The sequence below is a fragment of the Calonectris borealis genome, chromosome 2 (assembly GCF_964195595.1).
Source record: "Calonectris borealis chromosome 2, bCalBor7.hap1.2, whole genome shotgun sequence".
Taxonomy (NCBI): Eukaryota; Metazoa; Chordata; class Aves; order Procellariiformes; family Procellariidae; genus Calonectris; species Calonectris borealis.
The window spans coordinates 121,974,355-122,035,302 of NC_134313.1; the positions used below are offsets into that span (position 1 = coordinate 121,974,355).

Here is a 60,948-nt window from a genome sequence, read left to right on the forward strand (position 1 = left end):
TGCCACTGCAATCAAAGAGTAGGCATAGGTTATGAGTGAGTAACTGCTGAGCTGGAGCGGGGTCAGAGGCAAGACCAGGAGAGAAGTTTCTCTCTCTCGTGATCCTTCTTTGGTAACAAGATGTAAATGCTATTGCCTCTCACTGCTTTGTTCACACGTACATCAGCCAGGATACAGTCCTGTGGGTTTTAGAAAAAGGAAATAATGCTTGAGAGGATGCTTACTCGGTTAGAAAATATTTGGTCCTCTGTACCTGTATTGATTACCTTTAGGTATGAATAGCAATGGCATTCTTATCCTCCAAATGTTCGTTCTAGTCAATAACAAAATTAATTTGTATACCAACAAATCCGCAGCTATCCAAGAGGGAAATGAGCTCAGTATATAATAGAGGGGAAAGTTTTGGCAAAAGGGAGAGTGTAGAAAGAAGTCTGCTTATAAGAATTATTGATAAAAGAATTATATGTTTATAGAATCCAATTTTGTATCTTGAAGCGTTTTATACGCTCAGTCCTCAGTGATAACTGCAACCATTTCAATAATTGCTGTTTGCTGAAGAAAATTGATTTTAAAATCTCCTTGATCCATTTACAAATTACTATTATTTTTTGTACTAAAGTAGCACTCCAGAGTCTGTAGCACAGATTAGGGCTCCTCTGGGGTAGGTGCTGTGTTAACTCCTAATACAAGAGTGTTGTCCCTTCGAACCATCACCCAGGAACTGGCTTTCTAAACCACACAGCTCAACGAGATGCATGGGTATTTATTTGTGCATGTGGTATTGAATGACTGCACTGAAGCCGACACCCGAAATAAAAGCATTTATTTACTAGAGCCTACACAGGCTCTCAAGCACTGAAAGATGCCTTAAAAAAGCTAGCAACCTCACATAAAAGCCTCTAACTCACTCAAAATCCAAATCCAGCTGGTGCTGCAGCCACCGTGGACTCTGAACTCCTTAGAGGTGCAGAGGAGCCGGGGGAATGGTGGAGCACCATTCACAGGCACTTTTGGCCTCTGCCTGTGCCAACCCAAAGCTGAGGGCAAAGAGGAGGTTTGCAGAGGTGCGATAGGATGCAAACACCTTACCTCACTGAATTTGAGAAACAGGCTTCCACGGCAAATGCTCGCTCCGGTTCTGCTCAGGAGGTGTCCCTTCTCTCCCCGCAGGGAAGTTTTGCTGGGTGACGTGTTAGCCCCAGTGCTGGGGCTGTAGGGGGAAGGAAGAACTGAAGAGCAATGGCCCAAGAGATAAAAGGAAAAATGCATTGGGGCACTCGCAATCCAAAATAATAATTGCCACCATATGTAAATAGGCAAGTTAGACACAAAAGAGGTAGGAAAAAAGTATTATTCTCCTCATGCTATGGTATATGGTGAACTGCCAATATGGGAAAACAAGACGTTAAGAACCAGTATTACCCAGGAAACATGTGACAGGAGCAAGAAACGATCCCCATTGCAGTGTCCGAATAACAAGGTTTACCTTCGTCTTAATCTCAGTGTTAACCAATGGGCAAAATGAATGAAACTGCATTTCAAGGTCAAGTGATGCTTTGCCATGGACTGTACCCACAGGGGAGAGCAAATGAGTGTTTTGAGCAATGCAAAGCACAAAATACAAACAAATAATGTGGGGGAAACCGTCCTCAGACAAAGGCCTGTGCTGAGCCAATGCATCTTAAGTTGAAACTTAGGGAGCACATGGGTTCTGGAGCACCGACCTGGAGGTGCACTTTATCCCCCACATATACAACCACAGCAGAAGCTGGGGAACACGCACAAAGAATGCATAAAAAAGACAAGGAAGGTAGCCGTGATCTGGATGCACCAGGATATCTGCGTTGTTTGTCCATCTATCTCCAAAACACGTTAAGGGCAAGTGTCGAGTGAAACAGATGGGCAGCCATGGCAAAAGCTACTCTTGACTCTGATCCAAAGCCCACAGCAATCAAGGGAAGTCCTCTACGGCAAACCTCATGCAGTACTCACAGCTTCAGTGAATATGGTCAGTCGAATAAGGCAATATCAAAGATACCTAGACGAAAGGGTGTCTTAACAGCACCCTGACAAGCATTTCATCATTATGAAAAACAACTGATAGCATCCTTCTCTCTGCTGGATGCAGTAAAACAATTTAATGGCCAAATATCCAGTCATAATGTTACCAGCTTTCATGGTATATGTTGAATTCTTTCAAGTCTCAGCTTCTGGAAGCATTCTGTGATTATGTGAAAAGGCCAGTTTTATTTTGGTTTTGTTTTTATTTTTAGTTTAGTTTTTCTTCTCCATGTAGCTGTAGAGAAAAGCTCAAAAGCCATGAACGCTGAAGGGCCAAACTCAAATCAAATATATAATACATACATACATATATATACACACACACGTGTGTGTGTCTGTGTGCGTGTATTATAACCCCACTTCATGGTTTGACATAGGATTTTTTAGAACCTGAGGACTTGGCAATACTGTGATCATCAATGGCCAGGCATGGCCTTTGGGGAGAAAAACATATGGGGTCACATCACTGAACACTAAGGTACCACCAGTTACCAAAGTGACAGTGCCAAATTCTTGGCTGCTCGAAACTGGCATAGTTCCACCGAGTTACATAAATCAGCAGCTGGGTCATGAACTAAAACCTGAAATCAGAGAAAACACAAAATTCTGGGAATACAGACATTTCAGCTTGCTTCACACCCCCCATCTTTTGTTAAACTTTTTTTTTTTTTGGCGTTTGCACAGAAAACATGCCAGTGTGTCTTTTACAGCACTCTGAGGAAGAAAATTCAAGCTGCTCTGCCTGATATTAAAAGATGTGGCATTTGGTAATATTTGGATGCAATCCAATTGCTAAACTGCTGAACCGCAGTTTGTAACGCAAGCACAGCTTGAAGGGAAAGCAGCAAAAGACAGATGAAAATGAAATTTATCAACAGGAATAAAAGAACATGTGAGCAGAAAGCAGCAGGAGGAATATCCAGTGTCTGAGAATGGAGAGAAGTGTACCAAGTGCATTAACAGCGGTATTAGTGATTTAAACACAGCCACGTAATGAAGCTGAGCACTAGCGTCATGATAAATTGGAGTAGAAGAACGAGCTTTGGAGTGAGTGAGTGGAAGCATAGCATGTGGCCAAATGTGTGATGGCATGCAAAATGAGAGTGACCCCACCTGGAATATGTTGGATGCTAAAGACCAATGCCTGCTACTTACTCAAATGATGAAATGGAAGTTGCAATATATAAGATTAATACACACTAGAAGAAACAGATTCTTATGGTATTAAAAAGATCTCGGTCTGGTCATAGAAGACTCAGTTGTGTAACCTCCAAGTATTTAGCCTTTGAACAAGTGTTACATGCATTCAAGTGTTAATAATTAAGGGTGGGATATCAACCTTAAGCTTTGAATTTTCCCAGATATTGTCAGTTTAAATCTGACTCTTGGCATCATTGTAGCATGGTTTTGCTTTTAAAAGGAATTATGAGGTCCTAGGAATATCACATCAGCCCTCCTAATGAGAGAACCATAGAAAATAAGGCTGGAAGGGACCTTGCGAGGTCATCTAGTCCAGCCCTCTGCCCTAAGGCAGGATCAATTATACCCAAATCATTCCTGACAGATGTTTGTCTAACCTGTTCTTAAAAACGTCTGGCAATGAAGATTCCACAACCTCCCCAGGCAATCTGTTTCAGCACTTCACTACTGTTACAGCTAGAAAACCTGTCCTAATGTCTTCCTTAAATCTCCTTTGCTGCAATTTAAATCCATTAGTTCTTTTTGTATTCCCAGTGGACACAGAGAACAATTTATTACTTTCCTCTTTGCAGCAAGCTTTACATATCCAAAAACTGGTATTACATTCTTATTCCCCCCCCCTGCATCTCCTTTCTCTAGATGTATAAACCCACTTCTTTCAATCTGTCCTCACAGGTCACGTTTTCTAGACTTCTGGTCAATAGCACTACTTTCTGCTGGACTTTCCAATTGGTCTACATTTTTCTTTTTTGAAGTATAGTGCACAAAAGTAGATGCATTACTCCAGCTAAAGTCTGAAGCAGAGAATAAGTAGGGTAGGATTACTTCACATTTCTTCTCCATGACACATTATTTATAGAGCCAAAATTGCATTAGCTTTCCTCATACTGTGGCCTGTGTTCAGTTTTTAATTCACAGCAGCCACAGATCCCTTCCTGCAGAATGACCACTGAGTCAGTCGCTCCCATCATTTATGTATGTTGTTGGCTATAGGAATTCAGTGACAAGATCCTGGAGTGTCCAACGCTTCACTTCCTTGAATTTAAACCTATTCGCCTTAGACTACCTTGTTCAGGTTTAGTAAGGAGCTCATGTATCATTTTATTGAGAACAATGGAGTAACGTTAGAAAATACTTTAGCCCAAGCTGCCCATCCAGCATAGAGGAATTCAGCAACGGTTCTTCACATTAATACCATGTTTAGCATAGTCAGTCTGCAATAACCTGAAACACGATGATTTCTTTTTAGAGGAGTTAGAGAAGTTTAAAATACAGAAAATTAAGCACTGAATATTATAGCTCAGAGGTATCCCGATATGATAGGTGTCCAACCTATCTGTATCCTGACGGGCATAACACCCAGTGAGGGGAGGGCTCTTTCAAGAACCATTTATACCCAAAATAGGATGAAATGGGACTGTATCTTATCAGCTCCACCTTGGCTAGTTGTCTGGAAGGAAAGTTCAATCTCTATTCATATCTGTAATGTAAGGAATTATATTTGTCTAACATAATCTTGAAATGTGTGACAAGGAACCAAGTATTGTTTCTCTTTCTGCTCTACAGGCAGATCCTTCTCTGTAGCAGCTGGAATAATTTGCAGGAACAGCCTTAAGCAGAGAGAGAGAAGGTTCCTCACAGTAATGGGGTCTAAACAACAACCCAAAACAACACTGTGGGTAAGAAAAGGGTTAACTCTTCAAGTGCCAAAGTGGTTTTTCACCTGAAATAGAATTACAAGTTACCCGCCCACTGTTTATAAGCACATTAAGCACAATAGCAATTAAATTTAAAAATTGCTCTGAATTTGTCCTTCCTCTAATTTTGATTTTTACCAAGTATTTGAAACAATTTGGCATGATTAAAAATTAATAGTGGAATACTAAGTAGCTCAGAGGAACAAACCTTCTAACTCCCATCAAACTCGAATGCGTAATTCCCACAGGTGCCTTTGAAAATCCCTATTTTGAATGATGTTATCCATTGAATAAACAGCTCAAACATCACTGGCTTTCTACACAAACATCATCTGCCTGCAATAATTTATGAAAATCATAAAATTGATTTAAGCTCTTCTCAGTGCCCCATAAATTTTATGCTGCTCTTAAATTATAAAACTGCTGCTGCTGCTGCGGCACTGATCAGAACAATGCTTAATCTCTTCTCTCGAGATAGTTGGCATGTCAAAGGAGAAAAGAAGAGACTCAGGCAGCTGAATTGTTTGTTTCAATTTAACAGGGCAGAATAAAACAGCCTAGATGCCAGGGCTCTAGTCCCACTGAGACTGTGTGCATCAAATTTTTATTGCCAGAATAGTTGTTCTAACCTTCCCCTGCCTTTCCTTGGTTTTAAACCAGAAAATAACTTTAATTGATTTCACAAGGACACTTTTTTTGCACACATCATCAGATTTCTGATACTTGAGATGTTCCCCTTCTAATTTATAATCAGTGTGTTCCTGTTCTCAGATACATGACAACAAAATGCTGCATCTGCCCAATTACACATTGATGCAAAAAACCTCTGCAAATCTCACTACATCCTTACCAGATAGTCTCCCTCTCAGCCCAAAGCTGTACCAGAACAAATGTAGGCTTTTTGCTTTTCCTAAAATTAGAGGTTTTAGGAGTGTTTGATTTTTTTTTTATCTCTACCTTCTTTGGCAAAGATTAAAACCATCATTTTTGGCACTGAATCTAACACAAGGTGAAAGTCCTAGTAAAGAGAAACTATGTTTGAATGGGCTCCTTTACTCTAAAATTTGGCCTAGTCACATATTAAAACTGCAGACTGCTTTGGCTTTATTGAGATTTTCGTTTGTGCTAGCTAACTCAGATTAAGAGCACCCTTGTTTTTCTGGTGAAGCCTCATCTGGAGTAGCCCAGTTTTCAAAGGCTAAGTACTCAGAACATTATTAGAATCCCTGGTTTTTGGTGTTTCATCCTGGGGATCCAAAGTCAGCAGCTGCTATAGTCTTTTTTTTATCACTGACACTTTCCAGCTTTTTCCACTCTCCTGATTTCCTAGTCTGTCATTCAATCAGTCAGTCATTTTAAAGGGATGCGTTTTCAACCTTTCTGTACTCACGCTTTTCTCCCACATATCCCTGTGAGTTTCATTCTTCCTCGTACGCTGTTTTTGCTCAGAGGTATACAAACCATCTGTGCCTCTAATACAATGTTCTTAAATAGCCTCCAGGCAGATCTCTATGGTTTTTAAGTACTTCTCTTTGCCCTTCAGCCTGCTGTTAACCATTTTCCTCATAGTTTTATAATCTGCCCTTTTAAAGTTCGTTGTTACTATGTTGTCCCTAAGGGAACAACTCTTTTATGATATCAAAACTAAAAGTGTGCAGTGATCACTGTTACCCCACGGAGGCTTGACAACACCTTCCTCTAATAACTTCTGCCTATTACAAGGTAGCTCCCTCTTGCCCATGGCCTTAATTAATCAGGCATTGCACTGAGGACTGCCACGGGAGTCAAGGAAAAGGAATCCTTTGCCATATGGATTGGAATGGCACCAAAGCCACTTTACATCTCCTGATAGAGGAAAAACTGCTTTTGCCAGCTGCTGCTTTACCTCCAACAAAAAATAAGAAGTGATAGCGGGGTAAACACTGTAGAATTCAATCTTGTGTCATTTTCCTGGCTGGCCTCATCCATTTTCCCCAGGAGGAAGCTACTTCCCAGGGCTAGCTCTGACATTTTATAGGTTCTCAAAATCTTCAGGAAGTCTATGGGAGGTTGCAGTCGCTCACGTAAAACCCTGTGGTGTTTCTCCCCTGGTTTTAATGGCTACCCTTATGACTGCTGCCTCTGAATGCTCTCAAGGAAGTGGGGTGGAAAGCGAAGTCTAAGACATGAAAAATCTCTTTGCAGATTAACACCTTGCTCTAGGAATGGGAATAAAGGAATGATACCGCAGAGGCAGTTGATACACCAGCCTTTCTGTTTGCTGAATGCACAAAGGATTGATTTATGGCATCTTGCTATGGGAGAGGGCTATAGGTTATTAACCAACTTCAATGGACAAACACCTGCTGAGACTGCGTATCATACCTCTTGTACTGTACCAAAGGTAATGACTCATCTTCAGGCATCCCTGATGTCCTTGAGGATGCAATTGGCTCTACATAGCCAAGTGAAGCATTACTTAGTTAATACACTATAGCACAAGGGAAACAATCAGCTGAAATGATGACATTGCTACTTCCTGCTTCATTTTAAATCTGCAGCTTCCTAACAGGATTATATACTGAAGCACTGTAAAAAAAAGACATTAAGTCCTGTGATGAAACTTAAAAAAATGTGTAATTAAAACAGCTAAACACAGGCTTCTTGTGTCTGCAAAACACAGCCTTTGATCCTCCAAATGCTATTTCTTGGAAAAGTACTGGACACAAAAACTATCAGAACAGAATTCTGACTCATCCCTTCCTGTTTAGGCCAATGAAATGACCATTTGCAGTCCAACAAATTTGTTTTTATTTGAGAAAATTTAACCTTATCAGACAGGCTAGAAATATAAGCAAGGGTAGGAATTCCTGCCCACACGTGCATTTTCTTGCTCATTCTGTCCCATGTCTTTGCAATTTCTACCTCAATAATGCAGCGTTCTTCATGATTCACCTTCATTCCTATAATTTAGAGAAAGATCCTATTTCTTCAAACAAAAAAAAGGTGACAGAGCATCTCACCTTTCCTGATAACTGATAATCCAAACACCTTTGCAACATAAAAAGCATCCACTATAAGCATCCATCGCTACAATGCTACTACAGTTCACCAGCTTACTGCTCAGCTAAGAAGCAGCGAGAACTAACACCACCATCAATAAATGTTTTGGAGTCTTAATGAACTGGGAAATTTTTCAAAGACTGTATTAATAAAAACTGTACAAGATTCCCATATTAGGTAACAGGCCACAGCTACTTTCACCTTGCTCCTCCACAGCACTTCTCTCAACGCTTACCTGAGCAAGCTCCACAAGAAAAAAAATACATATTCATTCCCCACTACAGGAGGGGAAAAGGACTGGGGATGGTGGCAGGGAAGAGAGAAAGAAAAAGCCAGGAAAATTGTCCATTCCAGTCCTAGCCCCATGTTCCAAGTGATCACTTTGGCTTCCCCTTTATTAGAAAGTTCTTGCGATTATTATTTTTCCATGACCCATTGCTTAAGGCAGGTGATTGCTTAAGACAGGTTCACATTTCTTTCCTAAATGAACAACTAATTGTTCTCTTTAGTCACAGGTTTCATGGGGAGTTGATGGCGTGTGTAATTTTTCTGGTGTGTCACATTAAGAACACTGAATTTTCACATGACTACTTGACTAAAATGCTTTTGTGCATCACTCACACCTCTTAATAAATATATCCAATTAGTTACTGTTAGGTGAACTGGGAGTGAAATACAATGAATACAATGGTTCCCTCCTGCTCAGCACACTACAAACCACAGTCAGAATAAAGGAAAGAAACTGGGTTTCCGTATCCACCTTTCTTTCCCCTGCTGTGTTGCCTGAAGAACAACATGCCTTTCATTATATTATTTCCAAGTAAACCCAATTAATCTATTTGCATTCCAGACCTCTGTCATGAAGTTGTAGAGCAAGGAGCATGATTAAGCAAAAGTACTGCACCCAATATTTTGAGGTAACCCTCTTTTTACTGGACTTCAGTCTCACAAGTCTTTCACTAGAAATAGTAATTTTTGTTTAAATGCAATTACTAACCAGATTTAAACAAGACCGCAATCTTATTTTGAACATGCCAAATCAGCTGCGTATTTGGGAGGCCCTCTCTAATTTTAAGGTAAATCCAAATTCTCTCTGATCCTTGGCAAGCATTTATCTTGATAGCCATGTCTCCTAAACTGCCTCACAGCTAAAGTGAAGAGCTTGCAGGCTGTGCAAGAAAAATGGAAGCAAGTATATTTTTGTGCTGATGAACGGAACGAGAAAAGTTTAAGTTAGCAGTCAATGGTTAATTCACTCTTTCAGATGAGTCTCAGCAAGTCAGAGTATTTACTCAGTTGTTGAAATATGCCCAAATATTCCTTCAGTATACTGTAATGCTACAAGATTTCTCATGGGTGTGTATATATATATATTTTTAATGGATTCAAACAAGTTTGAAGTATACAAAATAAATGGAAAGATTAATCCCTGGGAACCTTTGATTCTGTATTTCTTCTTCCGAGGTTTGATTTTCTTTTTTATATATGCAGAATACAGACAAATTATGGATTTACAAATGTAACATGTCCTCATGGGAATAATCAGGTTGGCACACTGCACCTCTCTGGCAGTTCTATTATCAGACCAGTGCTACAACATGACTTTAATATGCATTTATAGGTCTGGTTTAAATTTTCTGAAAGGACAACAGGTCTATTCATTTTCAAAATCAGGGTAACATGCACTCACACAATTAGTGTGAAATAGTATGAAGATTTGCATCTGATCTTATGCTGCAGGAAGCTGGTATGTTTGGAGACAGCAGTCATAAGAGGCTTCATTATCAGGTGACAAAAAAATCCCATTTTATACACTGAAATTTTCATTAAAATATCTTTGGACCACTTATAGAAAACATAATTTATTGTTTAATACCAGATTAACAAACTAAAACCAGCTGTTTCACACAGCAACTTCAAATTTGCTCCTCAATGAAGCTTTACAGCCCAAATAATTTTGTATGTCCTGTCACGCAGCAGCAGAACTGGTTTCATTGCCGTGTACCCTGTAATTCTGCAGCAGTCTCAGATCTTGCTTAAATATGGTTACAGAACACACCATACTTCCAGGAAATTTCAAAGTCACTAGTCCCATTTCCACCACCTTGTTCTCCCCAGTTCCATCAGCTCTCAGTGTTATTTTGAATTTCAGCACATCCTGTTACATAAATGGTAGAGAAATGGTCACCTTCAGTGCACTGTACATGGGCAACTGAAAAATTTTAAAACTTTGTATCACAGCTATAACATTTCTTGACATACATTTCCTGTTTACAATTTCCTACTTGAAGAAAACCAAAATAATGCTTTTCCACAGCTTAAAGATGAAATACATTTTTTTAAATAAGCTGTTTGAGATCCCAAATAATCATAAACACATATGTAGCCAACCGAAACAAATATACTTCAAAAAAACCCCACCACCAAACCACCAAGCGCATCAGTGTGATAACCAAAATGCACAATTTCCAAGGGTTTAGGCATCTTTGAATGTCAAGTCAACAATAACAGGTAAAAAACACACAACTGTCAACTAAGCCCAGTAAATAGAGAGGAAATAATTTTTTAGTAATGGAGGACATTTTAAAATGTATTGATTGCAAATTTATATAAGCTGGATATGTACAGGTATATTTTGCTACTCATTTGTGACCTCAAATAGCTTTTACATACGTGGTTAAATTCTCTTTTAAAATAAAGACATGACATACTGTTCATACAGTTCCACATGAACTGCAAAGACTTAGCTCTTGCTAGTTTTACACTATGTTTCTCCAGTTGGACTATAACAAAGTAAGAGAAGACTCATACACTATGCTTCAATTTCTAGGAAAACACTCAAATCTTACTCAGATCCCTAGAAGGGTAAGTAAAATATAAAAAAATACAACTCCTAATCATCATTTTCCTCATCATCAAATGAGAGAAGACTGCTATTTTTTATTTGCTTAGCTGTACTCTGAGGAGTAGTTGCTTCTCTCTTACTTTTCTTTGCCTCTTTCATCTTCTTACTTGAACTTACATTGAAGTCCAAAAACTTCTCTGATGAACGTTTGGCTGGTTTCCTGAACATAATTTTTCCATCAGCAGGTCCTGGTTCACCGTCTGTAACAAAGAGAGTAAAATTAGAACTCATCTGCGCATGTTCACACACACATACAAACCTTCACTATTATCTTTTCTTTTTCCCCATGACCAAGATCAGCGAGACCACTGATAGAATACAACAATCATGAAAATGTATTTTTTGGCCACAAAGTCTGTATTGATGAATGTCCTTCATGCACACACATCTGCTCCATGGAAACCAGCCCTTGAAGACAGTTCTCCTGCAGTTCCTATTAGAAATGGGTTCTCACTAACCAGAGCTTTAACTTAGAAGAGACTGTGAGCAGTAGACCTTTTCCCGCACAATCCAGCTGCATCCACTTATCAAAATGGAGAGGACAACTTTAGAGGAGCCTCTAATTCCACTTCACTATTTGTAAAATCCATGACAACAAATGCACTTATTTCAGAATTATGGTATCTCTTTAAAGAACAAAATGGCACATATACAAGACACAGCTTTTCTTTTTCTTCTAACATACCCTGTCCTGCTGAGACAGCTAAAAAGATTACATGGTCATAAACCTGCCTTTTATTATCGTATAGAATGAAAGTTTTAGGGTTTCTTTGTATCTGCAAAATCACCAAACTATTCCAACTGACTAATTCTGCTCCTCTGCATGTACTAGAGCAAATAACAATTTTAAAAACAAGAGAAATCCCTTCCAGGATTATCAGGTAGAGGAGGAAAGCTACTGCACAACTAACAGCAATATTTCTGGGAAAAAAAAAGTGTAATTGTAAAGTCATGAATCAGACAGAATAGCTCATGCTGCAGTAGTTTGCAATTTTTATAATGTATATGTGACAGGATGTTAAAGAACCATAGGTTCTGTGCAAGATATTTTTCCTGAAGTACTTTTGTGAAATTCATTATTCAACAGAAATTTCCTAACAATATGCATGTGTTTGACAAGATTATGTGCTATTTAATTATAACCAATAAATATCTTTTGTCTTTAGCACGAATTCTTTCCTCAATTCACAAGTATTATGGCAGAGGACTTAACATTTCAGTGTTATCATGCACAGCACTGGCTGAAACACTCTTCAGTGCATATTCCAAACAATACAACTATTAAATCTGGTGTCTTAAGGGTTGTGTGGTACAGATTAAGACCATCAACCTCATTAGGAAACTTCACTTATAGTTCCTTGAGTTTCACAGACCCTTTTTAAGAAGAAACCTAGCTTAAAAACTAAGCACCAATTCTGTCAATGACTTCTACAGAATGCACACTTCTGCAGTAGTTTATGAGAGAATACTACTATGCAGAAAATAACTGACCAGATTTTGGGAAAATATTTCAGTGCTGATGCATTAGAAAAGCATTACATCTACAAGGAATTACCAGCAGTAATAAAGTGTAGATATGATAAGCATACTTCTCAATGGATCCGTTGTGAATTCTGCATGGAAAGCTTAGGTGTTTAGATGCTGTACATGGGATACAGAAGTTTAGGAAGTGCCTATGGTAAATTCTGGCAGAGAAAAATAACTATTCCTGAAAACATATCACACCCAACCAATCAAAATGCACTATGTATCATTCTTCTCAGAAGTTGGATTAAAAATTCAAAATATTTTTCCACATAACTGCCTTCATTTTTGGGCTCTGAAGTTAAATATAAAATAATTCCCCTTACTAATTGTTGGTTAACTACAATGTCTATTTGGAAACCCAGATCTTCCAACTTAAACAAGATCCAAGGCACATGATATAAGCCAAATTATGCCCAAAAAATGCATCTATAAGAAAAATTTCACTTATAAGCAGACCCAACTGTTTATATACTTGAGCCAGTCAGCACTGTATACAGTACCAGTACAGCTGTGGAAATAGGACTTCAAAGCAACCAGCTACTGCATAAGCATGAGGAGCATCAAAAAATGTCATTGGACACTCTTTTAAAGAGCAATTATTACGTTTTCTGAGAACGGTAAATTGAAAAACCAAACCCCTAAAAACCTAACGAAAGCATATCCACAAAATAAATCGGGTAACTAACTATGTACTCATACTCCATGTAAAAATGGCAGTCAGAAATTCCAATTTTACCCCCTAGTCTCCTGCTACCCACGTTGTGAACTGCACAAAATCATTTCATCTTGTCTACCAGATGGAGAAACTGATAGGTATCTTTTCAATAGGAATTTAAACTCTTAATAAGCAAAGTGCATAAACAGAGCAAAGCTCAAAAACTCCACCAAAATGGCAACTAGCTTAGCTCTGACCTCCAGGGCCTCAATACTATTTCTGGATCATTCTGCATCAAAGATTTTAGCTCTTCACCTGGTTAAACACTGTCAAAATTTCATTATATGCTCAAGGACATTCCTTTCAACAGGAAACCCAGGCCAACTTCAGAGAGCTATGATGCGTTGGCAGTGCTTGACAAAGAATGAAGCAGATGAAGAAACACAGCAGGCCTAGCCTTACCTAAGCAACTTGTGGAAGGAGGGAGAACAGACAGACTATGCTTTTTGAAAGAATTTGATGTAGCAGCTCAAGAAATTTCTGTTGATTTGTTAAGATTGTCTTTTCCAGCTGGTAAAAGCTTCACCTCATCCCTTCTAATTTTACCAGACACTTATGTGTCAGCTGTCTTTTTTGTTTTCATCGGTGACCTCCAAAAACTGACTTGTATTAAGCAATGCAAAGAAGAGACTGAAGAAACAATCTCAGTGTTGGTAGTTTTTAAAACAGAGCCCTGATAAAAGACTGTATCAGGATTACAAATTATGGAAAACAGGATTTCTGATAAACACACTGAAACACACAAAGTAAAATACAACCAACATAAAAGCATTACAGCAGAAATAATAAAATCCAGTTCTGATAAGAAAGTCAAAAAACTACACTAGCAGTTCAAATTCTGACTGTTCTTAGTCATTGCTGCTTTTACCTGGATCACAAACTTTTACACTGGTCGACTAAGAGCGGCACAATTAGACTTTGAGCTGAAAACTCACTTCACAAGTGACATCAATTTAAGAAGCCACAAATGCCGAAATTTTTTTCTTCTGTTTTAACTGCAAGTTATGTATTACAAGAGAAGCAGAAATGAGGGTCTGAAAAAGAAACACTGCTCTTCAGTTTATTTTTTATTTAGTAGTCATTTGTGTAGTTAGCAGCACCATTTTTCAGTAGTTTCTGTCCGCAGGGGTCAATGAGGCAACAACAGGAAACACAAATGCCACTAAACTGGCAGGAACAACAGGAGGAGCAGCGCAAACAGTATTTCAAGAGATATGCCTATTCAATTATAAAGGTTGGAAAAAATTTATGATAACCTGGCAAATTTCTTAATGGTTTCTAAGGTTAGAAGTTCAGGTCAGGCATTTCAGAGGCTGCTTCTAGTGCTTTCTCGCCAGCCATCTCTATGCATGCCTTTGGAAGAATTTACTACAGAAATTCTGCACACTGGTATCGTGAAGATAAAAAGGCCAGTCTTGCTCAGATATTCAGTCTCAATCATTTATGAAGACACTTGGGAAAGTTTTTGTTACTTAAATACTGTAAAATTAGCTTTGATTTAGATTCCTGCTGTTCACATGATGAAGAGCAGCATGAACTCTGCAATATGTATCTGATATAACAGCTGCTTAAGCTAAGGAAAGAGCTCTGATACTCAAGACAGCATAGACTGTATTCTCCTTGCCTCTCCCCTCTCTTGTTCTCCCCCAACCCCAGCATACAGAATGAGACAAGAATAATATTAAAAGACTTTGAATTAGTAAGGACACCTTCTGCCAAATTTGGTCATCTGCATGTATCAGAGTGTCCCAGAAGCCAGATGAGCTAGAAAAGCAGTAGAAAAATCAATTCCATAGACTATAACGAATGCTGGGATAAAGTATCTTGCAGTAATTGCCATCTTTTCTTTCGTGCAAATTTAATTTCTCATAAGACCATTTTTCTTTGTCTCTGAACCAACACGAACTATTTATAAAATGCTGCATTAAAATATTAAGCAAAATGACTGTTGATAAACAAATTACTTCTTTTTAAAAAGCCTCTAAGTCAGTCTTCCATGGAGAAAAATATTTCAATACGGAAGGGCGTTTTCTCATACAGGAAAGGTTCAGTCCCAAATAAAAAAGTTCCCTGTGACTATACTTGCAAAAGCCAACATAGAAGCGTCACTAAATTTTGTTCTGCCTTAGGAGGCAACGAAGAGCAGCTAGGACATTAATCAGCTGTTTTTGCCAAATTAATGCAAAGTGTTACTCATCTGTAACAGAAAATGCAAGTCACAGGAACTGCTGGTGCCTGAAAAAAAAAAAAAAGTGTAACTGTGTCAAACTGGTTATAGAAGAAAATGAAGGAGAAAGGATGTAAATGAGATACGGAAAATCCTAGAATAATATCCCAAAGCAAAGCCTGAAGACAAGGACCTTCAAATGAATACAATCACTGCAGATATAAATGAGGAAAGGGCAGAACCTCAAAACTGAGTACTTTCCATGTTTCTATTCACAACAGATAGTTAGCAGCACATTACTTATGATCTATCAAAGTGCCTCGGCAGTGATGCATGGTGGAAAGAAAGATTATCAGCTGGAAAATTTACTTCCCTGCTACCTTTTCAGCTTCACGTGATTTCACTAATGATCTGATTTGGGCTATATATTACGGTCTAGTACCCGCTAAATTAATTTCACTTTCAACTCTGGGATAAAAATCAAAGCAACAAGAAATGTAATCAAATCATGCAGCATCAAACTTTCTTTACGCTTCTCATTTTCAGAACTGACAATTATCCAAAAAAAAGAAAAGAAATTAACACGTTGTTCAAAACTCTCTTTATTAAACTGGAAGTAACCAGCTGTCTAAATACCTGCCTCTGAATAGAAATCAGAATTCAAATCTAGAGATCAGACTGACAGTGCAAAGCTGGACAAAGACTCAAAAAAGCCTTCAGCAAGCTGTAGCACAGTCACCCACGCCTTCATTAAAAATTTCACACTAGGTCCTCTCCATAGCAGAGGAACATGGTAGCACTTACCCTGTTTATTCCCATTAGCCAAAAAAAGGAAAAGGAGGCCAAGACCTCATATTAACAGCAAAGGCATATGAACAAATAGTAACACAATAATGTAGAAAAGAGGGCAGCAGTCCCCAGAGCACAGTGATTCAACACTCCTGCTACTTACTGTTGTGGGGTTTTTTCCTCCAAATGCAAGTTATTACTGAAGGGCTGAAGGGGTAATAAGCAGAGGTGCCAAAGTCCTACAGAGACTCAATACTACCATCATGTCTTAAGAACGTCTTTTTCCACCAAAGAAGTTCAGTTACTCTATTCAAATACACTTCCATTTCATACCGTGTATTCAACTTGGTAACTCTTTTGGGCTTTTTTCACAGCATGGACTCCACCTCAATAGATTCTCATGGACAAGTACTTCTTTTTGCCCAGCCTTACAAAATCATTTTTCCTCCTACTGTGATCACTCAAAATTCAAGTTGTGTATATGAAAAGGAAACCAATGCTTAGAAAGAATTATGCCATTTCTTTCCAATAGGTTGAAATTTCTCCCAATACTAGGAAGGTGATCCCATTTTTGAAAAGAAATCATGTAACAACTTTACAAACTGCAACACAAAGCACATGCATTACACTTCAATAATAAGAAATCAGGAAGTAAGCCGTAAGCTGAACATATTTTCTCAGAGGTGTTCAAATTATACAAACACAGCCCTCAGTCCACTAGCTGGTTACACCTTACATGTACGTATCTCCCTGCAGAAACAAATCGGACATAGTTTTATTTAGTTTCAAGCTAACCTAAAAATTAAGAATTTTTCATCAATCTGCTTTTCAAAAATTTAAGATTCTCAGCGTATTTTCTCCCACTACTGTTATTTGACGTCTCCATTTATACCATTTCTACCATTTAAATTTTAACACATACTTCTACAAAGGGACAGCACAAACCTGAATTTTCGAATCCAAATGGCAGAAAAAGACAGAAGCTAAGGATGTCATATTGATAGCTGTGTGCTAGCCTCTGAATCTGCTCTAAACTCAATTTACAGCCTTTGTAAATTACCACAATGGCTAACCAAGGAAAAGGTCCACAGCTTCTATGAATCACCTTTCTATTTTATACTTGTGAGGTTCCAGTTCTATATTCTTAATTGTCAAAACATTTCCACAAGAGACAGTAATATCTACCTTTAATCTGTCTTCTGTCAGCAAAAAATAAAAATAAAGCTACATTTCATCACACTCGGTGTGATGATGGAAGTTTTTGGACTCTCAAAATATTTATGTCAACCATATCTGAATGATGAATACTGATGGAAATTCTTAACATAACTGTATTCATCAGCTATAGTTTCACGTCTTTATTGTCTAACTGCAGCAACTTCTCCCACACCACTTCCATCTTTCCATTCTTGAAAAGCCTGTTAAATAACTTAGATAAAGCTTTCTAATTCTTTGTAGCAAAGAAACATTTTTTTCTATACCTTGCTGTTCGTTGGCACTATTGTATCGTCTGTTATTTTCAACTAATCCGTTTAGTTTTGCTTAATATATTTGCAAGTCACAACACATACTGGAAACGATTTTAAACAAGTAATAGCATGGACCAGTCAGTTAAATGAACACATTACTGAGCTTACACACCTACCATTCTTTCTACTGAAGCACTAACCTGAGTTTCCTCCTTCTGCCCAGACACTCTCTTTCATGAACGCATACGATTACCTTTAAGACATCCACTCCACCGTCAAATTTTGTTGAACTAATTAATGAGTTCAAAAATTACAACAGGTCATGTCAAAAGACTGTGTACTAGGACAATGACACACCATAACAAAAAAAAAAAGAGGAAAGAAAAAAAAAGAAAAAAAAGAAAAGAAAAAAAAAGACTTAAGGTGGTATTTGGAGGTAGGATGATGCACAATCAAGAAGCACAGAACTACAACACTACAAAAAGCCAGAGAGCTTGGATATGTACTCAACGATTTCAGATTAGGAATCACAAGTCCAAATTATTTAGCTGAAAAATTCAAAACAACTAATCAAATCAGCTAGTATTAAACAGTGGAAAACTGAGCAAATACCAAGCTCCCTTTTATGGGTTATTTCTCTTTGGCTATACAAAGCAAGAAATTAGTAGTTTGAAATTCACCTGATTCATTTGACTTTAAGGCCTCTTTGATTTGCTGTTTAATTTTCATTGCTTCTTCGGCAGTCAAGTCCCCTTTTTTCAGAGTAACCACTTGAGGCTGCTCATCTTCATTGTCACTGCCATTCTCACTATCACCATCTGCAAGTGGAAGCTGCTCTCTCTAGACAGAAGAAAAACAAAAGCAATTCTGTTCACCACATTAAATCACAACAGCTAAGGGTGGGCTAGTAAGTACTCTTTGGTTTCACTTTTGCAGTAAGGTTAGCGAGGAGCCCTGGCATAGCCGTCAGTGCCAGGCCCTCCCAACACGCTTTGTCCAAAAGGCACTCCAATTCTATCACTGAGACACAGCGTCCCCTAGAAAAAAACAGTATGGGCTCTTTCAATTAAAGACCAAAACAGTAGGAACTTGGAAGGTAAGAAATTCATTCCTTTTGTTTGTTATCTTTACTGTACAAGCACTGCCTGCCATGCAACACTACAAAATCTTAAATGCTGGGTCCAAATTTGAATCTTCTATGCTGTACTCAAAACAGTGCAGAGGGAAAGGGAGTCATGGTGGCTTTTTTATTAAAGCTCCCTAAGCAAATCATTGTAAGCATTACTGACACAAGGAAGACCATGTCCCCGTTTCCACTCTCTCAAACTTGTGCTCTGAGACAGAAGGATCATTTGGAATAAAATTTTATATAAATAAACTTGCTAGCATGGAAACCTCAATGCAACAACAGAAAGTTTGGCAATATGATAGGAACTGAAAAGCTCATCTTAAAAGGAGAAGTATAGATACTATTAACATAATCTACTGAAGTTACCAAGAGATAGACAAAATGCAATCTTCCTCAGCAAGTGGAACAGTTAATAATAAATTTACTAAAGACATACTTTTATCTCAAATTCCAGCTCGTCATAAATAATGATGGGCCTCTTTCTTAAGGCATCCTGTAAAACCTTACAGTTAGCAGGAAAGACACGCAAAAGCACATTGGAAACAGAAAAAGATTGCCCTCAGAAAAGGCTGCCTTTTAACAAGCTGGTTCAAACCCTACTGCCCTTGTCCTGCCTTCCCGGCCATCACACCGGAGTTTGTCTGCTGACCTGATGTTAAGATGATGTTAAGATGATGTTAAACCCTTTCTAATATATTTTCTTACTGCACTCTTAAAGACCTTTTTTTTTTATTCCTGCTTGGGCTTTGTAAGGCCAGTTAAACTTGGGACATCATTGCTGTTTCCCCCGTTGCCCCCAGAGACCAACTTGGGCACTGACGGGTCGGCACTGGCTACTCTGCAAAGAGCACCATGACCACCACAGCTGCAATTATTAAAAACAGCAACGGGGAGGGGCACTGGATTTTTTTGTTGTTGTTGTTGTTTTGAATCTCCAACACAGAAGCAAAAACAAGTTACAAAGACAGTTTCAGTTAATTTTCAGCGGGTAACTACTGTTCCCCCTTGCCCTACAGGGCAAAGCCTGAAGTGCTGCTTCCCCACCTCCTGCGACGGGGTCTCTCCCCCGCCTTCATTTTAGGCCCCAGGCGGAGCATCGTGGCAGGGAAAGCCCCGTGGAGCGGGCGCTGCCCTTTCTCACCCCCGGCGACGGGCCGGCCGCGGTGGTGGGAAGGGAAGCAGGGCCGCGACACAAGCCCACGGGAAAGGGGCCGGCGGCAGCCCGGGGCGGGGAAGGCCGCGCTGCCCCAGCACAGGGCCAGGCCGTTACCTTGGTTTCCACCGTGGGCCCCTCCCGATACCCGACCTGCCGCTTGAAGCGGCTGAGAAAGGCGGGCTCGGCCGGCCGCACGTAGGAGACCTGGTTCCTTTTGCTCATGGCCGCTGCCCGCGACCCAGCCGCTCTGCCGCCCCTCCCCTCCCTCAGCCACCCTCCCATCACGCACTTCCGGGCCAGCGGGCGCGAGAAGACGGCGGCCCTAGTGGGACATAACTAACACACCTCCTCCCCTCCGTAACTCTCCCCGTCACGTGAAGGGGGCGAAGGCACTTTCAGCCAATGGCAGGAGAGAAGCCGGAGCGGGGAAGGAGGATATAGAGCGAAATGGCCGCGCCCACACTGGCTTCGAGGAGGGGGCGGGGCTACACTGCCTGCGGCTCTTAGCGCCAAATTCAAACGTTCCGCCATTTTGGAGAGCTGAGCGGGTTGGCGCTGGGGTCGGCAGGGCCGATGAGGATCATGGCTCCCGGCCTGAGAGGTGAGGGGGGACGGGGTGACCGTGGGGCTGTGCGGCCGTGAAGAGGCTGAGGGATGTTCCCCCTTGTGCGGGGAGCGGGCGGGGACGGAGGGACGGGGCGGCTCGGTGAGGGAGGCCGCGCTGCAGGCAGTGCCCCCGGCCGGCTGAGGGACGGCTCTGCCCTCTGAAACCGACCGCCTCCGGGGGGAGTATCACCCAGGTGTAGGAACAAACAGGATCAGGTAGAGGTATGGCCGCGTTGGCTGGGCTCGGTGCCCCACGGAGGGGCTGATGCCCTGGGGTTGCGGTCACGAAGTGCCCGCAGGGCAGCCGCGCTGCCCCTGGTGGCGTCAGGGAAGAGCGGTGGGGGTGGAGGAGCGACTCGGAGAGGGGTGACCCCCAGCGCTTCCAGAAGCACCGATATCCCCAAGGGCTTCTCGTGGTTGATACGTGTAAGCAGCCCTCCCAAGCGGGAAGGCTTTACAAACCCTGTTGCTCTCGGCCGTCCCGCGTTTATCAGTTCGTCTTCTGTAATTTTATCGAGTTTTAATTAGTTATGATGTTTGTAACTAGTTTCTTACAAACGTTCAAGTGAGACCAGCACTTTAAAACAGGAGCTAGAGATTAAAATTAGCTGAGAGTCGGTCATTTCCCAAGGTACAGGTTGTGCAAGTGTCTATCAGTCTGATTTCAGTTTTAAAATGCACTGCTTTTCTTATCCCAGCTCGTTTTGATACCTTGCGGATTTGAAGAATAAATTACAAGTTAGCACATCTCTCAAATGTTATTGTGGGAATCAAAGTAGGGAGGCTCGCATAGCAGCAGCAGGAGGATGTTAATGTAGTATGAGTATTAATGAGAAGGTTAGTGCTTTTACACACCATTATTGATCCTACTTTTAAAGGCATCCTCCTACAATAGAACCTGTGCACTTTTAGAGACTTTATAAGGTCTTGATTATTGGAATATTTTGGTAAATCATCTTTCATTGTCATTCTACTTATTTGTTAAATTTGATTATGTTACTTAATTAATATTTTGACTAACCTATGTGAAATAATTTCATGTCAGATTCATTCTTAAGTAAAAAATAAGTCACCGTATCTACCTATGGCGTAATATACGCCATCTCCTTGAAATGTGAAGCTGTGCAAAATGATGCTCATACATATAGGAGAGCTTTATGTATTACAGAGTGCTCAATATTACTTCATAAAAGTGAAAGTAATACAGCTACTCAGTTGTGCAGGTTTAGGAAATTGAGTTTTTGCAGTCATGTCCGTAAAACTATTTCATGCTGTATTGTCCCATCCTTTCTAACCGTATCCCCCTGTCCAGCAGTAAGTTAGCAATTTTTAAAATATAATTGGACTACATAATACTATTAACATTTATGTTCCTAATTCTCCAAAACACTTGCAAAATCTTATATACATTAATTTAAGAGACTACTTATTGCACATAGATTTACAAGTGTGTGCATACTTACATTTCAGGACTGGAGTTTTCTCTACCTTTGCAAGAAACTGCAAACTTTCTGTCAAAGGAAGATAGTTACTAAATATTTTTGTGCAGTTCTGATTCATGCATGAAAAGGATATTTATAAGGCTCTCTATTTATCTCCCTCAGTACTGCTTACAGTATTTTCTGTTTAAATGGGAGTTTTGAGCAATAATTTTATCTTGTTTAATTTTTGTATGTGTGTTTCTCTTCTATTTTATAGGAGATATACGTGACTCTGCACTACCTTTGTTGAACTCACCTAGGTAAAGTAGTATTGGCCAGTTCCCATATATGAATAATCACATTGTATAAAAAATGTAAACAAAACCTAGTATAACTTTGTAAAATAACTTAAAGTTTTTTCTTTCAATGTTTTCCTGCACAAGATTGTTGCCTTTCTCTCCAAACTTCGTTATATGTTTTTAAAAAAATGTTGTCTTAGTAGAAGTGTTGTTCTGAGGCATCAGATTCCTCTTGGAATGCTGCCATGCAGTAAATTCTCATTTGTCCACCAACTCTGCAGCTGGACTCTAGAATTTCTCTGAAGAGATATTCCATGAGGAAATTCAATTCTGTGAGGAAGTCGTAAGCTAAAACAAAAAACAAAAAGCTCTCCTCCAAATATAAAGTCTCTGCCACAACTCAGAATAATATTATCTAATGAAAAAATATTCTGCAAGTTAGTGTGGTGTGTCTTAAATCCAGTATAACATCTTCCCTTTCTCAGCTGCTTGCTGTTCCTTTTTAGCCCTTTCCTCTGCCACTCTCCAACCCCACATTTCAGTCATGAAGTCCTTCCCCCACTTCTAAAATTATTCTGATCCTTTCTCTTGTCTACCAGAAGTAAAAATCAATAACAGTTATAACACCCTTGTGCTATAACTGCCTTTTGGGAAAGAATGAAGTAAAGTAAATCGAAATTTGCTGCCACTTCTTGTAGGAATTTCATTCTTTAATATTATATTGGTATATTGGTATTTATGCGAGAACTCCTCAAAGCTCTTGTATAGTCATGCATAGTTACTTATTCCAGCTAAATTTACTGGTGCATCCACTGATAAATGTGATGAAATAGGTTAGGGAGCTTTTAGATGTAGGCGTTGCTATACTTGGTTGGACTCATGGATCAAGAATTGATTGTTCTTTCCCTTTTTGCGAGCAGCAAAGAGAAATGCTAGTCACTTTCTTGCTGGAATCTGCCCCATTTGTAAAGTCTTTTATAACTTCCAGTAGTAAGAAGGATGCTTGAAGCCCATAGTCTTGGAAACTACCGAAACCTTTATTATAACACTGGTTTTATATATATCTCAAGTTCACTGTGAAATGTGTTCTTTTAGAGCTGAAGTTACATGCAACAGCAATAAATTCCACTAACTTCATGTTCTTTGTTTTTAAATCTGCCACATTGTTACCTTTAATAAATCTTTGACTTGTAATGAATTGATGTGTACAGGTAGAAGTAGTATATTTTCAGGAGAGACCTTTGTATGACTTCACATGCTTAATCTGATTTTTGTGATTTAATTTTATCAAACAGATGATAGATCTATTTCGAAGTAATCTAATGCATAAATATTCATTTAGTGTTGAAGGTGATGCTATCAAAGTTTATGTAAGGGTACGTCCCCCTTCAGAGGGAACTGTGTTAACCGATGGAGATCAAGGCTTGTGTTTATCTGTTCTTTCATCAAACACCATCCGTCTGCATTCAAAGCCTGAGCCAAAAATCTTCACTTTTGATTACGTTGCAAATATGGAAACAACACAGGTAATAACTTCCAGAATCTCATAATGCTATTGCAGTTTTTGCCCAAATTTTGGCAACTGCTACGTTAAACCTTTCTAAAGATGTAATGCCTTATATCTTATTTTTTGCAGTGGACAGATTGGTAATATGTAGTTACAGTACAGAAACAGTTATACCATAGACAGAAAATACCACTCCCCTGTTGAGACAAACATATAAAAATAGCAGTCAGTCAGTACCTTGGTATTAAAGATGTGATTGGTATATTAGGAACTTAAGAGTTTATATTCTATTAGTTATATTTCCTTCTTATACATTTGCCTTTTAAACAGATGCGTTGTCCATCTGTGACAGGTAATACTGGAAGGAAATCCTTCAACTTAATTTTTATAATATTGTGTTTGGAATTCTGAACATAATTTAAATTCCTCTAAGGCTTCAATTCTTTTTAGTTCTGGTTAAAAAAACAAAGCCCCCAAAAAACCCCACCCACTGTAGGCCGTTATTTGTAGCTAGGCTGTTCTTGCAGGTCTAAGAAATACATGAAAATAGATGAGGTTAACAGTTGTGCAGATTTGTTGAATATGCCATTGTGCAGTGGCAAATGTTGAAAGTTAACTAGATTTGAGTGTCATAGGCTCAATGTTGACCTACTGATGGTGTAAATGACATAACGTAATCAAAAACACTGGACTAAAATTAATATAATATATATTTGAAAGCTGTTACTATGATGCTGAGTTTTATTATTTTTCTTTTGGTTATCAACAAGGAATAAAATTTTTTCAGAGGGAGTGATTTATGTCACAAAGACTTAGGATGTATTGTTTTGCTGTGAGAACTCCAGGAATCATGATACATGTCTAACTTTAAGGAATGCATCTATTTTATACATTATAAAGTTATGGCATAGAAAACACTGATAGAAGAGATACTTAAATGACTGGTGCTAAGTGCCTTCTCTTTCCCTTGTCTTCAGGAGTCAGTGTTTTCAAGTGTGGCCAAAAATATTGTTGAATCTTGTATGAATGGCTATAATGGAACCATCTTTGCATAGTAAGTCATTTAATGGTATTTCGTAGCAATTGCAACATTTGAGGAGATTGTGTAAATAAGGAGTTGTGGTTTTAAGTGCCAGAGCCCGCTTAACATTACAGTAAACTTTGAAAGTGCTTCTTTAGTGCAGCACAACATAGGGAATGTTCCTGCAATATTGAAGAGTACTTCCTATTCTTCTTTTGGAACGATCTATTTGTAGGTGTTATGCTTCTAATATTTAAGGCCAATAACGTGGATTAAAAACTCACTTCAATTTTACTATTGTTTGTCGAAAAACTAGAAGTTTTATTCTACTATTAAAGAGAAAGCTCGTTGTTTTAAGTATGTCTATAGTAAAATGAAATGAAAATTGCTTTAACTTGATATTTGGCCACCTCAACGCTTTCCTGAGTCTTAGCTGCCTGTGGGAAAACTCATGAATGATAATTTTAACTTTCAAAATGTTTTCAAGGTGGAAATATATCCATGACTAGTAGCATGAATATCATTATATTAACTCTCAATATTTTTTCATTTTGAAAACTGAGTAAGCACTTTGGTCAAAAATGCTAACTTGAAGGACTGATCTAATCAAAACCTTACTGGGTTTTTTAGCCTAGCACAGCATTTGTAAAACTGAAGTGAAGTCGTCTTTGTTACAATATACAAATGTGGAAAAATGAAGTGAAATTGCCAAAGTTTCTCTAGCATGATTAATAACTATGGTTAAAAAATACAGGATATATTCAACTTAAAAGTATTTTTCTCGTTTTGGGTTTATATGCACTGCTGAGTCACATAAACCCCAAAAGATTGACCCCAGAATTAGTTTAATGTATATATTTGAAAGCCTTCATTTTAATGCTAAGTTCCACTATTTCTCTTTGCAACAGAAATAAGGAAGAAAATGGTGGGTGGTGGGGGAGAGAAAAGGTGATTTATCTAACAGAATTTCATGGTCAAATTTGCTGTTCTATTTTTATATCTTTTTAGCTGACTGATTTCTCAGCCTCTATCTCTTTTTATCTTCAGTTTAGAAGAATTTTTTTTTTTCATCTTAAGCTGTGAGTTCTTCTTAGAAGATGCAGATTAATGAAAAATTCAGAGCCAGAATAAAGCTTTATCTGACCTTTTTTTTTTTTGTTAGTGGCCAGACTGGGTCAGGAAAAACCTTTACTATGATGGGTAAGTGGATGAGAGAGCTTAATCTTTCAGTGGTTTCTTAATGTTTTTTTTGTCTTGACTTGAAACGTTGCCTTGCCTAAACACCAGGGATGATTTAGATTTGTATTCCTGCAGATAACTTTAAGGTTTAAGAAATGGTGTAGTGCTCAGTGTAGTTGTTCTTGCTTTATATCAAAAGAGTGAAATATAGGTACTCTCCTTTATCTTTTTGAAGATGTAGATTTTTTTTTCTGTTTTTAACAGGAGAGAAGCTTTTCAATTAAATCAAACACTTTTAGTAAATTTTCTCAAAAATGAGAATTCTACTGGTTTCCCCGTTTGGCTGATATCCCTTGCATGTGTAGAAAAATATTCTAGTATGCAAGGGTCTTCCATATTGAGGTATAGTGGAGTTTTCAAAATAACTGCTTCCTACCCAACGAGGAATTTAAGGCTTCTTTGTATATGAGGGGATCCACTTGTAATCTTGTTCCTCATACAGTGGTGATTTTAAATGCATTAATATTGTACTTGACATTAGAAAATTATTGAAATAACCAAAACCAGTTTGGCCAACATGTTTTCAAGGACTACATAGAAATTAACTAAACATGGGGACAAATCTACCCCATCTTTCTGATTCTTCAAATCAGGGTTAAGGTAGCTGTATTGACGTACCTGCACATCTGTACATGTTTTTTATGGAAGTCCAAGTAGTTTATACTATTTTAGACTTCGGTAACCTATGGACAGGTAAAATAAACTTTCACAAACATAATTTAGACTACATATAAATCTGATTATGGAATATTATCTTAGATCTTGAAAGCTTATTTTATTGCATGTCTTGTGTGGTTTTGCCATAAACTGACTAAAACCGGGTTGCTGAAGTCTTCTATAATGACATCTTGAAAAGATCAACCATTATTCTTTAGTAGTACTAATTAAATTTTTTTTTAAATTAAAAATCTCTTTAGGACCATCTGATTCTGATAATTTCACTCACAGTCTGAGAGGTGTAATTCCACGGAGCTTTGAATACTTATTTTTTCTAATTGAACGTGAAAAAGAAAAGGTACATTTATTTTATACTTATTATTGCAGTGAAAGTAATGTGCCTCATGAAAGATTAGCTCAGGCTGTTTGGTAAGCCCAGTGTCTAGCAGTTAAGTTTCCAGGATTATTGCTGTCTTGCATCAAATTTATTAATGAGAAATGCTTGTGTCTAGTACTCTACCAAATTATAGTATGCTTTCTTCAGACATAAGCATGCTTATATTTTGAGTCTAAAAATGCATCTAGGTTTCTGGGTGTTGGTTGTCATCTGGGCATCAGAAATGTATAGTATGCAGAATATATATGCAAACTCGTAGCTTTAGATATGTATAAAAAGATACTCACTGCCATACAATGCCAGACTTAATAAACCCAATCTGTTTATAGTGTAAATTACTCTGTTTTACAGGCTGGCAGCGGAAAGAGTTTTCTCTGCAAATGCTCATTTATTGAAATCTACAATGAACAGATATTTGACTTGCTAGATTCTGCTTCAGCTGGACTCTTTCTCAGAGAACACATCAAGAAGGGAGTCTTTGTTGATGGTGCTGTTGAACAGGTGTTGTCATCTGCTGCTGAAGCATACCAGGTATTTTTTGTCACTTTTTAATGTTTGGACTATTTATCTTGATGCTTATTTGGTAAATATTCCTCTTTGATTAAAGCACATATTTTTTGCACAGTGTCTGTGACACCCTCTTCCCCTATCTCCATCCTCCAAAAAACAGTGTAAAAAGCTGTTTCTAGGCAATGCTTCCTGACTATCCCACGCATCTAAGGAATCATAGTTCTGGAGTTTGGAACATATGAATTGCAATTACAGTAATCTTTCCCTAATGCTTGCCCTACACATCTCTGAAATAGCAACAGAAAACTACATCTCCTGCTAATTAGGCAGTGTATGTTCCAGAAATTGTCAGGTTTATTTCTCCATGAATGAAACACATACACATAGTACTACTGTGACTTTAAATTTTTTTTCCTTGTGTACTGCTAACATACATCAGTATTGAATATGTTATGCTTTCAAATGGCAATGGCACTCTTGGAGAAAAGAAGTGCGTATTATAATTAGTGTTTGTATTAAGTTGGACTGTAGCTATATTTTTTCACTTTTAAAATACTTCTATTGGAAAAAAAGTAAAAAAGTCCTTGTCCTTGAGATTTTTGAAAGCTGTTACACTGAAATATGCTTACTACTGTTTGTCACCTGTATGTAAATACTGGATACAGTCTGAGATACTTGATATTATTTGATGTCTTTTTCATGCTTAGGTATTAACTATGGGCTGGAGAAACCGTCGTGTAGCATCGACATCAATGAACAGAGAATCCTCAAGATCACATGCAGTTTTCACTATCACAGTGGAATCCATGGAGAAAAACAATGAGATTGTTAACATTCGGTCTTCCCTGCTCAACCTGGTAGACTTGGCAGGATCTGAGAGACAGAAAGACACCCATACAGAAGGACTAAGGTTGAAGGTTAGTTCTGTAATATCTGTGGCCTCTTTCTCCTTTCAGATGTACTGCCCTGTTCCATCCACCAAATCTATTCACCTTTGTTCTCTTCTCTTTTGTTTTTTTTTTTTTTTTTTTTTTTAGGAAGCAGGTAACATAAATAGATCACTAAGTTGCCTGGGCCAAGTAATCACAGCACTTGTTGATGTGGGTAATGGAAAACAGAGACACATTTGTTACCGGGATTCCAAGCTCACTTTTCTGTTACGGGTAACACATATCCTCTGGATTTTATATGCTACTTGGGGTGTAGAAAAAATATTTGGGTTGGTTTTTTTACTCTAAAAAGCTGAATTCAGGTACATTAAAAAATTTGTATCAATATTGGGCAGGCGGAAGAAAGCTTGAAAAATATCTTTTACCTAAACAGACTTATAGTCCATTTATTGCTGTTAACTGAAGACAAGAAATTTATTTATGCTTATAATCTCCTTTCACATATTTGCAAGTTTTAAAGAAGCAGCAGCAGCATATGTTTTCAACCCTATAATTTGGGAAATACTGTGTATCACAATGCAATATTTAGAGATGTGTTGAAACGTTTGGCAGGATTTCCAGAATTAGCCTATGTGTGCTAAGTGTCAGATTGATAAGAATTAGATAAATTTACAGTTTCCTACCTGAGAGCTTATGGGCTTTTTTCAAGATGAACAGAAAACAAAGATGGAAGCAGGCAAAGATTTGTATGCCAGCACTCACCAAAATTCTGTGAACAGTAATGAATAGTATCTGTAATATATTTTTGTATTATAATATAGTACTTGTACATAATATAGTACTTGTGTTGCAACACAGTATTGTTGTGATCACAGCAAAATTTCCCAATCATTCCATCCCTGTTCTATGTATATCTTGGAATCATGAACCTCTGAAGAATTATGTTCTTCCAAGGCAACCCAAAATACATAGAAAATGGAAGAGAATTGCAACTGTATGAGCTGTTACTTTCTTAAGTGGGGTTTTTTTCAGGTGGTTGTACTGCAAAGAAGTCCACAAACATGACTACCTCTGCTAGACAGAGAAAATGCCATTGAGGCTTGTGGGCTAAGTTGTAGTACTAGGCTTTTAGAGTCTTAGGTAAAACTGCTGCCTTCTTCAGAGATTTGAGAGCTACTTGTCTACCATGGAGGTATTTGCAAACATGCATGTAAAAGGGAGAGGTTCCTCTTATCCTTGGCCAAGAATCTGTTGTTTTGTGATTTTGTTTGTTTGTTTGGCAATTGCTACCAGAAGTTGGGTTGGAACAATCAACAGGCTCAAAATAGTGCGAATACTGATCTGCTAATGACCAAGATTAAAGTGAAATATCTACTTTATTCCCTGAATTTTTTTCTGTTTTTTTTCTCTCTGCTGTTCAGGTATAACAAATATCTCAAGTTTTTTATTATTAATATAGAATCAGGGTTTTGAAAATCCAAATGAAGTCTTTATTTACAATCACATCCTTCATACCCACGTTTGAAATAAAATTTCAGAAACTTAAGTAGCGTGGAGATTTGTTAAATAAAATCCCTTCTGCAGTTTGTTCAAAGTGATACACAGTAGCTCTTAGGGGATTGCTTCCTGCTGTAGCCAAAAACATGCAAATAAAGCTAACTTCTGTGTTTTTAAATAGGATTCCCTTGGTGGTAATGCGAAAACATGTATAATCGCAAATGTTCATCCGGGATCCAAGTGTTTTGGTGAAACACTGTCCACCCTGAATTTTGCTCAGCGAGCAAAGTTGATTAAAAACAAGGTAAGAGTTATTCAGTGTCTTTATTTTTGCAACAAACAATTTCTTGTCATTTAAACTACACATCTGCAAACAGGACAACTTCATTGAAATACTCTTGTGCTTTCAGTAATTTAAATGAATATAACTTATTTTAAAATCCTAAATTTGCTTTCCTAAATGTTTATGGCATGATTTTTGAAAAGGACTTGTTTGCTTTTGATTATGAATAGAGTACAACAGCTGGGGACTAGGTAATGGCTGGTAATAGTGTGTGTTCATTGCTTGCTCTCTGAGCACTTCATTGGAAAAAGTAAGTAAATCTGTATTAAAAATTAAAATTGTCATGAAAAAAATTAGATTCAATGGTATTTCAGTGCATAGTTTTTATATATGTTAACTCTCAAAATGTAATTTCTCATGAGTGGATTTTGAAAGTATGTTGGCATCTGGCTGGAAACTACTGCCTTCGATGTATACAGCTTAGCTGTGGTCAAAAAGCTCCAGAGAAAATTTTGCAGAAAACATTAAATTTTTTAACCAATATTTTTAGCTAAAGTGCAACTTAGTGGTTTCTCAGTAAACTGAACATTGCTCTTCCCATGAGTTCTTCCTTTCCTAAGATGGAAGACTTCTCAGTAGTTTTGTTGCTTTGCAGTCTTTGACTTTTCTTTTATCCTATAAAATATAAGATTTTTTTATTTGTACCTTTTCCTAATTTTCTCTTAACATATTTATGAAAGGCTGTGGTAAATGAAGACACACAAGGAAATGTGAGCCAACTGCAAGCTGAGGTCAAGAAGTTGAAAGAGCAGCTTGCTCAACTTACTTCAGTGCCATTTATGCGTGATATTTCTGTATCACAAGGTAAGAGTTGGGGGTGAGGGAGAGAGAACTTGCTACTTTTCTAGCCTAGAGTGTTGGAGCCTTATGTAATTCATTAAGTTTCTGAACAATTAATATTTTTGTAGGGACTGACCTACAGAGGTTACATTTGTCTTATGGATCCCATTGCCTGTATCTGTAGATAATATTTTGCAGAAATTTGTAATGTGATTTTATTTTCATCCTCTCAAGTTTGTTGTTGTGGTTTAACCCCAGCCAGCAAATAAACCCCATGCAGCTGCTCGCCCCCCCTCCCCCCCCCCCCGGGGGGGATGGGGGAGAGAATCGGGAGGGCACAAGTAGGAAAGCTCCCAGGTTGAGATAAAAACAGTTTAATAATTGAAATAAAACGAAGTAGAACAGTAATAATAACAATGAGAACAACAACAATAACAGAATACACAAAGCAGGCGATGCACAATGCAACTGCTCACCGACCGCGTGTCACGAACGGGGGGCGAGCCCCCACACACACCTGGTTTTTATACTGAGCATGATGTCACATGGTATAGAATACCCCATTGGCCAGCTGGGTCCACCACCCCGGCTGTGCTCTCCCCTCCTGGTGCAAGCACCACCCAGCAACAGCCAAAGCATCAATGGGCCATCAACGCTCTTTTCACACTAAACCCAAAACACAGCACACCCCCCCAAGCTACTGGGAAGAAAGTTAACTCTGTCCCAGCCAGAACCAGGACATTTGTGTACAGGGCTATATTTCTATAATATAATACCTAGAATACTCTTCCAGTTCATAAGAGGTATGCTGCCTAAACCTTTAAGTAACCAAAAGTTTACATGCGATTGCTTGCACATGTAGGAGGGAGGACACTAAGGTGTTGATATTACCATTGAATCCACATTCTTTTTAAGCTCAGGACTGGATTCCCCCCCCCCCCCTTCCCCTTTTGCCCCTTTAGGAAGACCCTAAGAAGGATGTTTACCTTTCGATAACAGATCATTTTCAATGTAAGATGGTAATGGGGTTTTTATCAATATGTAATTTTTTATTTGCAGTAGCTTTTCACTAGATCACTGCATCTGCAATATAGATCTAAGCATAGCTTTCTACTATGTATACTTCTCACTGAAATATGCTACCTTATAAGTTTGCAGACGACACCAAGTTGGGCGGGAGTGTTCATAGAATCATAGAATCATTAAGATTGGAAAAGACCTCTAAGATCATCGAGTCCAACCGTCAACCCAACACCACCATGCCCACTAAACCATGTCCCTAAGTGCCTCATCTACACGTCTTTTAAATACTTCCAGGGATGGTGACTCAACCAGGGCAGCTTCCCTGGGCAGCCTGTTCCAAGGCCTGACCACTCTTTCAGTAAAGAAATTTCTCCTAATGTCCAATCTAAACCTCCCTTGGTGCAACTTGAGGCCATTTCCTCTCGTCCTATCGCTAGTTACTTGGCAGAAGAGACCAACGCCCACCTCACTACAACCTCCTCTCAGGTAGTTGCAGAGCGCAATGAGGTCCCCCCTCAGCCTCCTCTTCTCCAGACTAAACAACCCCTGTTCCCTCAGCCGCTCCTCATAAGACTTGTGCTCCAGGCCCTTCACCAGCTTCGTTGCCCTTCTCTGGACACGCTCCAGCACCTCAATGTCCTTCTTGTAGTGAGGGGCCCAAAACCGAACACAGTATTCGAGGTGCGGCCTCACCAGTGCCGAGTACAGGGGGACGATCACTTCCCTAGTTCTGCTGGCCACACTATGTCCGATACAGGCCAGGATGGCATTGGTCTTCTTGGCCACCTGGGCACACTGCCGGCTCATGTTCAGCCGGCTGTCAATCAGCACCCCAGGTCCTTTTCCTCTGGGCAGCTTTCCAGCCACTCGGCCCCAAGCTTGTAGCGTTGCATGGGGTTGTTGTGGCCAAAGTGCAGGACCCGGCACTTGGCCTTGTTGAACCTCATACAATTGCCTCAGCCCATCGATCCAGCCTGCCCAGGTCCCTCTGCGGAGCCTTCCTACCCTCCAGCAGGTCAATGCTCCCGCCCAACTTGGTGTTGTCTGCAAACTTACTGAGGGAGCACTCGATCCCCTCGTCCAGATCGTTGATAAGGATATTGAACAGGACCGGCCCCAAAACGGAGCCCTGGGGAACACCGCTCGTGACCGGCCGCCAACTGGATTTAACTCCATTGACCACAACTCTCTGGGCTTGGCCGTCCAGCCAGTTTTTGACCCAGCGAAGAGTACGCCTGTCTAAGCCGTGAGCCGCCAGCTTCTCTAGGAGAATGCCGTGGGAGACAGTGTCAAAGGCTTTACTGAAGTCCAGGTAGACCACATCCACAGCCTTTCCCTCATCAACGAGGCGGGTCACCTGGTCATAGAAGGAGATCAGGTTGGTCAAGCAGGACCTGCCTTCCATGAACCCGTGCTGGCTGGGCCTGATCCCCTGGTTGTCCCGGACATGGCTTGTGAGCGCCCTCAAGACGAACCGCTCCATAATCTTCCCTGGCACTGAGGTCAGGCTGACCAGCCTGTAGTTCCCGGGATCCTCCCTCCGGCCCTTCTTGTAGATGGGCGTCACATTGGCAAGCCTCCAGTCGTCCGGGACCTCCCCAGTTGAACAGGACTGCTGGTAAATGATGGAGAGTGTCTTGGCAAGTTCCTCCACCAGCTCCCTCAGTACCCTCGGGTGGATCCCATCCGGCCCCATAGACTTGTGAGCGTCCAGGTGGTGTGGCAGGTCGTTAACTGCTTCCTCTTGGATTATGGGGGGTTTATCCTGCTCACTGTCCCTATCTTCCAGCTCAGGGGGCTGAGTGGCCTGAGGATAACTCCTCTGACTGAGGCAAAGAAGGCGTTAAGTACCTGAGCCTTATCCTCGTTGTTGGTAGCAACGTTCCCCCCCCCCCCCCCGCATCCAATAGAGGATGGAGATTCTCCTTGGCTCTCTTTTTGTCATTAATATACTTGTAAAAGCATTTTTTGTTGTCTCTCACGACAGTGGCCAGGTTGAGTTCTAGCTGGGCTTTTGCCTTTCTAATTTCCACTTTGCACAACATAACGAGATCCCTGTACTCTTCTTAAGAGTTGCCTACCCCTTCTTCCAAAGGTGATAAACTCTCCTTTTTTTTCTGAGTCCCAGCCAGAGCTCCCCATTCAGCCAGGCTGTCATCTTCCCCGCCCGTTCTTCTTATGGCACATGTTGAGCTGCTTGAGGGTAGGAAGGCTCTGCACCTGGGGGCTGGTGGGGACCTGGACAGGCTGGCTGGCTGGGCCGAGGTCAATTGTATGAGGTTCAACAAGGCCAAGTGCTGGGCCCTGCACTTGAGTCCCAACAAGGCCATGCGACGCTACAGGCTTGGGGCCGAGTGGCTGGAAAGCTGCCGGCTAGAAAAGGACCTGGGGGTGCTGGTTGAGAGGCGGCTGAACATGAGCCGGCCGTGTGCCCAGATGGCCAAGAAGGCCAATGCCATCCTGGCCTGCATCAGAAATAGTGTGGCCAGCAGGAGTAGGGAAGTGATCGTCCCCCTGTACTCGGCACTGGTGGGGCCGCACCTCGAATACTGTGTTCGGTTTTGGGCCCCTCACTACAAGAAGGACATTGAGGTGCTGGAGCATGTCCAGAGAAGGGCAACGAAGCTGGTGAAGGGCCTGGAGCACAAGTCTTATGAGGAGCAGCTGAGGGAACTGGGGTTGTTTAGTCTGGAGAAGAGGAGGCTGAGGGGGGACCTCATTGCGCTCTACAACTACCTGAAAGGAGGTTGTAGTGAGGTGGGCGTTGGTCTCTTCCCCCAAGTAACTAGCGATGGGCCGAGAGGAAATGGCCTCAAGTTGCGCCAAGGGAGGTTTAGATTGGACATTAGGAGAAATTTCTTTACTGAAAGAGTGGTCAGGCCTTGGAACAGGCTGGCCAGGGAAGCTGCCCTGGTTGAGTCACCATCCCTGGAAGTATTTAAAAGACGTGTAGATGAGGCACTTAGGGACATGGTTTAGTGGGCATGGTGGCATTGGGTTGACGGTTGGATTTGATGATCTTGGAGGTCTTCTCCAACCTTAATGATTCTATGATCACAAGGTAGTAAACTTGGTCTTGTAACTCTTAACTGTGATCCTGAGTCAACTCTTTCCTGACTTTGCCAAGAAATAGAAAATACAACAATGAAAGTTACTACAGAAGTTAGAAAGACTTGTCTAAGATAAAGCATCTGTGGTGAGTTTTCCTAAGGAAAAATTACTTATCTGTGGGCACACACATCTAACCAGTAAAAACAAATCAGTGATTATGTGGGACACTGAATCACTGTCCGTGAATACATGGATATTGACAGAGAGCTCAAAAATGTTGTTAGACTTGTGATAGAGTTCTGAGGGAAAGCAAGTGATGATGCTTAAATACTGAAGAGAGGTTTTATGCAGAACCAAATGTATTAGAGCTGTGTTTAGTCTATGCAATTAAATCATGTTTGTAATAGTCGATCACACAAATATGAAATCTGCTTACTAGCTACTTTAAAAACATGATGGCATTTTTTAATATACTAAATTACAATAGGGTAGTTATTATGTACCTAGATACTATGGTGATTAGTATTCTATAAATAAGTAGTCTTGTCTGCATGAGGATATTCAGGAAAGCTATTTTAAATTAATTTCTGGAGTGGATTAATTAAGTCCTTTTAATCCCTTGTGTGGACACTTTCCTTCCAGATTAAATCACTAATTGTCCACTTAATTAATGCTTATTTTTCTGAATTTCCTTCTCATAAACCAGTTAGTCCACTTTTAATATGTACAAACTGTAATAATAATGCCAATAATGGCTTAGTGTTATCAAATTAATTTCAGAGGGATTTTGCATTTTATAGATGTACTCAGCTGAACAAACTTGATTCTTTTCTTTCAATAAAAGTTCATCGTAAAGCTGTTTAATGCTTGAACAACTTTGTTAATTATACAATTATTATATTGACTCTGTTCTTTATCAGCACTTGCAGGTGACTAAGAATTACAGTCTAAACTTCTTTGCTCTGGGTACAGCACATGATTTTAGAGGAATTATATTGTTTGAAGAATTTATTTAAGTTTTCTTTACTCAACTGTCATGTTATGTATGTAGGAAAACCATGTTAACTGATATTCTAATAAATACGGCATTTGTTTCTTTGACTTACCCTACAGGTGCTGTTGAAAAAGGGAAGAACAACATAAATTACATGAACAACTTTCTTGAAGCAATGTTGTTCTGGGAGAAATCAGAAGGTGAAAAGAAAGTAAGAAACCACTAATATTTCTAAGTGTATTCTGTGTACTTTCTGAGAGAGCAGTGAGCATGTTGAAACTGACTCTCTTCATGATTTTTCTTTGTTTTCGAATAAAAAAACTCTGTCCAAAGATGATAAGGTTTCGTAATAAGGGAACTAGTCAAATGTCATTTAAGATAAAATCTTTCAAATTCAGACAAGTCATACAATAGCTTTCATAGTATGTTTAGTTTTAAGGGTGGGTTGTTTATTTGGATTTTCTAATTAAAAATTTGAACAGAAAACAAACTTCTGTTTTACTTAATTTTGAGTACATCTTTGAGTGTTTGGATCAACGTTGTGGTTTTTGAAGCAAACCTCCCGGTCATCCCCATTTTATTCTGCTTTGGTTCATGTCATGGCGCAGTGGTGAACCATCCAAAATGGATTTTTTTGGGAAGAAAATTAAACTGAAACAGGCACTTGAGGGGTGCATCTGATGTGCTTATCTGAATACTTAGTCTACAGGATCATACTGGAGCTTCTAAATAAAGTTTTTGCAATATAGTGTATAATTTGGCTTCTTGGTATGAGCTGTTGCTGTCTACAGATCAGCTCCAAATGAATGATAGTCTCTGTATTCACAAAATTATTGTTAATTGAGTTTTGCATGGTTTGTTTGTGATATGTGCACCTTAAAAATTCATCTAGTGTAACTGTTGCTTTTCCACCAATCTGTATATGTACTTTCTAAGAATTTATTAGAAAAAATTGCTCAACTAGAAGATCTGTGTGCCAAGAAGGAGAAATTTATTCAGTCCAATAAAATGATAGTTAAATTCCGTGAAGACCATATTGTTCGCTTGGAGAGATTACATAAAGAGGCTGGTGGAAGTTTATTGCCAAAAGAGCAAGATGATCTCCTCAGTGAACTGAGGGAGGAATTGCAGACACTCAGAGAACAGGTAAATCTTTGGTTTTTCCTTTCTGGAACAATTTTCTTTTGTGAGAATAGCTCACGTGATAGAGTTCTGTAATGGGTGGGTACAGGCTTTTTAGGAAAGGCAGGCAGGAAAAGAGAGGCTGAGTGGAGGGTTCCTTTATAGAAGCATCTCAAATGCATGGAGTTTCCCTATGGAAGGGGCAATGGGTGGGTTTAGAGCTTGTGAGTTTGCATAAGAGGAGAGGCTAGTAAGGGTGATGTCATGGTGGGAGCTTGCTACAGGCCACCTGATCTGGGTTTGGTAGAGGACTAAGTCTCCTTTAAGCAACTCAAGGAAGTCTCCAAATCACAAATCCTCATTCTTACGGGAGACTAACTTCCATGACATCTGTTGAAAGGGAAAGACAGCAGGATGCAAGTAATACAGCAGGTTTCTGAAGGATAATAACACAGATGCTAGATGGGCCAATCAGGGGTGATGCTGTCCTGGAGCTGTTTGAGAAAGGTAAGTAGTAAAGTACATACCTGAGGCATCAGGTTATTCAGGTATTTGGTAGGTGTGGTATCGTTTATGAGGCAGTTTTGAAGAACAAAGAAGATCAAGAGAGGGCAGATCTTTTAAAAACAATTTCCTCCAAGCACAAGTAGGAAGAAGTAGATGTATTAGAAGACCAGCTTGAATCTAGCTCATAACTAAGCTCCAAAGTGAAGGCGGAAAAAAAGTACAGAAGTCAGGACAGTCTTTAAAGGACTATAGAAACATTACTATGGCATGCAGGGACAGTGTTAAGAAAGCCAAAGCTCTAAGTTGAAACTGAAAAGGGATGTCAAGAGCAGCAAGAAAAGCTTCTACTGCTTTTTTACCAGTAAAAGAACAAATACATAAAATGTAAACCTGCTGTCTTTTGAGAGCAGATTCCAAGGGTGTAAGAAAACTAACAAAAAAAAAAATGGGCCAGTTTTAACCACTGTAGGGAATACCTTTTTTCCCTCTTCCATTACAATTTAATGCTTATTAAAGGTAGTAGAGCAACAGCTAGATATGTATAGCATTGTCTGTAAAATAAAAACTGCTGAATAAAATACTGCTTATCACAGATGGAACAACACCCACGAATTGCAAAGTATGCCATGGAGAACCATAACCTCAGAGAGGAGAATAAAAGACTTCGTTCTTTACAGTCAGTTAAAAAAGCCCAAGAAATTGATGCTCAGACCATGGCAGAACTAGAAAAAGCTTTTTTGGAAGCTTCAGCCGCAGAGAAAAATACTGGAGGTAAAATTATGCTAATGTTTTTCAGCTAAATAAACTTACTGTATTTCTGTTGTGTGCAGTGTAGTATTGAAGACGTTGTCTGTCTTGATGCATTTTTGCCTTCTTCAAAGTGATACCTGAAGACTGATAAAACAGGTTTTCTTTGTTTTATTCACGTTGGCCTTCAAGAAAATACAGCAATAGGGAATTTGGATTCTTGTGCATCTTGTGAACACCATCCATAATCTCGTTTTGTTGTCCTTAGTTGTCATGAAGACTGCAGTAATATTAATTATTCTACTAGTTTTCATGTGGACTGTTGCTATCAATCTCAATTGCTGGTATGCTGTTCAAAAGCTTACAAATGCTTTCATTTTAGTAAAACTTAAGATATTTGAGCTACCCTGTGATTTCAGAGGGTATATGTTTGTTCTTTAGGCCATCATTTATATTCCACCACCATATCAGTGGAAGGCAACTCGCTGGCATCTGTTGAAAGGCTGAAAGCACGCCTGCTGCAGACTCAGAGTGAACTGGCAAGTTCAAAGCAAGAATATGAAGAATTTAAAGAGCTAACCAAGTGAGACAAAATAGTATAGAAATGTCTTTAAATGTTTTTAAATAATTACTTATATTGATTTTTAAAAGTTACGTCTCAGATCCTGAATATAGAGTCTAAGTATATTCTTCACGTGTAACAGACGCTTAGGTTAAGAAAAATGGCATGCAAACAGAATATGTTCCTGTTGAACTCAGTTACTCCCAGTCTAGGAAACAACCATGATGCAATCTGAAGGCATGTCTGCACTGTTGCAGATTTCTTTGTGTTTCCGAAAGCTCTTCTTTACGCTAAGATGCAAAACAATGCTTCACAACGTGCAGGAGATGCACATACCCTGGAATTCTGATAGTCACCTGCTTAATGGGACAGGGGGAGTTTGGCTTAGTTTCCATGTTGAGCAAGTATTTTTCAGTAACTGAAATATTACACATAGAAGCAGTGACAGGAACTAAGAGTTGATGGGTTTTAGGGGGTGTATTTTGGGGTTTTTGTTTTAGTGCAACAGTAATTTTTTATATAGCCTCTTTAAGATTGCAGGTTTGAGTCACCATAAATATAGAATCCAAGCACCCCATAAAATTTTGGATAACCTGTTGGTTAATTTTTTAAGAAGGCAATAGTACTACTATCTTGAGACTTGTTATTGGAACAGAGATTTAATTCAAATTAGAGCAAAGACATGGTGTCAATAGTTCATTCATGTCCATTTGCTTTGGCATCTAAACATGAGATAAGGGTCTACTTTGTCCTTGCTAATGTAGTAAAGAATTAACTGTCATTGTTCTCCTTAAAGGCAGCACAAGATAATGCGAAAGGCCTGAGTAATACCTTCAGAGTGTGTGTGTATATATATTTATATGCAAGTGAATAATACATGGCTTAACTTGACAAACCCCATTTCTGAAAAATTCAGGTCCTGTTACTGGAGATACAAGAAAAATAATTGCATTTCCAGCAAACATAATGTAAACCTGGAAGGCAAAAGGGACACGATTTTTTTTTATTATATTTATTTTTAGCTTGTATCTAACGTTTTTTTTATTTCAGTGAATGTAGAGTGTTACAATCTACTGAGTTTATCAGTTCAGCAATCCACCCTTTGTCCTGTATCATTAGTTACAATGGTTTATTTATATCTTCATATATTAATTACTTTATTTTCCTGCCCGTTTCATGTATTCCTATTTTATGTATTACATGTTTTGTGCATGTCTTGCTTTCTTGTAGTATGTATGCATTTTTATTATCGATTAACTGACATTTTCTTAGTGGAGTGCAGTCAAACAGAAGTGTGCTTTTGAACCTCTGGATTCACCTATGGATTTCACTAAATTTTAAACTTGTTTCCAGTTTCAGAGTAACTGGATGCTTAATCTTACACGCAAGTGTAGCTATATGCTGTAACTGAATAAGTGGAGTAAAATTTAACAATTTCACAAAATCAATGTATGCTAATTTTTCTGTTGTCCCATACAATCAGAACTAAAGTTCTATTCTGTTCTGTAAGTTTTGTTGCAAATGCTAAAAACACGAGGGAAAGTGATAGCATTAAACTGCCAAAAGATGAAATAGTATAATTCCTTTTTTCTGTAGACTTTGACCCTACAATTATATCAGTAAGACCAACTATCACAGTAACAGCATGTAGCTCTGCAAAATACCTAATTAAAATTATTCCTAAATTTCTGCTCAACTGTTGGATTTCAGTTAAAGTACTCTTAGAGGGCAAAATAATATTAACAGAGTAGCACTTCCAAAAAAAAAAAAATCTTTAAAGGATTTTCTTTAATCCTGGCAAGCACCAGTTCAGACTTCTCATATAACTGGATAACATTTTTAAAGCTTAAAACCATATTGGTATGGGTGATATCACTTTCTCATAAAAGGAATTGCAGAGCTCTCAGCTTATTTCTTACTGTGTAATGGATTTTTTTCTGACACGTTTAGTTATCCATCTGCTTGCTTTCATTATGCAAGCACAAATAAGCCTCTCAGCTTTTTAATTTTCTTTTCTTTTTTTTCACTTTTTAATACAGCAGTGGTGGCTTTCTTCTCAAAATAATGTATTTCAATGTTTGGGCAAGAGTTCAGCTTTAGCTTGCTTACTGGCAATGCTGCAGCTTATTCTTACTGATGGGAGGGCATACTGATGGAGTGGTTTTGACAGTAGTAAAATACTTCCTAAACAGGAAAAAGCATATGGAACTGGAATCAGAGCTTCAATCCCTTCGGAAAGGAAACCAACATCTTGAAAACATTCTGGAGGCAACCAAAGCACACAAGCGCCGAGAAGTCTCTCAGTTACATAAGCTACATAGACAAACTCTTAAGGTATGAGAATAACATAGACATAGCTACATAGACAAACTCTTAAGGTATGAGAATAAGTTTATTTTAAACCACACATACTTACTTCTGAGTTGTGTGAGAACATAGACTTTCATTTGTATGATCCCTTAACCTAACTAGTGTTCTGGCACGTAATCCATATGTGATAAAGCAGATAGGCTGCTTTTTTGTTCTGAAATACTTACTGAATGAGTGCTACTGTAATCAGATAACAAATCTAAAAAAGTGTAGTGCTTTAGAACTAATCACTTTGAGCATTTTATTTCATTATTCTGCTTACAGAACTATAAAATACAAAGTCTTAATTCCATTTTACAGTTGAAATAAAGACTGCTTTGTAATCTTTATAACAGAACATAACCACTCCAACAAAAGCTTACCAGCTAAGATCGCGGCTAGTGCCGCGAATAAGCCCAGAAATCTCAGATTATCATTCTGAAGATTTTCAGTGTTCCGAAGAGATGATGGATGACATTTTGAAAGAGCCAGTTCCCCCAGAGATGAATGAACAAGCATATGAGGCCATTGCTGAGGAGCTCAAAGTGGCACAGGTGAATGTTCTGAATAAAAACTGAAGTGTATGTATAACTTTTATAATAAAGCGGGTTTTGGCATGAAATACTTCCCTCCCACCAAATATATTTTAATTTGCGTGGGAGATGGAAACTCTTGATGAATACTTAAGGCTTCACTAAACAGTTAATTATACATTGTACTTAAGAGGATTTACAATGAAAATATTGAAAGGGATTTGAGAGTTGAATATTTTAAGTAGTTTAAGATATACAGGGCATTTAAACTTTTACTATTTTAACCTGATAACTTGTTTCTGAGGAAACTTTATAAGTCTCTGGTGACAGCTACATTTGGAACAATAGCCAAGCTTAATATAGAATACCGCATTATTTGAAGAAACCTGCCAAATATTGCTTGTCCACCATTATACCTTAATTGTCTTGTATCTTTCCTAAAGGGCAGGGAAGGTCTTTTGTCACATGGAAGAGTGCTAGAAAGTTGTTTGAACTACTCTCTAGAAGCTGGAACTAACTTCAGTGCATGTAAAACCGTGGCACAACAGCCAAAACCTCTTTGATGCTTCCCATAGTGCAGAGATCCTGTAAGGAATTTAGCTAGTGTATATTTTGAATAACTTCTTTTTAAAGCCTTATTTCTCCAAGATAAACATGTCTGAAAACGAAGTGTTTATTGGATTCAGTCCTTGTATTCCCTGACGGATTTTCTTGTGTTCTGGCAGTTTAGTTAGCAATAGGAGAAATCAGCTACTTAGATATCAGCTTATTTTTGAATGTTCTGTTTTCTGTTGGTTCAGGTCATAAAAAAAAGAAAGTAGTTGACACTTTTATATTTAATATGCACAGACTGCCATATGGCATGTGAGAATAACTGGGAGATGGGTGTTCTAATTTTGAGTGTCTATTGTGTCACAGGAGCAACTGAGCACAATGCAGACAAAGCTGGATGAAGAGGAAAGCAAGAATATAAAACTCCAGCAGCATATTAATAAACTGGAGCATCATTCTGCACAAATACAGGAGGTGAGAGAACAGTATAATACAGGGCTATATGTGAGTGTGTATATATGACAAGATGATATCTACCACACTCACACTACTGTGTTGTCTACTGAGGTCTGCAGTGTTGCATTTTGACTTTTGAAAAATGTACATAGCATCATAGCTCAGGGCTGTGCAGGAAGACAAGGACTTCATTAACATAACACTGCAGGTTTGGGGGGTTTTGGTTTTGTTTTAAATGCTGTGATTCTGAGCCTGCTTGATCTTAAATATAAGCAAATAGACACTAAAGATGTCTCTGCTTGGTTTTGGCCAACTTCATGATTTCTGGAAAACAGCAATAGTCACAAAGAAATTTTAAACTTTGGAATGCAGAAAATACTACTTGCCTCAGTTGGAACTGAACTTACTCTATAGACATCCTTACTCTATAAAATATTTACAAGTCTTCCTTAATCTCTAGGTTTGATTTAACATAGAAAAGGAAATAAGGCCTATTTTCTTCCCAGATCAGTCTCTGATAACTCTGATAACTCTGTTCTGAAGTAGATCTCGGCTCCTAAGCTGCGGGTTGCTTTTAAATGATCCTTTTAGATAAGGTAATGTCTTCAGTGATATTGAAATACTTTTTTTTCTTGGACTTCTATGGATTTCAGATTCACCAAACATCAAATTTAAATACAAGATGCATTTTTCTTTATAATCAGCTGATTAAATGCTCTAATACATTATTATTGTTACAGCTCTGTGACTTAACCACTCCTACATTTCTTCCATTTAAAAATTTTACTTCTCTTCTCAAGCTTCTTTCATCTGAAAGGAATAACTGGAGTAAAGAGCGCCAGGAGCTCCTTGAACAGATAAAATCACTTGAAAAGCAATTTCAAGATAGTCAAAGCAAGACTGATAGTAAGTCTCTAACACTGAAATTCCATATGAAGTTTTGAGGTGTCTGAATATTTTGAATCAACAGCACATGCTGAGTAACTGTTTGGGTTTAAGATGTTAAAGTCATACTGGTTTGACTTTCTTTTATCTTTTTTAAAGAAAAAAATCTCTAATACTTGCAGAATAGCTTTTCTCTGCCCAGTATTGCACAGTATACAATATTGAAAATTGTTCTCTGTTCACTCTGAATGTGAAGGAAGTATAGGATACAGTATTTTATAAAGAAAATAACTAAAAATAAAGGGAAAATCCTCTATTGGTCTATGGAAATGCAGTGATATCATTTGGAATGTTTTTGATTCTGCCTGTACTCTTTAGTTCTTAAAGTCAATGTTTCACTGTCCTTTTCCATTTACAAATCCTTTTTGTGTGTGACCTTCAAGGTTAATTCCACTGAAAACGTGTAAAATTTTGTGAGACTTTCTCAGGACGTTATGTAGTGTTACACATCCTGTATCTAGCACAGTTTTCCAAATAACATGTGAAATACTTGTTTGGTTTTTGACAGTATTAAAAAGTGAAGTCTATGACTTGCGCATTGTCCTGCAGTCTGCAGACAAGGAGCTGTCTGCTGTAAAATTGGAATATAGTGCCTTTAGGGAAAAGCAAGAGAAAGAAATGAGTCAGCTTTCTGGTAGACATATGGATGTACAGTTCCAGCTGGACAGCGTCAGGTATGTTGGCAATTTGGTAAAATGCCTTAACCTCCCTTCTGGATGCATCCAGTGATTTAGTTCTTCTTTTCTGCACTTCTTTTCTTCCGCTTTACATCTCTTATTTAAAGTTGTTATTTTGTGTTGATGTCCTTTGCTTATTTTTTTCTCAATTCTTTCCACGCCTATTTCAGAGCCATGAGGGGGAAAATAGTGAAATTAGCAGAAAGAAAATAAAATGAGGCTTCCTTAATTTTGGTTGCTATAGCATTTTCCCATTAAGTAGGATATACCTATAAGCTTATTGGTCTCCAAAAGTTAAGTAGCTGAAGAGGCATAGTTTGTTTGGTGTGTTTTGGAGGGTTTTTTTTTTGGTTTTTTCCAGTTTAGTCTTAAAAATTAACTGTTACTTCTCAGTCTGGTCACATGAAGCAGGCAACATAATGATGCTGTTTTAAAAATACAAGTGGAAAGAAACCATAAAAATAAACTGAAGCTTGACTGTGGAAGCCTGAAAAACTCACTATGTTGTATGCAATAATTAATGGTATTACTGGGAGGTGAAAATCAGTGAGATTCTTAATCATTAGTGCGACTTAGCTATGTTGGGTTTTGTTAGTGGTGGTTTTTGTTTGTTTTGGTGGTTTTGTGGTTTTTTTTTTTCCTGGAAAGCTTAACTACGTTATTGCATTATAGCAGGTCATGTCTTAACTGAAGTCATTTTTTGAGTGATGCATTGTGAGACTGGGGACCTGGAATTGAAATTAACTGTTGTGGTTTCATTGATGCTTTCTGTGTTAGCAGAAGTACTGACTTTTTGGAGGGTATTCTTTCTATAGGCTCTCCATTAATAACATGATTCATAACACTTGTCTAGCGGCTCTTTTACCTCTCTTTACTTTTCACTTTTGTGAAAGATCAAATGAATTAAGTTTTCAGGGCAACAATTTAGAGGGAAATAATCCAGACTTGCCCAGAGTATATAAAGATTTTATATGGGATAAATAACCCAGATATCGAGCAGATGCAGGTCCTCAGGCTCATTCTAGCAGAGTCTTTGTCCAACAACTGGCTAAAAAAAAAATTAAAAAAAAAATGGGTGAACACCATTATCAAGATAGTGACTGAAATTTCTATAGAATTTTGTAAGAAGTAAATTATTTCTAGGGATCAGAAAAAGTGCTCTGCCTTCTCTGCCAATGCTACTTAAATTTCCTGTGCCCTTCATAAATTTGGGGTTTCTGAGTTTAAAAAAAAGTTACCACTTGTCAATCATTTCTTTCTAAAATAACTGTACTCTAAGTTATCTGAAGATTATAAAATACAATTGATTGGAGTATTTTTATAATGAAACAAACCCTTATCTTAATATTGTGGGTGGGTTTGTTTGTTTCTTTTATAAAGGCTAGAACATGAAAAGATTCTTGAAGAAAAAGCAAGCCTGCAGGATGACTATGACAATTTGCAGGAAGTAGCGAAGTTTGAGACAGATCAACTGAAGCAACAACTTGAGGACAGAAAACAAGAAGCAGAAGCAATGAAAACTGAGCTTTGTGTAAGACAATCAAGGTTTTTAAAGGACTTTATTATACAGTTACTCATGTAGCCAGATTGTTTAATTCCTGTTACTGTATCATCAATAATAAATTGTACAGTAATAATAGGTTTCCTGGTGATCTCATTTGGAAGATGTACCCAGAATCTTTTTTAAAACTTGGTGCAAGATTTTTGCAATCACAGGCTACAAGAAATATCCAATAGCATGATGAAGTAGTAGGTTTTTCAGCTGAAGAAACTGCTCTGGAAACGTTGAGGGAGATGGGTTAATTAGTAAAGAAATAAGAAACTGCTTTGGAAAAGAATCCTGACATCAAAATGCTGGTGACCTTTCATCTCAGTGCTAGCTAAGACTAGCTTACTTATTCTATCTTTACAAAGCAGTTTCTTAAAAATTTTCATGGTGGATGTGATCTTGTTAAAATGATCTATGCCTTTTTGTGGTGGATCACTGTCCTGGAATTTAGTTGATGCTGCCCTTGAAAGCCTGTCAGACTGCAGTGACTGCAAAACAGCAGTAAGGTTGCTCAAGGGCTTTCGCAAATGATTTTGCCTGCTTTTCTGCAGTGTGCCTGCTGAGCAAGTTTGCTGTAAGTTTTCCTTTTTGATGTTTATAGAAATACTGACAGATTGAAAATTATTATTTTAAATTCCTTATAATCTAATATCTTGAACTGCTGGTTAGAATTTGAAAAATCCACCCAAATTAAGCTACAGTTTAAAATTTTAATTTCTGCCTTTAAAGCCTTGGATGTTGAGGAACATTATAGCTATATGAAATCATTATCAATGGCAGGTGAGAAGAGCTGATTGCTTAATATAAATAAGAGTTTACTTTTGAACTTGTTCAGGAAAAAGCTAAAGATCTTCCTGTTTCCATCTAAGGTTTTGGGGGGGGGGGGGGGGTTCAGTAATTTTAGGATTTTTTGTAGATTTTTATTTTGGTTTAAATTATTCTAAAGACCTTATATTGTAACTTGTTGTAACAACATATATTTTGATATTCTAGAACCTTTTGAAACTCCTGAAAACAGAAAAAGAACATAATGAAAAACTAACATTACAATTACAAGAAGACAAAGAAAACAATTCAAAGTAAGTTTTAATTAGTGGTGGGGTTTATTTTCATCTGACTTCATTGTTTTTGTCCTATGCTAGGTTTTGTATTCAGATGGGGATCCTATTTGTAGAGATGTTTTTCCCCAGCTGGGTGGAGATAATTATATAATGGGCTTTTTTATTTTATCCAACTTAGAACAACACTTCATTTTAATGTACTCAATTAACATGACAAATGTGATTTCATTACAAGTATAGTTCTTCATGTCAAAGAAAGTTCCACTACTGATAGCAGCGTATGGCAAGTAACTAAGCTATTAGTCTTTTGTATAGCACTGAGAAGTTAAAGAACTCTTCAAAAAAATTAAGTGCAGATAGAATAAACTTATATGACGAGATTCCTGTTAAAGTTCTTATGTTCTGATTACATTTCTCACTAGAAATATGGTTTTTTTCTCCAGGGAACTCTTGAAAGTACTTGAAAAAGCACAGGTGGAGAAACCATCCTCTGAAATGGTGACACGGTGTGAGCAGCAGGTACAACAGCAGAACTGAATCACTAAATTGTGTGTTCATGGATTTCCTTGTGCATTAATAGCAATTTTATTGGTGAACTGACCATTCTGTAGATTACCAGCAAAATAAAAGTAGAGTTCTCAAGTTTCAGATTGTTTTGTTAAGCTACTGCTTAATTTTTCTGGTAAGGCAAACAACTTAGTTTCTTCCATTTTTTTTTCATGGCTTTGTTCTTTACAAAACATGCTTCAAAAGTAACTAAGTCTCTCCTTCACAATTATTATTTCTTCTAGGAAGCAAAACTGCAGAAACTGGAACAGGAGCTGGCTGCTGCAGAAGGGTTTATTGTTTCTTTGAAGAAGACAAATGATGCGGATAAGGTTTGGGCTTATTTCTGTTACTGATACCCAGTTTTGTGGGTAACTATGTTCTGTAGTAGAGTTGAAAGCCCAGAGCCTTTCTATGATACTTAGTAATTCTGTGATTCTAGGCAATTCTGGCTGTCTAAGTAAAATAAATCCTACCTTTTACTGGCGTGAAGTTTGCAGGCCAGTAGGAAACTGGTATGCATTCAGAGAAAACACAAAATAACTGAAGGTTAAACAAAAAAAAAAATCAAGGTAAAGCTGTCTGCCAGACAAAACATTCAATGCATAAACAATGCATAATTCCCTTGATGATTAACAGGGTCTTCTAGTCAGTGCCATGTCGTAATGGGCTAATAGAAAAGGTAAGCAAGGTGATGTAAGAATGTGACTGTGGGTATCTTCATTAATAAAATCAAAGCACTTTTACATGAAAAGACTGCTCCAATGTTCTGAAAGCTTAAATAGCAAAAGTTCCCATAGTACAAGCATCTATGTTGTATGTAAAAGAGGCATAAGAAATCATATAGTGTCTTTACTATCCAGCATGATGTATTGGTAAGTCTTGCTTTTTCCATGCTAAAACCAAAAATTTGACATGTATAAGGTAAGAAGAATCTGGTATTGTCAGTGCAGTGGTGTTTCTTGAATGTGCCTCTTTCCATTACAAACAAACGTAACCTAAAACTACAGTACTTCTATTCTCCTACTAGAAACCCATTACAGCCTGAGACTAAATCAGAGGGTTAGTCTTCTCTTCTAACGAACACAGCAGGTTTTTTAATTCTTCGTGTAAGTGCTTAGAATAAAAGCCAATGATTTAACAAGAAATTTCCTGTTACTCCTTTACATGTGCGTATTGAGGCCTCATTTTCAAATGGCCATTTGAAATTTGGTGTTGACAAATTATACACCAAAGAAAGTCCAGTAATAAAATATATATCTTATATATTTTATCAGGATTAACTTTTTTTATGTTGCAGGAAGTTGTAACTGACTTGATGAGACAGATCCAGGAGCTGAGGTCTTCAATGAATCATAAAACTGAGTCCATAGATGGGCTGACAAGAGAGCTCGAGGATATAAATGTATGTTCTGTCATTTTGAAGGACATGGTATAGTTTTTCAGAAATGGAAGGCAATGACATGTCTTATCATGGGTCTCAAACAGCATAACTTGCTGTAGCATTTTAGAAGGAAACGCCTTTGTTTTGACATGTTGAAATTTTCTGAACGTTTTATGCCTAAGGCTGTCTTGAAAACTGAACTCTTTCCATGTGGTGGAAAAGTGTGTCTCTAAAGGGACCTATTCACATCCTGTAAACTACACTCAGCTGACAGTCACATTTAGATTTTCTCAGAAATTGGCAATTTAAGACGTCCACAATTGAAGCTGAATTGTAAATTCATTTTTGAGGGACTGAATTTTTATGTTCCCGACATTACTATGTTCTACATCTGAAAACATAAGTATAAAGAACTAAAACTATGTATTTGAATAACTGTGAAAAAATATGATGTATCCTCTTTATTAAAATAGGCCTGGTTTGCAAACTGATAGAGCAACCCACAGAATGCTTTAGATACTGTATATGTATGAACTATGAATTCAAAAGGTCCTACAGACAAAATGTTGATGACTCATATTTCTACATATGGTTATCTGTTTTTTTTTCCAATAATGGTTTTAGTGGTTAATATGTATTGTGGCTAATAAATATTGAATTAATAATCTTTTTCCATTGTTCTGACAAGTCATTTCTAATAACATAGTTTGTACAATTTAGCAAGTATGATATATTGTTCTGATTTTAGTCATTGACAATGAGATTTTAAACATTTGCAGTTGTCATCATAAGATTTGTGATATACATTTATTTGTATTATATTTGCCAACTTTCTTTGATAACGTTTTCCTAAAATATTCTAAAACTTAATTTAATCGTTTTCGTAGTGCAAGTATAATCTTGTTCTGGCTGCAAAAGAAGAAAGCAAACGGATCATAGAGGATCAGGAAAAGAAAATTGAAGAACTGAGGGAAGCCTTGGAGAGAAGGCAAATAGCTGATAACATTGAGGTAAAAACATTAATGATGGTATATTATGATTATTTGTTCAACAGACCAATTGGATGTGGTTTTGCTTAAAATACTTGTGTAAAACTTAACCTCATTCTAGTTCAAACTAGAGCTAGCTAAGCTGTTCTTAAAGGAATTTTTCATGAGATACCTGACAAATTCTGTTAAATTATCACATTACTTGACATGAATATTTTATATGCTACTTCATAAAATCCTATACTAAAAGCCTGGTTTAATTTTGTTAAGGCCACTAAGGAGTCATCAGCTGAATTTAATGGCAAGATTAGATGATGCAGCTGAGAAATTAAAATAGGTAGAAGAATATATTCTGTTTAATATTATCTCTTCCCCCACTGCTACTATATTCAGTAACATCTTTTCTTTACTCATAATTTTAACTAAAAGCTCCACCTGCTGGAAACAGATCTAGAATGCATGGTTGATTCAACTGTGGTTTTGCTTTTTAAAATGGTATCTATCTTTTTAACTTTGTCTCTCCTGTTACTGCTCTCACCATTATTTTGGTGAACAAGTCCATCAGTCAAAACCACCAACCTCTCCTTACAAGTAATTTCTACAAGATCATCTGTCATATTACATGTGCTTAGTCCAATCATATAGCACCAATAAAGTCTTCCAGAGTAGTGTTTGCTTCTCAAAAAACCATTCTTAAATATATTTCCACTACATTTAATAAACAAACTATCTTCATTAATAATAATATCTAAATTTGACATTCTGGAATCCTAAACTGAGTTGCCTGCCAAATGGATCACTTTCTGGTTTTGTTTTTTTTTTGTTTGTTTGTTTTTAACTGAAGAAACAATTCTTATTACATTGTTATCCTTGGGTGTAAATGGCTCCTGATAAAATCATAGTGTTTCTCCTTCTTTGACTTTGTACATCAGTTACTAACTTTCTTCATGCTTTCTTGACTGGACAAGAAGAACTAATCCAAGGTGGCATTTAAAATACTGTTTCTCCTTCTAGGTTAACACACCTTGTGTAGTTTTGATGCCCTATCAGATAGAGTGGGACTCTAGATCCTAAAATAAATCCAGAGGTATCTACAGACTAGCAGTGCACTAAAAATGCTGTAATCACTAATTCAGCATGGATTAAAATCTATACATTCTTTTCTGGTTTCTAATTTAAAGAATTGTATCTCTTTTTAAGTACACATTATACTTTAAAACAGTGATTGATTTCAAATATCTCCCACAAGTATCTAACTGTAACTATACTGTAGGAAAGTTCTCATTTTTGTTCTGCAACCAAGACAATGGATATGGAAAATGTGCTAAAATAAGAAATTTATAGATGAATGCTTGCTACAATTCATGAGGGAAAAGGGAGATGCTTGTAGCTGTTAACAATCTTAGCAACAATGACAAAACATCTTGAAACAACTGCTTTAAAGTAATAACTTTAACACTTCTTTCTTTATTCATTCAATCACTTAAAATAGAGAGACCTTCTGTGTGAAGACTTGAGTCATACAACTGATCAGCTGATAAGACTGACCGAGGCCTCTAAGAAACATGATTCGTTGCTTCAGTGTGCGCAGGAAGACATAACAAAGAAAGAAGCTCTAATCCAGGAACTCAGGGAACAAGTAAAACAAGGAAATTCTTCTGATAATTAGCTCCTTGGGAGGGAGCTGTGGTTAATTGTAGCTTCTGGAAAAGGTTTTACTTGTAATTTTAGAGCATCTTGTACAAAGTACTCTTGGTGAAGAGCAATGCTCCCTCCTGTAAAAGCAAAGTAGTAGTTCAAAAGCTTCTGAACAAAGGCTAGATAACTTTTAAATACTTTGGAAATGGTGTCTAGAGATCATGAAAATGTTTACTCTGAAAGCAGAGTAAAATTATCAGTACCTACAGTAACAGAGCAACCTGAGTTGTGTTTTACTCACCACGTTCATTCAGGTAGCTATTGAAGTAACATAACAGTGGTGTGCAGAATAACTGCAACAGTTTTTCTTGCCTTTGCTGTGTATGTGGAAATCATTTGACTTAAGTAAAACAAGTAAACAGTATTGAAGTACTTTATAAGCAGTGTAACCTAGGGGATTCCTTTTTCCTCTGCTTAACACTTATCCACAAACTATATCATTATGTAGTGGAGATAACAGTTGAGCTCTATAAATTATGCAGAGTGACTTGGAGCTTTTGCAGACCAAATAGCTATGTTAAGCCTTTGTCCAAATTTTAGCTCTAGTTGTCATAACTGTCATAGTGCAAAGTAATGTATTTGTGTTGGCAAAAACTCTAATAAGGATAAGTTATTTTGGAAAGAAGAGTACTTTTGTCATGTTAGCATGTTCTCTTTGAGAAAACTGATTAAATCTATACCAGTAAAATCTTTGTATCAAATCATGTTTTGACCAGTAATGTTTGCCAACAAAGTTCATAGTAGTTTTACTGTGCTAGCAAGCCCTTTGAAAGGTAGATTGTGTTAGCAAGGCAAAAAATTCAAATACCAACAACAAGAACAAAATTCAGATTAACGACACAGTATATAGTGTATATATGCTTTCAAAAATGCTTGTTACATGCAACTATCGAATGATTAACAGTTATTAGGTAAATATAGAAAACAATTATGAAAGTGAAGGCTAAGGTAATCTAAAATAACTTGTGGTGTACTTAAGCTTGCTCAAAATAGAGATCTGGCTGTTGTTTTCTTTAATATTTTGTGTGGATTATGAGCTAATTTAATTCTAACTGGGGTTTCTAATAGTTGGATAGAATGACAGAAGAACTGGAGAAGAGGAAGAATGAATATGAACTAAAAATGAAGCAAATAGATTGCTTTGTGGACGCATCTTCAGTAACATTTCCTCAGGTACGGAATTTGTGAGAGGAATATTTTCATTATAATAATTGTTAAAACTCATTGAAAAGGACTAATAAACTTTACAGCATGGCTTCAGGCTGGGACCAGAAATGACAATGTATCGAGAATGGTCAAATCCCATTCACCTTGTTTGTAACTTAAATGTATTATTGATGATTTGTCTGCCAGGAATATATTAACATGTGTCTCCAGTTAAGTATTAAAACATGTAACCAACACATAGGGGAAACAGTTCTTTACTAATAGTTCGTGGGTTTTGTTTCTTTTAACTTGCCAGTGTCCAAAAACTCCACCTAACTTTGATGTGAATTTGGCAAAGCTCTTGGAAACTCATGAGCAAGAAATAGCTGATCGGAGGGCTTCTGCAATAAATCTGGAGCACCTGGTACATGAACTGAATGAAGAACGAAGAGCTAAAAATGATGAAATTCTAAGGCTGAAGGTACTATGAGTTAATCTTTTTACAGGCAATTTGTAAGGTTAAAATAAGACAGACTACAGAGTTCAGATTTTTAATGAGCTCTGCTTAGTAGTCTGTCCATTAAAGCAGAAGGCAGTTCTTGGTCTTCTCTTTACCTAGGCTGGTAACAAATGGTGACAACTTGCTTGAGATGTCTGTATATCTCGTTTTCCCCAAGAACTGAGTTGTTTCCTGTTCATGAATGTCAAATGGTAACATCATTTTTCTAATGAAACTGTTCTGACTTATTCTAGATCAAGTTTCTAATGAAACTGTTAATGGAAGGGTGATGCAGATCTTTGCCAGAGAACTGTGCTTGTTTTCTGAGAAACAGTTTTGTCTTCTATTTTACTCAAAAACATATTCAACTGGAAATGAATACAGGAATTACAATTTGGTCTTCAAATAAAATGTTTCCAATTTCACTTGCTTAGGAACAATTAAATGAGTTGGAGAACTTGCGTCTGGAAATGCAGATATTGATGGAGAACAACAGGAATTTACAGAGCCTTGTAGAAGCTCAGAGACTAAGCAAGAACAGGTAAAGTAAAATAAAACAAGAAAAACCTGTCCTAACTTGAAGCAATTAAGTAAGGTAAACAAATTTACAGTATTTATTTGAAATACAATCTTACATATTGTTTCTATAATTAGAGATTGACTCAACCTTTTCTATGAAAATTGTTTACTGGCTTGTAAACTTTATTGCCTTTAAATCACAAATTCTTAAATACAGCAAAGTTTTATAAAGGAAATGGAAATAGAATGCAAAATAATCACATGCATAGCCATTGCTGTGTATTATATATTGCCATATAACTTGTGCGGTTATGGATTCAGTAGATAGGAAATGTCCAAATGAATTCAACACAAGTTTTAACATAGACATAAATGGAACCAGTTCTCCACCTCGTGTTTTTGAGGGTAAGGAATGAACTTCCTCTGAAAAGATGGTATGCTGCTGTATACCTCAGATTGGAGATATCCTGAGGTTTGGTTTGAACTGTAATCTGTAGTTTTGGACAGAAAATATTTTGTTTCGTGGCTTGGCTGTTTTATTTTTTGTTTGTTTTCGATTTTGTAAGGAATTAAATAATCTGCTGGTTTACATCTTGTTAAAAGAAATCTTAACTGGCAGCAAATAATTGTTATTTATTTAATGACAATGCATTTTTAAGGGGCAATTTAGTAAACAGTAACTAAATGCTAGGTAGGAGTTTAATCTTTTCTTATTAAATGTATCAACAAATATTTTCCAGAACTTTTATCTCTATTCAATGAACTATCAATGTTGTCAGTTTTAGAACTGACTTTTTGGTATTTAATGTAAAAGAACACTATTAAATTTGCGAAATTAAGTATTCCGATTAGAAGATGCTGTAATTGCAGGTGTCTGTGCAACTCCAATTTGTCCTTGCATTGTACGTATTATACAGTAATCTTCAATTATGAAGGGATTCATTTGTGGAACACATTCTGTGCACAAGGCCTACTTGGTGGGACAGATCAGGTGGGATACTGAATGATGATGTCTCTAGGACCTTCTGCTTTGTTTGCAACAGACATTTGAAAGTGTTGTGAATTGAAATGGGAATCACAGAAAACCAAGAAGGGGTTACCTTGCCATGGAAAACTGGATTCTGTGGCTTTGTTTTTCACACAATTTATGGAGTAGGTTACTTGGACCCAGTTTTTCACAGAAAAGCATTACTTTTATGTTCCTCACTTGCTGGATTCCCAACCTGGGACCTTGGGATATAATTTGGATAAGCATTAACAATTCCCAGCTGCTGTTAGTTGATAGGAGTTGTGGTTTGAATAGACCGAAGGCTGATAGTATATTGCATGCTCTCTGAAAAATCAGGTTTAGATATTTCAGGTGGGGATATTCACAACAGACACATGCCTCATACATTATGGGAGCAGCTGATAGCAGCAGCAGGTACTAGTTATCTTTTGTGGGGCCCAGTGTTAGAGGGTGAGATGATTTGATCATTGGTGTCACACATGACAAAGTAATGAGATGTGAGGATCTTGGACTGCATTGGAGGATGTTTGAGAATACAAAATGAGGCCAAGTGCCTGCTCTCTTTTAATATTTAGTGTTAGGGCAGAGAAGAGCAAGCTGTACAGGAAAGGTCAGCCTTCACCTCTGAAATGCTGGAGCAGGCTCAGTTTGCTACTTTGGAGCTGGTATAGGCTGACCATACTGGAATTTGACAGGCTCAAGCATCATCATGATTCTAAACTTGGAGGTTTTAAAGTTCGTGTAAGTATCCACTGAGAATAAGTAACCAAAGTGTATTGCAGCTTTTGTCCAACCATTTATAAGCTGGATGAATTGGGGTGGATTTTGGAAGTGGGTGGCACCAAAATTTAACAAGGAAAATAAATTATTTTTATTTTAGTTCTCAGAAGTTGTTAGACTTTTTAAGCTGGCATTTAATTAACATGAACAAAAAATACCACTCACACATACACACACTTACTCTCTCAGACTGAGGCTGTTTATACGAGATATGAAAAATAAATCATCCTAGTTAGGTATGTTGACAAAGATTTTAAGTTACTGAAGATAGTGATCTTTTATAATTGCATCAAATTACAATAACTGTTAATCAATGAAGTTCTTCCCTTATGGCATACTACAAGAATGAAGTGGTCCCAATGGTGTGTTGGCTTGCAGGTTATTTTAATTTTATGGTGTTTGCTTACTTCCATCCAACGTCATGTTTGTTAAAAACTAACAAAATAGAAGACTTGGAAACTTTTTGAATACAAAAATCTTTTACTTTCTTAACTTGGCAAGACCACTGAGCAAAGATTTTGTAGGAAGGAGTTGCCTTCTGCAGTCTATATGCACATGAACATCATGAACTAATGAAACATCTACTTCAGTCCCAAAGGTGTCTAACATACAGTTGCATAGTTACTACATTTTTAATTGTTTTCATTAAAACATTAGTTTCTCTATACTCTAATAAAGGAAAATGTGATGTTCTTGGAATACAGAAGTTTAAATCCTTTCAGAGTTGTTTCATAATGTTCAGTATTCTGGGTATAAACATGTGTCAAGACAACTACACACATTTACTGGCTTAATCTGAGTAAGATGATGTTTTTACAACTGGTTTACTCTGTTTGTGAGAGATTTTTGTCATTCTTGGATTTCCTAGTGATCAGAAACATCCTGATGTTCAGTACCTCAAAGAGAAAGAGGAGGAGATTGCTGAAGAACGACTGGCCAAGGTATATTACCCTTTTCATGTAGCAGTTAGTTGCCGTTTCCCTGCTATGAAGTATTAACATGTTTTCTTCTATTTCATGGCAGTGAAACAAACACTGATTTCTAGTGAATTCTAACAGACACAGAGCCTAATACTTATCTCTTAAGGTTTCTGTCTGGGTCCAACACCGGGGAACTGGGTGTCAGATTGCACAATAAGCAAAAACATTTTCAGATCACTAAATCTGACTCATCTCCACAGATCTGAAAAGTGAAGATTGTGTCACTTGCTATGTCAAGGCTCTGCCAAAGGGAAGTTAATGTCGCAGCGGAGGTTGCCATGAATCTCCCAGACAGAATAACACCTGTTAGAGCTCTGCTGTGGATGAATGGGCAGAGATATCGATGTGGGTCACTTGTGCTGGCATGAAATTGGAAATACATGCATATAGCAGAGAGATGAACTTATAGTGAATGTTAGAGATGTGAGTTACTGGGCAATAGGATAATTTTGGTAGGATCTGATGACATACTTGGCATCAGTTAAGTGACAAATAATTTTGCATATATATGTGTATATTAAACATTATGAATGTAAATAATATTTTGAACTCTTACAGAATAAAGCAATGGAGGAGATGCTGAAAATCAAAGCAGAGTAAGTTTAATATTGTTTGTTGAACTGGAGACTTGTATTAAACTCATTAATACCAAAAAGGTATATTTACGCAATAGAAGTCCAAGATCTGAAACTATAAAAGATGTAGTTTGGAAATGTTGTTTACAGTTCTGCAAGACACATTAAGTTCTTACTCTTTCTCATCAGTAGGTGGTAGTAGCACCTATTACTATATTTTCTACCAGGGTAGCATTATATCAGGAAAATACTCTGAAATAGGTGGAACCATAGAAAAACTTAAATTGGAAGGGACATTTTGAATTGTTTAAAAATTATTTGTTTTGAATTCCTTTATATGCAGTGAATTCTAAGCAAATTCCTCCAGACTAATCTGAAATACTGTTTATTTCTTTATTAATATTGTGAATATTTTATAATTTTAAACTTAATTTAATTCTTTGCTTTTTTTATGCTATTTGTTTTATTTTTTTGCACTTCAGCTTGAATATTGAAAATTGTTTATTTTTAGAGGATTCCTAGATTGTGTTCGCACTATTGTGAAAGTAGTCCTCGAAAGTCAAGTGTTTTGCGCCTTGGATGGATAGTAGTCAAGAAATGAAATACCGAATTAGCAGATGAAAATTAGTTTGAAAATGTTGCTTCTGTTATTCTTTTCCTAATTTGTATTGCTTCAGGGATTCAGTGACTGAATCTCCTAATTTTTGAATTATTTACATTTAATGGAATGCTTTCCATGTAAGTAACTTCTTTTAAGGATGAAGATAGTGGTTGTTATTTTTTTTTATGAACACAGTCATTTCAAAAGTAATTTATACTAAGTTTTCCAGAAACCTTAGCCTTGAATAGGGGTTATTTTGCTATTCAGTGCATTGGTTTTTCATACCCGTCTGGTCTCTGAAATACACTTTATAACAGTGCTACAATGTCTCATACAAACAAATAATGGACAAAGAGGAAAAAGATTCTTTTGTCATCAAGAAAATGTCTTGACAAATACAGCAAATGAATACTATTTTCATACAGTAGGTCTTAAATACCAGGCTTCAGTGAAACAAAACTGATGATAAAAATATTTTAATTTATGCAATAATTGCATAGACATGCAAAATTACTAAAGTTCATATAATCAGTAGACAGGCTGCTAAGTTTGATGGCATGGCTTAGTATTCTGCAAGCCTGATGGAATTAAAACATTTTCAGCAGGCAAGACACCTATCCAAAGTGGTGGTCCTTCTGTTATCAGGCCAAACAAGCTCAGACCATCTGAGCTGTTCAGAGATGTTTCTGAGCAACAGGCCTATTGGGGAAAAGCCATATACAAACAAGCAATTTAGGGGAAACTTGAAGAGCAGCAGAGTTCATCTGGCAAATTTGCATGCCTTAGATGAATTCTTAGCGTTCTTGTAGGTGAAGCTTCTGTTTTCTTTCATGAGCGGACTTGTATGGAAACAGCATGCTTCCCAAAAAGAAGAGCAACTTCAAAACACCGACTAGTGGAAAGGATTGTATCAAACTCAAGAGCTGTGAAGCAGAATGTAATTTTTCCTTCTGTTAGCACTGGGTTCTAGGGAAAATAGTCTTAAAAGGATATCTTTAGAAGAGTCTGCCTACATGTCCAAGGATGACTTACTAATTCAGTTGTATGCCATTTATGTTGTTTTTTAATATTATATGATGCTTTTGTATTGGCAGATTAGAAGAGACCAAAAATACCCTCAAAATCAAAGAGAATACGTGTCTTGAAATGACTCTGGAGATGGAACGAACAAGAGCTTTGGAGCTGAAAGCATTTCATGAAAAAGAAGAAATTAGATCAAAACTGGAGGAAACGTATGAAGAGAGAGACAGAATTGGAAAGGTTCTATATGTATAATTTTTTTGTTGTCTTTACAGTAGAATCTTATTCAGCGGAGGTAGAGCTGTTGCTAATTGGACGATATTCTGAATTAATTGGCAATCAAAGACTGCCTCTGGAAATGTTTTGTCTTGCAGTTTAGTTATATTTGTAATGCTGTTTCCTGCACTAGTGGAACTCTGGGTATGGAAATCACTGTTGCAATTTGTAATACAAATCAAATGGTGCTTTTGCCCTTTAGAGGAATCTAATGTAGTAGCTAAGGAGACGTAAGACAAATATGTATTGCCTGAATGAACCAACTCTTGCATCATATGTTATAACAAACTTAAATGTTAGTATATTAATAGTTCTAAAAAAGCTATTTCTTCTGAAAAGAGAAGGAGGGGCTGCAGTTAAGAGGTACACGATGTATTTATTAATTACAGGAGATGGACTTGCTGAGGAAGCAAGTTGACTCTCTTGCTGAGGAGAACGGGAAACTACTTGGTCATCAAAACCTAAACCAGAAGATTCAGTATCTTGTGAAACTGAAGAAAGATTACGCTAAGCTTACTGAGGTAAGTTGCAGAGTAGAATACAGATGAAGTAATGGCCTGACATAGAAGAGAGCTGAGCTTTGAGAATGAAATCTAAAATTCTTGCTCTCCTGTTGGAGAGTAATAGATACCTGTGATTTTATGTGGTTGTGTAGGTCATGGCTGGTCTGTCTCCTCACAGGCCCCAGACAAGAATCACCCCATTTCCTCGAGTACACGGTGTATAGAACACTTGAACAAGTGTAGGTATCACTTAGAAATATGAAAGAAGTGAGTATAATTTCCTTAATACCCCCATGTTTTTTCTGTTTTACAGGAGACTGAAAAACTACGAGTTGAAAATGCTTTTTTGAAAGAATCAAAAAAATGTGACATATGTAGACATCATGATCTGCTATAATGACACAAATAAAACTGCAGAGCCGTATTTTTAAAGTGTACAGAATAAGCAAAAGCCAGTTGTCAAACTTGACTTTTGCTGTGATCCTGGAATAATCAAGTATTTTAGTTCTTGGATTTTTTGCTGGTAATAACTTTTAGTAAAGAATTTTACCCCAGCTAAGTGGGCAGCTTTCAATGACATATTAACACCTTCGTATAATTTTTCAAAAACTGATTTTGTATAGGTGCTGGAAGATACTTCCTTGAAACTTTTGTACCTTGCCAAGGAAAAGCTTTCTCACTGGGAACACACCTGAATTTTCGTTGCCTTTTGTGCTTTTATTCAGGTTCCTACCTCTTCTGAAATGATACATTTTCCACCAGAGCCAAATTTTAAAAAGCACAATTTCTTTGTGATTTTTTTTTTTTAGCTAAACATAGGGTGTTTTTACTGGGTTAAATTAATTTGTCAAATTTATTAACTATTAATACTTATGTGTTGCTTAAAAATAATTTTCATACTGAAGTTTGTTCAATAAAGCACGAATGTGAATTTAGTAATAGACTTGTAAATAGTACTATAAATATCTTTCGGGTTTATATTCTTTTCTTTCTCTATTTGAAATTAAAATGCTTTTTAAACATTTTTCCCCGGTCTAAACTTACAGCAGACTTCTATATTAGCATTGTAGGAAATTCTTTTTAAGTATTTTGCAACCATTTTCTTATCAAACAGAAGTTAGAAATGTTAAGAAACAAGATCTGAAAATATGCAGAACATTTTAGAAGTATAGTGTAAGTTCATTTAATCACACTTAAGATTTATTGCAAGTAACTGAAACTTTTATTAGCGGAACACAAAACGTTGATTTATATACCAGTATCAAATACTT

General features: G+C 37.6%; 2 protein-coding genes across 6 annotated transcripts; one reads left to right on the plus strand and one right to left on the minus strand.

Annotated features, from left to right (window-relative positions):
* Positions 1–9,846: 9,846 nt before the first annotated feature.
* On the minus strand, positions 9,847–20,188 carry KIAA1143 (KIAA1143 ortholog). Of its 5 annotated transcripts, none has more exons than XM_075143197.1 (5): positions 19,972–20,188; positions 18,253–18,412; positions 15,344–15,382; positions 11,023–11,104; positions 9,847–10,158 (listed from the first exon to the last, which is right to left on the minus strand). In XM_075143197.1, exons 1-5 carry the CDS (start codon positions 20,137–20,139, stop codon positions 10,149–10,151), a joined length of 459 nt encoding a protein of 152 aa, XP_074999298.1. In that variant the 5' UTR covers positions 20,140–20,188; the 3' UTR covers positions 9,847–10,148. The 5 variants fall into 5 exon arrangements, with proteins under 5 accessions (XP_074999298.1, XP_074999295.1, XP_074999297.1 ...); XM_075143198.1 differs by having other exon boundaries at positions 10,069–10,158; positions 10,986–11,104; XM_075143194.1 differs by lacking the exon at positions 15,344–15,382 and having other exon boundaries at positions 11,023–11,105.
* A 165-nt stretch (positions 20,189–20,353) lies between these two features.
* On the plus strand, positions 20,354–60,255 carry KIF15 (kinesin family member 15). The gene is made up of 35 exons (XM_075143199.1): positions 20,354–20,458; positions 22,162–22,204; positions 23,526–23,709; positions 24,668–24,744; positions 25,874–25,911; positions 26,868–26,965; positions 27,356–27,535; positions 28,222–28,431; positions 28,552–28,677; positions 30,083–30,205; positions 30,925–31,048; positions 36,212–36,303; positions 37,029–37,238; positions 38,315–38,492; positions 38,910–39,051; positions 41,223–41,364; positions 41,736–41,933; positions 42,831–42,938; positions 43,721–43,826; positions 44,374–44,539; positions 45,923–46,073; positions 47,085–47,170; positions 47,596–47,671; positions 47,944–48,030; positions 48,999–49,103; positions 49,970–50,092; positions 51,564–51,710; positions 52,838–52,942; positions 53,232–53,396; positions 53,849–53,955; positions 56,591–56,663; positions 57,261–57,298; positions 58,973–59,138; positions 59,564–59,695; positions 59,991–60,255. The coding sequence occupies exons 1-35, from the start codon at positions 20,431–20,433 to the stop codon at positions 60,072–60,074; spliced, it is 4,218 nt and encodes a 1,405-aa protein (XP_074999300.1). The 5' UTR covers positions 20,354–20,430; the 3' UTR covers positions 60,075–60,255.
* Positions 60,256–60,948: the final 693 nt, after the last annotated feature.

Bases quoted from the DNA above. Each gene is read 5' to 3' on its own strand.
- KIAA1143 (XM_075143194.1), bottom strand. From the start codon at position 20,139: ATGGGAGGGTGGCTGAGGGAGGGGAGGGGCGGCAGAGCGGCTGGGTCG. The intron at 11,106-18,252 runs GTGAATTTCAAA...TCTTTGTTACAG, and splicing joins CTTAAAGTCAAATGAATCAG to ACGGTGAACCAGGACCTGCT. The intron at 10,159-11,022 runs GTAAGTTCAAGT...TTTATGTAACAG, and splicing joins AGAAGTTTTTGGACTTCAAT to GATGTGCTGAAATTCAAAAT.
- KIF15 (XM_075143199.1), top strand. From the start codon at position 20,431: ATGAGGATCATGGCTCCCGGCCTGAGAG. The intron at 50,093-51,563 runs GTAAAAACATTA...CACTTAAAATAG, and splicing joins AAATAGCTGATAACATTGAG to AGAGACCTTCTGTGTGAAGA. The intron at 56,664-57,260 runs GTATATTACCCT...GAACTCTTACAG, and splicing joins CTGAAGAACGACTGGCCAAG to AATAAAGCAATGGAGGAGAT.